The sequence below is a fragment of the Mytilus californianus genome, unplaced genomic scaffold (assembly GCF_021869535.1).
Source record: "Mytilus californianus isolate M0D057914Y unplaced genomic scaffold, xbMytCali1.0.p SCAF_15, whole genome shotgun sequence".
Taxonomy (NCBI): domain Eukaryota; kingdom Metazoa; phylum Mollusca; class Bivalvia; order Mytilida; family Mytilidae; genus Mytilus; species Mytilus californianus.
In genome coordinates, this window is record NW_026262637.1 from 4,225,190 (window position 1) to 4,291,751 (window position 66,562).

A 66,562-nucleotide genomic window follows, 5' to 3' on the forward strand; every position below is an offset into this window, starting at 1 on the left:
CCGCGATTAACCACGAACAAACATACCGACAAACAGTATCACCAACAACAAAATCCCCATACCATACACTGACATACTAATTAAAAGCAAAGCAAACACCGCGACTAACCACGAACAAACATACCGACAAACAGTATCACCAACAACAAAATTACCATACCATATACTGACATACTAATTAAAAGCAAAACAAACACCGCGACTAACCACGAACAAACATACCGACAAACAGTATCACCAACAACAAAATGACCATACCATATACTGACATACTAATTAAAAGCAAAGCAAACACCGCGACTAACCACGAACAAACATACCGATAAATTCGATGCAACAAACACAGTTACAAATTTTCTTTTTTCTGCCAATCTATGCAAGACCAGTGGCGGATCCAGGGGGGTTCCCCCTTTTTTTTTGGACGATCTATGCATTTGAAGTGGGACATATAGTTGGAACCCCCCCCCCCCCTTTTTATCCTGGGTTGGGAACCCCCCCCCCCCCCCCTTTAAAAATGGCTGGATCCGCCCCTGCAATACTGCAATAAATTACCTGAAACTATAGCCTGCAGCACCACTACTGAGTGCTTCAAGGAGAAACTCACCAGACAAATTCTCCTTGAAACTTACAAATACCTACATGCATAATTTGTCTTAATATACAAAAAATATAAAAAAATAAAAATTGAAAAAATATTGCTTACAAATATAAAAATTGAAAAATTATTATGAAATTAGAAAAATAAACTTGTAATTATTAACAATACTGTTAAACCAGGCATGCAACAGAAAGTAATCATCAACCAGATGATGTTTTTAATAAAAAAAAAATAGTATAATTTTTTTGCGGAAATATTGCAGTGTCTGGCCGTTATTTTTTTCAATTTCGGATAGAAGGGAGATAATCCCCGGGAATTTCAACATTGGTGAAATGAAAACATTGGATTTGGATAAAACAAAGTGTTCTTTCTTATTCAGTTCTAATCAAATAGCAATCCATGTTTATGAAAATGAATCTAAAAAGGTAGAATAGATTAGAAATACACAATAATAACTTGAAAACTCCTACGATCAGTGTAAGGTAAATGGTATAATCAAGATCAGGCTGAAGCACTAAACAATCAGTTTCACTCAGTATTTACCACACCTTAACCTTTGGAATTATCACACATTTGTGAACTAAAATCATAAAAAATCAACAACACACGGATCTCCTGTAGTTGGTGATCGCAATACTGGTATACTAGTATTGACTATTGTGCACAATACTGGTATAAAAATTTTGTACCAGTATTGTGTTTTTTTTAAAATAAACAATACATATAGGTAATCAATCTTTTATTAAAGGTGTCACATATATATGCATAATGATATTAACATATGACATGACAATTTTATATGGAATGATTGTATGTTTAACCGATGATGCCATTGATGGTACACTGTGATTGTAATCAAAGAAAGTTTTAAATCTTCTGATGTTTTTTCTTAAGGGAACCGTACTGTCTCAGCATTTTAACAAACTCTTAACTTTCTTCTATGTTGTCTTCCAGCTCTCTCTTTCCAAGACTCAATAGTATATTTTAGTGAATTTATTATTGACATTAATGCTGTTATAGCTTCTGTATCATCAGCATTGGTATTGTTTATTTCTTCTTCAGATGGCATTTCTGCAACCCCCACTTCCTATATACTATAATACACCTAATTGCTATTTATTCCATTCCGGATAATTTCTAAAATTACACAACTTTTTCATCCAGTTGAAGCTATCTGGGGCCCTGTTTAAACAATGCACCATGCATGATACTTTTTAATGAGATCTGTTTAAAACATTGTAAATACTTCAAACAAAATATTTTTTGACTATAATTTAAGTTTCGAAAAAAGTGGATCATAATCTATCAAAGTTTCGTATTGATCGCTTTCTAAATTTTTCCCTCCCTCAGCTCGTTACTGATGACCTTTGTTGTTTACCTGTTCAAGGCCTGTTGACCCAAACAGGAAGTTGTCTAAATGACTGTTTTTTCCAGATTGGACTAAATAGCGATAAGGTGTATTGATATTTAGGTATTCAGTCTGTGGACTATCTCTTACGCTTACTAGATTACAAGCTTGTTTAGATAGCACCTGTACGGCTCTCTTACTGTAGGAGTGCTTGTCTAGTATTAGTATTTGAGTATTTGTACCAGTAGATATATCTGCTATATATACAAATTGTATTGCCCATGGTTCTGAATCAACTGCTTTAACTACCCTTAACATTCAAGTAGACAAACTAGTTAATTTGATTATAATCAGGTTCCCCTAATAAGCAACTTTTTATGTTTAATGGATATTGATATCTTTTATCATGTTTATTGTGAAAGATTAATAAGAAAATAAAGACAAACAAATGCTTAGAATCTTAGTATACATGTATTAAAATATCTGTAAAAAATATACGATGGCATACATGTAAATGCCGAATTTACAGTGTTATCAGTCAGGGATATAACTCTATAGGGTTAATACAGAAAATAACTTGCATGTGTTATTACAGATACTTTCATGAGTTGTCTACTCTTTAATCCTTAAATTTTCTAAATCTGTAATAACATATGTTTGTTATTTGTAAAATAAATCATAAATATTTTGATTTTTAGTAGGCTCTAGGGAACTCTTGAAACTTTGCGCAGAAACTAAATGCATAGCCTTGATAACTAATTTTTGAATTAAATTAATACATTTTTCATTAACCATGGTAAATCAATGAGACGAGGCTTTTAATGGATAAACTTAGATGTAATAACAAGGCTTAGTTATTAAAGGCATTTAACTTATTATATAAGACACTTGGGAATTACTGGGAAGCTTGCGCAGAACCTCATTACTTGCTCTGATCATTATTTCTTACAATAAATTAAAATACATTGTAATTAAGCATGATGAATGTCTGAGCAAATGCTTAGGAGTGATGTAGAGGAGCTGTAATAACACCCGTTAGTTATTATAGGCATATTTTTTCTGTAATAACATAGGTGTACTATGCATGATTGGCAAGCTATGAACTGTTATATCTTTCTATAGTTAAGTATACATAAAGACAATAGTAATATCAATAGAACCTGTATACATTTTAACAAAACTAATGATGTATATTGTCCCTTTGAAACATGTAACATACATATGTTATCACAGTTCTTTGATTCTTTAGTCCACAATAACAAATGTATGTTATTTTTCTGTAATAACCCTATAGAGTTATATCCTTGACTGGTTATAGTGTAATAATTTGCTTGAATTTATTAAATAATAACTCAGATAATAAAGCTTTTATTTTATTTTATCTAAATTGAATTAAATAAAATATAGAAATATGATAAAATTATTAGCAATTATTTATATAATTAACAATTGTTTGAATAAGATGAGTTAATAACAATAATATTTTGTTTATTTGTACAAGTATAGTAATTATTTTTAACTGGTTGTTAATTGATTTCACAATTATCCTCTAAATAATCTTTTTGAGTTCATTTAATCTCCCTTTGATCTTCAATATCTAATTTTGCTTAAAATTCATTTTTCATTATACACCTTAAAGTATAGTGAACAATACAACTACAATACTGGTATATCAGTAATGTACCAGTATTGCTGTTTTTTTTTTAAAAGTTACAATACTGGTACAAAATTTTTATACCAGTATTGTGGACAATACTGGTATACCAGTATTGCAATCATCAACTACAGGAGATCCCAACACACAAATTTGACATGAAGCAAATGAATATCACCCCAGAAGGAACATCTAAATTACTAAAAAACTTAAACCCATCTAAAGCAATTGGTCCAGACAAAATATCACCTCATTTTCTAAAATAAGTATTTCATGAAATCTCACCTATAATATCTGACTTGTTTAATTCATCAGTAAATACAGGCACAGTACCAAACAACTAGAGAGGACATGATTATGTAAATGCTCTTTTGTTCCTACGTTGGAAAGTTCCGGGCGGAAAGAACTAACTAGCCGAAAAGTTCCGGAGGAACTTATTAACTAGTTACTTTGTTCTTCCTCTAGTTTAAAAGTTCCACCGGAACAAAGTGACTAGTTGAAAAGTTCCAACGGAACATATCAACTAGTTAGAAAGTTCTTTTTTGCCAAATTAGTCAAAACCGGAACTAACAAACTAGCCCAAAAGTTCCAACGGAACTTATCAACCAGGCAGAAAGTTCCATTTGGAGAATTGATGCAAAGTAAAAGCGCAACATATTATATTTGAAGCTTTCAAAGGGAAACCAAGATACTGATTACGAAAGTCAAAAGGAACTTATCAACTAGCCACAAAGTTCCTCTTTGGCAAATAAGTCAAAACCGGAACTAAAAAACTAGCCCAAAAGTTCCAACGGAACTTATCAACCAGTCACAAAGTTCCATTTGGAGAATTGATGCAAAGAACCACATGAGGAGGGGGGTATTCTTCCCTCTCTTGAGGGTACTATGAATACTAAATTTGCATGATAATGCAACTTATTCCGTTTTATGTGAGCTATGAAATACAACTTAAATTTTGCACATTTGTCCCCAAAGAAACCCCTTTCAGTGCGTTGGGTATTCTTGTAAATTAATGATTTGCTCTTATATATACTGATACTCATTCTTCCCCCTCTTTCTACAAAAAGGACGAAATATGGTATATTCGGAACAATGTAACTAGTTGTTCTGTTCCGCCAGAACTATTCAACTAGCTACATTTTTCCAGGACTTTTCAACTAGCTACTTTTTTCCGGAACTTTTCGACTGCACTCGGAATAAAACAACTAGTTGGAAAGTTCCATCGGAACGAAATAACTAGTTGAAAAGTTCCGCCGGAACAAAGTAACTGACGGAACATAGTGGCTGTTACAATTACACCAGTATTCAAAAAAGGAGCAAAATGTAAACCTGAAAATTATAGGCCCATCTCCCTAACCTGTATTCTTAGTAAATCATTAGAACACATAATTGTATCATCTATAATGAACAATGATGAAACATCTAGATAATTATGATTTACTATACCCACTGCAGCATGGGTTCAGATCAAAAGTTAGCTGTGAAACACAACTTCTAACATTCACACAACAAATACTTGATTATATGGCAAATGGTAAACAAACTGACGTAGTTGTTATGGACTTTTCACAAGTGTTCGATAAAGTGGACCACCAAAGACTTATTTTAAAACTAAAATGCATCGGAATAAACAATAAAACATCAGACTGGATAGAGGCATGGTTATCTCACAGATCTCAAAAAGTGGTAGTTGACAGTCACACATCAAATAGCTGTACTGTCAGGCGTTCCTCAAGGCTCTGTTCTCGGTCCATGACTTTTCTTAATTTACATAAATGACATGCCAGACAACCTCAAAAGTACCTCTTTGCAGATGACACCATTGTGTATTTAACAATATCATCACTTACTGACTGCCACACCCTTCAATCAGACTTACATAAATTGGAACAATGGGAGCAAGAATGGCTACATGTAATGTCATTTAACCCAGACAGATGTGAAATCATCCACATACATGTAACAAGAAAGCATAAACCAATCATCTTTAAATACACACTACATGATCATATATTCATTGATAATACCATCACTAACAATCTGACATGGAATTCACATATAAATAACATCACAAATAAAGCAAATGCATCGCTGAGATTTATTAAAAGTAATGTAAAATCCAACAGCATAAAAACAAAAGAACTTGCTTATAAAACATATGTCAGACCAAAAATAGAATACTGTAGTGTTGTCTGGGACCCCAGGCAGAAACAACAAATACATAAAATTGAAATGATCCAGAGAAGAGCTGCCAGGTATACACTAAATCAATACAGCTACCAAAGCAGTGTAACAGCCCTGCTTGAACATCTATGCTGGCCGACACTACAAATGTATAACAAAGAAGAAATCTCACATCAGTCACCATGCTTTACAAAATTCAACACCAATTAGTATCCATCTCAAATAAACAATACTTAATACCATAAAAAAAACATAAATTTGTACAGCCATTCTCTCCCACAAATTACCATTTATATTCATGTTTTCCCAGAACAATAAGGTTGTGGAATTCCTTACCATACCAATTAGCCTGAGCCCAGACTTAGAAGCATTTAAGTCTGGTGCAAAATCACATATATATTGCTAGATCAAAATCATGTTTTTATCTATATACAAAAAAAAACAATTAAAAGAAATGTTTTGAAATTATTGTAAATATGTTTAGATTTTAATTTTTTTGAAGTTAAGAAGTATTATGTAGATGTAGATGTTTCACCAGTGAAGTTTACTCTGACTACTATAATTTTTGGCAACATCAAAACTATTATGTCGTTATAACAGCATTCATTACAGGTTACAATTCATACTTTTATGCGTTTTGGCCTCAGAAACTATACTATTCAGTTGTGGAAGTTATTTTGAATGTTTTATAAGATGACTCATAAAACATGTAAAAGCATTAAAGATAATTCCACGGCAATCTGTGTTATAATGATGTATAAGCCAACACAATAACAAAATTGAAATATATTGCTTTAAATCTTTATGTACAGGTATTCAACTTGTCCGCATCTCATAATTCATTCAAATTGACTTTCACAACTGGAGGGTTTAAGGATTATATGTAACATAAAATATTGTCCCCCATGAAATATTGTCCGTCTGACAAAATTTCATATAAAATATTGTCCGTGGACACTATTTCATAATGAAATTCTGTCCATGACAATATTTCACTATGAAATACTGTCTATTATGATATTATTTCACAGCTTTGAAACACTGTCCATGAAAATATTTCTTAATCAAATTATTACAACATTAGAAATAGTACACAAGCATCATGAGCATGCACAATTTCAGATTTATAACTGACATTATTTTGTAAAGTATTAAGTATTTTGTATTTCAAACTAATATTTATTTTAACATAAGCTAATGTCAAATTTGCATTTATACATTATAAATGGTTAATTATAGATTAAAAAATTGTCTAACGTATGTTCCATTGTGCTGCATTTTACTGTATAAATATAAGTAATGTACTGACAAACACTTACTTATGTTGAAAATTTAATGTACTAATAGTATTCGTAAATACTAGATTGACGAATCTTTTTGCAAAGGCATTTTGAAGGTACAGGAGTAAAATGAAACTGGAATATTAATAAGGGTTTATTTTTTATTATCAGTCAAATAAAATATCATTATCCAACATGATATATGTTGATAACCTTCCCTTCATGAGACAAAATTTAGTGACAATATGCCTATGAAATATTGTTTCAATACACACAAATATAACCTCCCTTTGACAGGACAAAATTTCATAGTATGCATCTGTGAAATATTGTCCATATACAGACACAAAATTTTACAATGGAAATTTGTCCTTCTCTTGACACTTTTTCATAGATGAGGACAATATTTTATGATACATAGTCATGAAATATTGTCTTGGGGGACAATATTTCATAGGACAATATTTTGCTTTACATAAATACCCTTGTGTTGATTCAATGCTAAACATGTGCCAATTTTATAGAAAATCCACAGCCTTTTCCCTTGTACTCTAATATTTGACAATTCAGTGCTTGATAGATAGAGGATTATATTGCATGCAGTGCTAGCAATAATTTCCTTAAAACAAGTTTATAAATTAAGATATTGGTTAAAACAAATATGAATATGGACCAATTCAGGTACACCTTCCCGTGTGCACTTGACTTTGGTGACTCAGCACGAGGTTTTTAGGCAGTTAAGCTGCTTTATGCTACACACCAAATTTCTATGATAGAGGAAATAAAGTTATACATAGTAGTCTAAGTTGGCGGTAATTTTAACTTACACGAAACGTAAGCTAGTAAGTACTCTGATGTTATAAAGTAAGTTTTGTTTATCATGATCTTCTTTTCGTTTAAGAAGATTGTGATTAATCAATTAATTTCAATTAAATGTATGCACATTTAAATTCCTTTCTTTTATTAAATTATTCTGTTCATCACTGAACTTGCCAAATAAAGTTTTTGTTGTTTTATGAATGACAAAGATGAAAATCGACGTTGATGGGATGTTTTAAGAAATGTGGACAACTCGTCCCCGAGACAAGTAATAATAATATAATATATAATAATAATATAATAATAATTATAATAAATTCTTTATTTAAAGAGGGTAAACTCAGTTAGTTACAATAAACTAATTTTCTCTGAGTGAGGCCCTCACATACAAATTACAATACAATCAAAAACAGATGTTTACACATAGTTAATTTACAGTCAAGTAGTTCAATGTAATATTATTAACATGATAAGATATAAAGCTGTTCAAGATGTACATGTAGTCAAAAAATCAAATAAAAATAAAAAATATACAAATACATTGTAGAAAACATAATATTATCAGGACTGTGTTAAGTACTTCTTGATACTTTGTTTAAAAGTATAAGTGTTTTGAGCTTTACGCATTTTGTGTGGTAGTCCATTCCATAACACTGATCCAGAATAAACAAAAGATTTCTTAAATAGCTCAGCTTTTGGCTTAGGAACTATCAGATTACCTTGAGTGACACCTCTCAAGGAATAAGGATTATTATCTGATTTCAGTTTAAACTTTTGAACTAGGTACATTGGTGCTTCCATATGCATACATTTATATAGAAGTAAATATTTGTGGTATTTGATTCTATTGTCAACTGTCATCCACCCAAGTTCTTTAAATAAGGGGGCTGAGGGGGATAAAGGATCTGCATCTAGAATTAATCTTGCTGCCCTTTTTTGGAGTTTTAAAATTCTTGTTATCCCTTCATTTTTACATTCACCCCAAATAATACAGCAGTAGTCAATTAGGGGCAGAATATACCCATTGTAATATGTTTTCCTTGCATTTATATCTAAAAATTTCTTTATTTTAGAAAGAAGGTATATTCTGGATGATATATTAGCACAAACTTGGTCAATTTGATTTCTCCAGTTAAGTGTACGTGCTGTCAATTTTAACACCAAATAATTTTTCGCATGAAGAATTTTGTAATACTTTTGAATTTATTATCAAGTTTGGTTGATAAGTCTGAATTGATAGTTTCTGCTTTGTTCCAGTAACCAAACATTTTGTTTTATTTGCATTAATGAACATGTTATTCCTTTTACACCACTCTTCAACACTGTATAAATCTTCTTGAACATCATCATGTATATTTTCTATGTTTTTCCCTGATTTATGAAGAGTGGTGTCATCAGCATATAGGTCTGTTTCACAATTTTCAATGCATAAGGGAAGGTCGTTTATAAATAGCACAAACAATAGAGGACCAAGTATAGAACCTTTTTTACATGTTGTTGTTCAGAATAAACATTACAAATGTTTACCTTTTGTTTTCTGTTATTCAGGTATGACTTGAAAAAACTAACAGTAGCCTCACTAAATCCATAAATTTCAAGCTTTAAACAAAGAATGTCATGATCTACCAAATCAAAAGCTTTTTTAAAATCTAATAAAATTGCTAGGTTTAAATTACCATCATTCATTTCTTGCAACCATTTGTCAATGATATTAATAAGTGCAGTTTGACAAGAATGCTGCGGCCTTAAACCAGATTGTGTAGGGTGTAAAAGTTTAAGTTTAGATAAGTATTTGTACATATTATTCATGTTATTAGAAAAATGTCTTTCTATTAATTTTGATAAAGTTGGAAGAACAGATATAGGTCTGTAATTTGTTGCTAAAAGCTTGTCACCATCCTTGAAAACTGGTGTTACCTTAGCATTCTTCAGTAAAGAAGGATATATACCAGTATCTATCATTTGGTTAAATATGTATGTGAGAGGTGATGCAATAAAAGGGGCACTTAATCTTAGGATTTTTGGTCCTATATTATCCATACCAGATGCTTTGTTTATATCAAGTTTTGTTAACTCATTAAATAGCTCATTCATGATCACTGGTGGTATAGAGTCGAACCGAGTCCACTCGGACCACTTGTCAGATTTACTTAGGGTTTCATAAAATGTTAGACTAACATGCTTAGCAGAGCCATCAATCTTTCGTTTGTGCCTTGGGGTCTATTTAGGGGTATTTTGAGGGGCCTAAAGAAGGGAGGGGTTTACTATAGAACCCTATGGGATTTTATTTTTTTTTTCAATTTTCAAATGACTATTACTTGAAAACAGTAAGTGATAGACACACACGGTCTTCAGTAATAATAACAGGACAATAGAACAAATCAAATAAAATATAGGGTGAGTCCCTGGGAGGTCATCCTACCCCCTTCAATTTGAAAATGTGCTTTTATCTTGTAAACGGTCGCGATCCCCACCCCTAAACCATATATATACTTGTATGGGATAATAAAACAAATCAAATGAAAATTTGGGGGAATCCCCAGCGTCACCCCATCCCCTTCTGTTTGAGAACTTGTAAACAGTCGAGATCCCCACCCCTCCTGCATATATATTCTTGTATGGAACAGTAAAACAAATCAAATGAAAGATAGGGGAGTCCACAGGGGTCACCCCCACCCCCTTCTTTTTGAAAACTTGTAAACGGTCGAAATCCCCACTCCTAAAATTTGGTGTAGGCTACTTAAATTTCTGCTTTTCTTGTATAGGACTATATATGTGGCTACAAAATTAAAGCTGTGGGCTACCATGCCAAAATTTTAACTTCAATCCCTGGGGGAGTCCCTGGGGTCTACCCACCCCCCTTATTTTTGAAAACTTGTAAACGGTCGAGATCCCCACCCCTAAACCATATATATTCATTTATGGGACAATAAAACAAATCAAATGAAATATAGGGGGAGTCCACGGGGGTCACCCCCACCCCCCTTATTTTTGAAAACTTGTAAATGGTTGAGATCCCCACCCCAAAACCATATATATTCTTGTATGGGACAATAAACTAAATCAAATGAAATAAAGGAATAAAGGGTAAGTCCCCTGGGGATCACTCCCCCCCCCCTTTTTGAGAACTTGTAAACGGTGAGATACCCAACCCTAAACCATATTTATTCCTGTTCGTCATTTCAAGGAGATTTAAATGACATACAGGGTCAATCTCCTAGGGGTCACATATGCATATCACTTTACTAGACCTAACCAATTTGTACTAGACTTTGCCCAATGTCAGGCGACCATGGGAATGACGAATTATGGGAGCTCTGTTTGGAAGACTTCGTAACAGCATCCTGTTACAATTATTTCTTGTTTGTTATAAAATTTAATTGATGCAAAAATAAGTCTAGGTTAATTGAATTTTCTTTACTTATTTTTTGAATTATTTCTGGGCCTATAAAAATTTTCATTTATGGCTCATTTTAAAGAAAACATATAAATCTTTCAAGCAGTGTAAAGCCCAAGAATGTTTGACCAACTGTTTTATAATCACCTGTCATTTTACTCCAAACTTGGGATGGAGTGACATCATGGACTTGGTGAAGGTAAGAGTCATTTACATTTACTATGGGCAGGTCAATCAGACCTCACCTTTGATCCCTGTAGTAGTAAACTTTTCGCTGATTTGTGTCTCATAACTTTTGTACTGTAGAACCCAAATGCAGTGTTCCTGCCAGGGAAGCAAGTCCATTCATACTATTACAAACTTGTACTACGTCAACTTGTACCACTAAAAGTCAACTGGTACCAACGTGAACTACCAACTAGAACAACTGCAATCATTGCGAACTTGTACTACTGCAAACTCATCATTAAAAATATACATTGATATATGCATTGCTTTTGAAAACCTTGATAAGATATTAATTAATTTGCCTTAATAATTCATTAAATAAACATACATGTACAATATATGAATGTTTAATGTTTGTTCTTTCAAATCTTTAAAAAAAAAATGAAGCAACACTGCCATAGTTTTCATAATTACAAATGTACGTTTGCCTTGGTTTTTGGTTAACTGCCTATAGCGCTTACAGTGCTTTGATTTTGAATGTAAAGGTTGTTTAGGACTTTTTGTACACAATGAACGCTAGCACATCATGGACAAACAAGTGAGTAAACTATGTTTGAAATTTTATAACGAAGCTCTCTTTATTAAAGTCTGTGGATTTTCTACAAAAATCTTGGTTTTATTTGCCACAAAATCCCAATTTTTTATCAAATGCAATAAAACAATAAATAATATATAATGCTTTGCACGAAGTTTCCCTTTGGTAAATGTACAAAATGGACCATCTCTATTATTCATTAACTTTGGTGTTTTGATGCTATTGCAGTTTGAAAATTTCGTAATTCACATGGCTACAGAAGGGGTCATAAACCTTAAAATCCCTGAGGCTAAAACACATTCTGTTAATTACAAATCTGGGTTTGTTCGCCCAAAATCATGTTCGCTCCCATACTCGTTCGTCCCCTTTCATGTTTGCATCCCACACATTCGCACCCATGGTCCGTTCACATCCTTTTTAAAGGTTTTGTGTTGAATAAGTTTTTAATCATGCTTTAGTTAGTGTTTTGATATAAAATAAAGAAAATAAGTTTTTTTTTTATTTTTTGAAATAAAATGACATTCTAAAAACGTAAACGGGTTTTCTTTTGTGAATTATTTTGACGAAATGAATAATGAATATTGTCATGATGATCAACTGAAGACCAAGTGATTTATCTCTAAGACTTGTAAATGAAAGGTAGAAGATTCCAAACGCCTATCAAACTCGTCACAAGCTGTTCAAAATAATTTTCTTTAGTTTTGTTTTTTAACATGAAGAATCATTGTTTTTATTCCTTCCAAACTAACTACTTGTATTTTACTTAACACCAAATAAGCTTTTTAAATACCAATTAACAGTAATCTTATAGATCCCAATTAAAAAGTAATCATCTAATCACAAAAAAAATATTTCATTTAAAAAAATTAACGAATTTTTATTCATGAAAATATTAACATTTTGATATATACTTCTAAAAGACATCTAATAATTCAACCTGTATTTGAACAAAAATATGGTGTGAATGGACTTGGGGTGGGGCAAATGTTTGGGGTGCAAATGGGTAGGGTGCAAATGTGTTTTGGGAGCGAACGGACCAGATAAGGTTTATTACTTGATCATGCTTTTATTTAACAATCCCATCCATAGGTATAAACAACATTCAAGAAGAAAATACACACATTGTATATATACACAGTGACAGTCAATGTGCTTAAATGTTTGCTGAACATACTAGAGCACATATTGTCTATAGACATGATATATAGAGCATCGAATTGTTACATTTTGTTCAAAATATCATTGAGAAAAATGACAAAAATTAAAAAGAAAATAAATTGTACAACATGTACAATCTGTTAAAGCATTATCAACATATAATTTAATTTTGGATGTAACGCGTCTGCTGATTGGCTGACGTTGTTTTGTTTATCAGCTCATAGACATAATTTAGTCATGTGACTGTGACGTCATCAACATTTTTCATTGTTTACTCCGGTTTAAAATGGAATTTAGAATTAAACATGTTAAATTATAAGAAATAACTGTAATATTTTATCTGTCTATTCGAAATAACATAAAAAATGTGATGCACACTTTAAAATAACCCACTACGCGGGTTATTCAGTGTGCATCACATTTTTGATGTTATTTCTTCATAGACAGAAAAAATATTACAGTTATTCCTTTTAAAATAAATAATGAAAAAATATATACATAATCAAACAACTTTTCAATTTATGGATGTACAAGATTGCATGTTTTGTTTTGGATACATGCATATGGTTATCAGCTTTTTAAAACAGTCAATGGCATGCTTTTAATTATGTTAAAAAAATATTAGGGAACAAGAATTTAAATGATTGTACTTCCAATCCCATTCCATAGCATGATACATGTAGCTGTAGTCACTAACCATGCTAACTGTTGACAAAAGTCAATAGATAAAATTAATAACATTTGATATTTATTTGTTATTACTATTAGTCTGCCATGTCTGCTTTGATAAAAGTTCTAAAAATATGTATGTTATTAAATGTTATAATGATAAAATTGAGAACAGAAATGGGGAATGTGTCGAAGAGACAACAACCATACAAAAGAGCAGAAAACAGCCCACAATGAATAGATAATGAACTTATTTGGCAAATGTTTGGGTTATACGTTAAAAATCATGAACTTTCCCCTTTAAATATTAGTTTCATTAAAATAAATATAGATACTGTACATGTACATCATTGTATATGTTGTTCTGGTAAATATATATGATATAGATGATGGAGAGTTGTCTCATTGGCACTCATACCACATCTTCTTATTTATAATTTATATATATAATGATACAGATATTTGTTGCAGCAAATTTCTTTAAACATGACATAAAATTGGATATGCTACTATGTTATTTTACAATGTACATACAAACATATATGTAATATTGTATACTAGTTGTCAAACATTATGACTGAAACTCCACATGCTTTGGTCAATAAGATCTTTGCAATAGATAGGACATTTCATGAACCTATAAGGCTTATTTCTGATAATGGTTTCATTCATTAATTTCAAATTAAAAGGAAATATAGGGTCAGTTCATATTATTTTTTTAAAGGCTGAGGGACTCTATATGATTAAGGTCCAGCTCAAAATATATACATTTATATTAATAAAGATAAATATGACAACATATTCCAATTTTCAATGTCCTGCTAGTCCCAAAGTAGCTGTCAGTGGTAAGATGTATCTTTTATATTCTTCAATTAGATTGATTGATTGATGGTTGCTTATTAATGTTCAGTGGAAAATATTTCATGCATATTCAGGACGATAACAAATTTACAATTGATACAATAGATAGGCTTGGCAAGTTAGGCCTACTAGGATGAAGGGTGAGAAATTTTGCCTGACAACAGGCCACCTATGGATCCCTAGGATATTTGTTGCAAGAGATCTTTAATTTATAGAGAACGTCACATGGCTTTGTCCCCGCACAAGGCATCAGGTTTAATGTCCCCATACTGACTTGATGTTTTAACTGGACATACATGTATTTTACTGAAGGCAGTATATGATTTAAACCTAATGAACTGTTTTTTTACTTTTAGGCCATCATAAGGGCTTGTGGTTATATTAAAGATTACAGTGTAACAAATGATACATTAGCAGACTGGATATTGTATTGTTTAACAGCAGACGGTCAACTGTTCAGGGTCAACAGACAACAAATTTGTAGTCAGCAGCAAATGTAAGTCATTTGACATCAATGAAACAATTTATATGTCAGATTTTTAACTCTGCAAACAGGGTGATATATACCCACAAGAAATTTGTTTGGTGTAGGTTTCATGGTTTGCCATAAAACCAACATTGCATGATTTTTTTTTTATCTGAATTATATAAAAAAATTGTCAAGCTTACTTCAGAGAGTAAATTTGTATGATTAATGACTAATGAGGATAACTATGTTAAAAACTTATATTAAATCTGATAATTGAACTAGTAGAAAATAGGGATTCAGTACTAAATCAAACCCACATGCATCTGAAATACATTCTGTATGAGAATGATGGAGTTGTCTCTCTTTATCCAAATCTAGCTGGATATCCTCAATATAAAAAAAAATACAATAATGTTGACCTTTCTATTTTAAGTTTAAGATAAGTTTATTTTTAGCTCACATGGCCCACAGGGCCAAGTGAGCTTTTCTCACCACTTGGCGTCCGTCATCGTCTGTTTACTTTTACAAAAATCTTCTCCTCTAAAACTACTGGGCCAAATTTAACCAAACTTGGCCACAATCATCATTGGGGTATCTAGTTTAAAAAATGTTTTCGATGACCATGCCTGCCAACCAAGATGGCCAACATAGCTATAAATAGAAATACAAGTTTTGTCTATAATTTTGAAAACCATAATAAATAGAAAAATCCTGACAAGTGCAAAAATGTTCAGAATGTTGAGCTCTACCAATTGTCTATATATGTTAAAACAGTTGGACGACTTCTTCTAGGAGTTATTGCCCTTAAATGACAAATTTTACCATTTTTTTCATTTTTGCATACTATCTTGAAAATTATGATTAAATAAATCAACACTTTAAATCACAAAAATGATCAGCATGTCAAGATCTATTAACAAGTCAAAGTTTGCTGATATAGTATTAAGTAGACTGTCACTCTTTATAGGCCTGATTGCCCTTAAATGATTTTTTTACCCTCTTTTGTGTTTTGAGCAAAAACTAAAGAAGATAGAGAGATTAAACAGAATAAATGATCAGCAATACAAGATCAACAAAACAGGTATTTTTGTCATGAATTCTATTCTCATCAACAGTGTTGGAGAGTGTCCTTTGTTGAATATGCACTTGACCAATGTGAGCGACACAGGCTTTTTAGAGCCTCTAGTTTATACAATCATCATAATTATTACTATAATGAAGTATTATTGTCTTATTATTTTATTGTTTAGTTTGTTTATTATGTTATAAATCTGCCCTTCAGAGGGCACCTTGACTGGTAAATAAGATTATCTGTTTATTATGTTATAAATCTGCCCTTCAGAGGTCACCTTGATTGGTAAATAAGATTATCTGTTTATTATGTTATAAATCTGCCCTTCAGAGGGCACCTTGATTGGTAAATAAGATTATCTGTATCTGCATCTATGCTGAGGTTTTTATAGAAAATTGAATGATGATACATTGATAGTTGTAAAATTTCATTTTATTTGTTTGCTTTGTTTTAATTTGGTGAAATACTCACAAAGAAAGAATAGCAATGCTTTTTTTTCCATTTGGTTGCTGTGGTAACTATTTCACTACTACAACCCTAACATTACAACTCCTACACATTCCTTATTCCTAAATGATCTTAATTTGCCTTTTTCCCTTATAATTTTCTCAATGATTCTGAATGGCTTATAAAATAAAATTGTACAGGTATTACTGTATTGTTGAAAATGTTCTCTAGAAAAACAGGTAAATGAATATGGATTACGCCAGTGACAACAGTTTGCATGGCATCAAATCACTCTGCTACAAAATTTATGGGAGCATATTATATTACCCCTGTATGTCCATCTGTCCAACATAGGGTCAGGCTAACTCCAGTTTTCAAGCAAACACTTTTATACTATGTACTACATACTAAACATGCTAAAGGTGTGCAAATTGTCATGATTTTGATTTTCTTTAAATTTTCAACAAATGTCAGGTTGTTGAACTTTATCATTTTATTGTAATATAAGTCATGCAGTGCACATGGTTTGTCCAGCTACATGTAACTCCATCAACAGTTCTCAAGCTAGAACTTGTATATCATGTAGAACGATAGTACATATACATGTCCAGCTACATGTAACTCCATCAACAGTTCTCAAGCTAGAACTTGTATATCATGTAGGACGATAGTACATATACATGTCCAGCTACATGTAACTCCAACAGTTCTCAAGCTAGAACTTGTATATCATGTAGGACGATAGTACATATACATGTCCAGCTACATGTAACTCCATCAACAGTTCTCAAGCTAGAACTTGTATATCATGTAGGACGATAGTACATATACATGATATACTAAAGGTGTGCATATTTTAGGATTTTGATTGTCGCAGAAAGCTCGACATAGGGATAGTGATCCTCCGGCGGCGGCTACGGCGGCGGCGGCGGCGGCGTTAGCTAACTTCTTAAAAGCTTTATATTTTAGAAGGTGGAAGGTCTGGATGCTTCATACTTTGTATATGGATGCCTCATGTTACGAAGTTTCCGTCAGTCACATGTCCAATGTCCTTGACCTCATTTTCATGGTTCAGTGACTACTTGAAAAAAAAGTTAAGATTTTTTGTAATGTTAAATTCTCTCTTATTATAAGTAATAGGATAACTATATTTGGTATGTGCGTACCTTGCAAGGTCCTCATGGCCGTCAGACAGTTTTCACTTGACCTCGACCTCATTTCATGGATCAGTGAACAAGGTTAAGTTTTGGTGGTCAAGTCCATATCTCAGATACTATAAGCAATAGGTCTAGTATATTCGGTGTATGGAAGGACTGAAGGTGTACATGTCCAACTGGCAGGTGTCATCTGACCTTGACCTCATTTTCATGGTTCAGTGGTTATAGTTAAGTTTTTGTGTTTTAGTCTGTTTTTCTTATACTGTATGCAATATGTCTACTATATTTGGTGTATGGAATGATTGTAAGGTGTACATGTCTAGCTGGCAGGTGTCATCTGACCTTGACCTCATTTTCATGGTTCAGTGGTCAAAGTTAAGTTTTTGAGTTTTGGTCTTTTTTTCTAATACTATATGCAATAGTTCAACTATATTTGGTGTATGGAAATATTTTATGATCTATTTGTCAGTCACACAGGTTTTTTTATACGACCGCAAAAAAATTTTGTGGTCGTATATTGGTATGACGTTGGCGTCGTCGTCGTCCGGCGTCGTCGTCGTCGTCCGGCGTCGTCGTCCGAATACATACTGGTTTTCGCACTCTAACTTTAGTTTAAGTGAATGGATCTTTTTGAAATTTGACCATAAGGTTAAATACCACAAAAGGAAGGTTGGGATTGATTTTGGGGGTTATGGTACCAACAGTTAAGGAATTAGGGGCCAAAAAGGGGCCAAAAATAAGCATTTTCTAGTTTCCAGACAATAACTGTGGAACGGTGTATGGATCTCTCTGAAATTATACTATAAGTTTCCATTCCACAAAGGGATGGTTAGGATTTGCTTTGGGGGGTTATGGCTCAAACCGTTTAGGAATTAGGGGCAAAAAAGGGGGAAAAACAAGGTTGTCCTGGTTAATGGACAAATACTTTTGTACAAAACATAATTTAAAGCAGTGTAAGGGAGATAAATCAAATACATCATTGAGATTATCTCCCTTACACTGCTTTTAAATTATGTATAAAGTAATGGTTAATGAACAATAAAGATAATTTAAAACAGTGTAAGGGAGGTAATCAAAATACAACGTTTTGGTTACTTCCCTTACACTGCTTTTAAATTATGTTTAAAGAAATGCATATCTATAAAGGAAGACCAGTAAAAATATCTGCAAATGTTGCATCTTTTTTTTTTACAAAAAAATCCATATGAAAGATTTGACAGTATATTTTTAATTCTATTATAAAATAGATTAAGTTAGCACTATGGTAAATTTAAATGGGTAATTATGGTTGCCAACTCCATTGGAAATTTGAATTGAGATTATGACCATATCTTGAGGGAAAGAATTTTTTTGGGGAAAAAAGGGGGGGGATAAAAAGAAATTGTGGGGGGTCAATTTTTTCTCATTTCAGATTTCAGAAATTAAAAAGAATTATTCTTCAAATATTATTTTTTTTTCAAATTTCAAATATTGAAAAATTTCAAGAAGTAATCTTTAATTGCACAGTATGGCGCATTAGATTTGTAAAATCTTTGATCACATTTATTTATTTGTTATGCCGAATCTAACAGTGTATTTAAATTTTTAATTTTGGGTCCAGTTTTCAAATTGGTCTACATTAAGGTCCAAAGGGTCCAAAATTAAACTTTGTTTGATTTTAGCAAAAATTGAATATATGAGGTTCTTTGATATGCTGAATCTAAACATGTATTTAGATTTTTGATTTTTTGGCCCAGTTTTCAAGTTGGTCCAAATTGGGGTCCAAAATTAAACTTTGTTTGATTTCAACAAAAATTGAATATGTGGGGTTCTTTGATATGCTGAATCTAACCATGTATTTGGATTTTTTATTTGTGGACCCCGTTATCAAATTGGTTCATATTGAGGTCAAAAGGGTCCAAAACTAAACTTTGTTTGATTTCATCTTAAATTGAAGTATTGGGGTTCTTTGATATTCCAAATCTAACCGTGTATTTATATTTTTAATTTTTGGTCCTGTTTTTTTAAATTTGTCTACATTAAGGTCCAAAGGGTCCAAAATTAAACTTAGTTTGATTTTAACAAAAATTGAATTCTTGGGGTTCTTTGATATGCTGAATCTAAACATGTGTTTAGATTTTTGATTATGGGCCCAGTTTTCAAGTTGGTCCAAATTGGGGTCCAAAATTAAACTTTGTTTGATTTCAACAAAAATTGAATATATGAGGTTCTTTGATATGCTGAATCTAACCATGTATTTAGATTTTTGATTATGGGCCCAGTTTTCAAGTTGGTCCAAATTGGGGTCCAAAATTAAACTTTGTTTGATTTCAACAAAAATTGAATATATGAGGTTCTTTGATATGCTGAATCTAACCATGTATTTAGATTTTTTATTTGTGGGCCCCGCTATCAAATTGGTTCATATTGAGGTCAAAAGGGTCCAAAATTAAACTTTGTTTGATTTCATCAAAAATTGAATTATTGGGGTTCTTTGATATGCCAAATCTAACCGTGTTTTTAGATTTTTAATTTGGGTCCAGTTTTTTAAATTGGTCTTCATTGAGGTCCAAAGGGTCCAAAATTAAACTTAGTTTGATTTTAACAAAAATTGAATTCTTGGGGTTCTTTGATATGCTGAATCTAAACATGTGTTTAGATTTTTGATTATGGGCCCAGTTTTCAAGTTGGTCCAAGTTGGGGTCCAAAATTAAACTTTGTTTTGATTTCAACAAAAAATTGAATATATGGGGTTCTTTGATATGCTGAATATAACCATGAATTTAGATTTTTTATTTGTGGGCCCCGCTATCAAATGGGTTCATATTGAGGTCAAAAGGGTCCAAAATTAAACTTTGTTTGATTTCATCAAAAATTGAATTATTGGGGTTCTTTGATATTCCAAATCTAACCGTGTATTTAGATTTTTAATTTCAAGTCCCGTTTTTTAAATTGGTCTACATTAAGGTCCAAAGGGTCCAAAATTAAACTTAGTTTGATTTTAGCAAAAATTGAATTCTTGGGGTTCTTTGATATGCTGAATCTAAACATGTGTTTAGATTTTTGATTATGGGCCCAGTTTTCAAGTTTGTCCAAGTTGGGGTCCAAAATTAAACTTTGTTTGATTTTAACAAAAATTGAATATATGGGGTTCTTTGATATGCTGAATCTAACCATGTATTTTGATTTTGGACATTGGACCATAATAGGTAAATTAAAAAAATTCAAGTTCTTAGACCACATTCTTTCTGAGTCAGAAACCTATGCTGTGTCAAATATTTAATAACAATCCAAATTCAGAGCTGTATCAAGCTTGAATGTTGTGTCCATACTTGCCCCAACTGTTCAGGGTTTCGACCTCTGCGGTCGTATCAAGCTGCGCCCCAGCGAAGCATTTTATTTTACCTTGACCTCATTTTCAAGGTTCATTGCTCAGTGTTAAGTTTTTGTGTTTTGGTCTGTTTTTCTTAAACTATAAGCAATAGGTCAACTATATTTGTTGTATGGAAGAATTGTTAGCTGTACATGCCTGCCTAGCATGGTTCATCTGACCTTGACCTCATTTTCATGGTTCATTGATCAATGTTTAGTTTACTTGGTTAATGTTAAGTTTATGTGACAGTTGTAATAAAGCTTTATATTTAGGACTATCAACATAATATCAATATGATTAGTAAAGAAGGCGAGACATTTCAGCGTGTGCACTCTTGTTACTTACATTAGCTCAATAGATTCTTAATTTAAATCTATAATTCATATTAAAAATGTTAATTTGTAGCTTCTTTTACCTTTTTCTTTGAATAGTGATTTTTTTTTCTCCTGATTTTGTTTTTACCTGTGACAGTGTTACCAATGGGTAAAGCTGGTCTAGTAACACTCTGTCCAACACTCCATCATTCTGTCTTTGTAGCATTCTGTCATTATGTCTGTCAGGAATGATCTTCGATAGAAATTTTTGTCAAAGTTTTCATTGCTTCTATGAAAGAGAATGATTTTATATTTTATCTGCAGCTTGATAATGTTAAGTTGAAGTTTCACATCTGCTGTCAATAATCAGTTATGCTTCAATTTATGCATGTAACCTCAATCAAATACAGGCGATACATGTGATATAAAGATTCCGTTTTCTCTGTATAAACCTGTATTAAAAAGTAGAATAACAAAAATACTGAAATTCCAAGGAAAAGTCAAAATGGAAAGTCCTTTATCAAATGGCAAAATCAAAAGCTCAAACACATCAAATGAATGGAAAACAACTGTCATATTCCTGACGTGGTACAGGCATTTCCTTTTGTAGAAAATGGTGGATTAAACCTGGGTTTCTTGTTTTATTTTTATGCCCCACCTAGGGGCATTATGTTTTTCAGTCTGTGCGTCCAATCGTCCTTTAGCCTGTCCGTTCGTTTGTCCATCCGTCCTCTCTTCAGGTTAAAGTTTTTGGTCAAGGTTCAGGTTAAAGTTTTTGGTCAAGGTAGTTTTTGATGAAGTTGAAGTCCAATCAACTTAAACTTAGTACACATGTTCCCTATGATTCGATCTTTCTAATTTTAATGCCAAATTAGAGTTTTGACCCCAATTTCATGGTCCATTGAACATAGAAAATGATAGTGTGAGTGGGTCATCCGTGTACTATGGACACATTCTTGTTAGTACATAGCATACACAGTAAAAATATGGATCATTAATTGTATATAATTAATTACTAAATTAAAAATAAAAGTTGACATGAAAATAAAATACTTCAGAATTTATGAAACCTTTAATTCAAACAGACTAAAAAAAAACTTCCTGTGAATTTTAAGACTTGAATAAGTTTGTTTGTGACCGCTGCCAATAGAAGCTGCAGTAAGCTTCTCCTATTAGCATAGCTGAGTGTTTTAAATCAAGAAAAAGGGTAACAAACTACTCCTCTGAAACCAGTTGATGAATTTTTAACAAACTTGAGTTGAAAGATCTGAAGGGTATAATGGCACAGAATTGTTTAATATTTGTAAATCATATAGATGGAGAAAATCTGACAGAGTCAAAATGTTAAAATCTACATCAATTTTTGTTTGTACATTATTGTACTTACTTTCTCTTTCTATCAAGATTATCAGATGTTTCCTTAGTTTGAGGAGTAATTACCCTTTAATGATGATCTTATTATACCCCTTTTTTAGGGGTGTATATTGCATGCACCTTGTCCATCTGTCTATTCAATCATACTTTTCTCAGGATCTACTGAACAGAATTTATCAGCAGCTTGACAGTGATGAGTTCAAATCTGTGCAATTTTCAGATACGTCAGACACCTACATGTTCTTCCTGTTCGAAAATACTTTTAATTTTTTCAATATGTTGAATGAACTTAAAATTTTCTGTCACTTATTTCTCTAGTATTACAAGATAGAGGAATGTCTTCACATTAACAATGATTAAGTCAGTAGCTTGGTAGTGATGACTTGTAGTATCTGATCCCTTTTCCAATCTGTCTGACACCTTATACCAGTTTTTAGTGGGTATGACTTGTAGTATTTGATCCCTTTTCCAATCTGTCTGACACCTTATACCAGTTTTTAGTGGGGTATGACTTGTAGTATCTGATCCCTTTTCTAATCTGTCTGACACCTTATACCAGTTTTAGTGGGTATGACTTGTAGTATTTGATCCCTTTTCTAATCTGTCTGACACCTTATACCAGTTTTTAGTGGGGTATGACTTGTAGTATCTGATCCCTTTTCCAATCTGTATGACACCTTATACCAGTTTTTAGTGGGGTATGACTTGTAGTATCTGATCCCTTTTCTAATCTGTCTGACACCTTATACCAGTTTTTAGTGGGTATGACTTGTAGTATTTGATCCCTTTTCTAATCTGTCTGACACCTTATACCAGTTTTTAGTGGGGTATGACTTGTAGTATTTAATCCCTATTCCAATCTGTCTGACACCTTATACCAGTTTTAAGTGGGATATGACTTGTAGTATTTAATCCCTTTTCCAATCTGTCTGTTACCTTATACCAGTTTTTAGTGGGTTATGACTTATAGTATTTGATCCCTTTTCCAATCTGTCTGACACCTTATACCAGTTTTTAGTGGGGTATGACTTGTAGTATTTTATCTCTTTTCCAATCTGTCTGACACCTTATACCAGTTTTTAGTGGGTTATGACTTATAGTATTTGATCCCTTTTCCAATCTGTCTGACACCTTATACCAGTTTTAATTGTAGTATTTAATCCCTTTTCCAATCTGTCTGACACCTTATACCAGTTTTTAGTGGGTATGACTTGTAGTATTTGATCCCTTTTCCAATCTGTCTGACACCTTATACCAGTTTTTAGTGGGTATGACTTGTAGTATTTGATCCCTTTTCAAATCTGTCTGACACCTTATACCAGTTTTAAGTGGGGTATGACTTGTAGTATCTGATCCCTTTTCTAATCTGTCTGACACCTTATACCAGTTTTTAGTGGGTATGACTTGTAGTATTTGATCCCTTTTCTAATCTGTCTGACACCTTATACCAGTTTTTAGTGGGGTATGACTTGTAGTATTTAATCCCTTTTCCAATCTGTCTGACACCTTATACCAGTTTTAATTGTAGTATTTAATCCCTTTTCCAATCTGTCTGACACCTTATACCAGTTTTTAGTGGGTATGACTTGTAGTATTTGATCCCTTTTCCAATCTGTCTGACACCTTATACCAGTTTTTAGTGGGTATGACTTGTAGTATCTGATCCCTTTTCAAATCTGTCTGACACCTTATACCAGTTTTTAGTGGGGTATGACTTGTAGTATCTGATCCCTTTTCTTATCTGTCTGACACCTTATACCAGTTTTTAGTGGGTATGACTTGTAGTATTTGATCCCTTTTCTAATCTGTCTGACACCTTATACCAGTTTTTAGTGGGGTATGACTTGTAGTATTTAATCCCTTTTCCAATCTGTCTGACACCTTATACCAGTTTTTAGTGGGTATGAAATGTAGTATTTGATCCCTTTTCCAATCTGTCTGACACCTTATACCAGTTTTCAGTGCGATATGACTTGTAGTATTTAATCCCTTTTCCAATCTGTCTGATACCTTATACCAGTATTTAGTGGGGTATGACTTGTAGTATTTAATCCCTTTTCCAATCTGTCTGACACCTTATACCAGTTTTTAGTGGGTATGACTTGTAGTATTTGATCTCTTTTCCAATCTGTCTGACACCTTATACCAGTTTTTAGTGGGTTATGACTTGTAGTATTTGATCCCTTTTCCAATCTGTCTGACACCTTATACCAGTTTTAGTAGGGTATGACTTGTAGTATTTGATCTCTTTTCCAATCTGTCTGACAGTATATACCAGTTTTTAGTGGGGTATGACTTGTAGTATTTAATCCCTATTCCAATCTGTCTGACACCTTATACCAGTTTTTAGTGGGATATGACTTGTAGTATTTAATCCCTTTTCCAATCTGTCTGACACCTTATACCAGTTTTTAGTGGGTATGACTTGTAGTATTTGATCCCTTTTCCAATCTGTCTGACACCTTATACCAGTTTTTAGTGGGTATGACTTATAGTATCTGATCCCTTTTCTAATCTGTCTGACACCTTATACCAGTTTTTAGTGGGTATGACTTGTAGTATTTGATCCCTTTTCTAATCTGTCTGACAGTATATACCAGTTTTTAGTGGGGTATGACTTGTAGTATTTAATCCCTTTTCCAATCTGTCTGACACCTTATACCAGTTTTTAGTGGGTATGAAATGTAGTATTTGATCCCTTTTCCAATCTGTCTGACACCTTATACCAGTTTTTAGTGGGATATGACTTGTAGTATTTAATCCCTTTTCCAATCTGTCTGACACCTTATACCAGTATTTAGTGGGGTATGACTTGTAGTATTTAATCCCTTTTCCAATCTGTCTGTCACCTTATACCAGTTTTTAGTGGGTATGACTTGTAGTATTTGATCTCTTTTCCAATCTGTCTGACACCTTATACCAACTTTTAGTGGGTTATGACTTGTAGTATTTGATCCCTTTTCCAATCTGTCTGACACCTTATACCAGTTTTTAGTAGGGTATGACTTGTAGTATTTGATCTCTTTTCCAATCTGTCTGACACCTTATACCAGTTTTTAGTGGGGTATGACTTGTAGTATTTGATCCCTTATCCAATCTGTCTGACACCTTATACCAGTTTTTAGTAGGGTATGACTTGTAATATTTGATCTCTTTTCCAATCTGTCTGACACCTTATACCAGTTTTTAGTGGGGTATGACTTGTAGTATTTGATCTCTTTTCTAATCTGTCTGACACCTTATACCAGTTTTAAGTGGGGTATGAAATGTAGTATTTGATCCCTTTTCCAATCTGTCTGACACCTTATACCAGTTTTTATTGGGTATGACTTGTAGTATTTGATCTCTTTTCTAATCTGTCTGACACCTTATACCAGTTTTTAGTGGGTATGACTTGTAGTATTTGATCCCTTTTCTAATCTGTCTGACACCTTATACCAGTTTTTAGTGGATATGACTTGTAGTATTTGATCCCTTTTCTAATCTGTCTGACACCTTATACCAGTTTTTAGTGGGATATGACTTGTAGTATTTAATCCCTTTTCCAATCTGCCTGACACCTTATACCAGTTTTTAGTGGGGTATGACTTGTAGTATTTAATCCCTTTTCCAATCTGTCTGACACCTTATACCAGTTTTTAGTTGGTATGACTTGTAGTATTTGATCTCTTTTCCAATCTGTCTGACACCTTATACCAGTTTTTAGTGGGATATGACTTGTAGTATTTAATCCCTTTTCCAATCTGTCTGACACCTTATACCAGTTTTTAGTGGGTTATAACTTATAGTATTTGATGCCTTTTCCAATCTGTCTGACACCTTATACCAGTTTTTAGTGGGGTATGACTTGTAGTATTTTATCTCTTTTCCAATCTGTCTGACACCTTATACCAGTTTTTAGTGGGTTATGACTTATAGTATTTGATCCCTTTTCCAATCTGTCTAACACCTTATACCAGTTTTTAGTGGGATATGACTTGTAGTATTTAATCCCTTTTCAAATCTGTCTGACACCTTATACCAGTTTTTAGTGGGGTATGACTTGTAGTATTTAATCCCTTTTCCAATCTGTCTGACACCTTAGACCAGTTTTTAGTGGGATATGACTTGTAGTATTTAATCCCTTTTCAAATCTGTCTGACACCTTATACCAGTTTATAGTGGGATATGACTTGTAGTATTTAATCCCTTTTCCAATCTGTCTGACACCTTATACCAGTTTTTAGTGGGTATGACTTGTAGTATTTGATCCCTTTTCCAATCTGTCTGACACCTTATACCAGTTTTTAGTGGGTATGACTTGTAGTATCTGATCCCTTTTCCAATCTGTCTGACACCTTATACCAGTTTTTAGTGGGGTATGACTTGTAGTATCTGATCCCTTTTCTAATCTGTCTGACACCTTATACCAGTTTTTAGTGGGTATGACTTGTAGTATTTGATCCCTTTTCTAATCTGTCTGACACCTTATACCAGTTTTTAGTGGGGTATGACTTGTAGTATTTAATCCCTTTTCCAATCTGTCTGACACCTTATACCAGTTTTTAGTGGGTATGAAATGTAGTATTTGATCCCTTTTCCAATCTGTCTGACACCTTATACCAGTTTTTAGTGGGATATGACTTGAAGTATTTAATCCCTTTTCCAATCTGTCTGACACCTTATACCATTTTTTAGTGGGTATGACTTGTAGTATTTGATCCCTTTTCCAATCTGTCTGACACCTTATACCAGTTTTTAGTGGGTATGACTTGTAGTATCTGATCCCTTTTCCAATCTGTCTGACACCTTATACCAGTTTTTAGTGGGGTATGACTTGTAGTATCTGATCCCTTTTCTAATCTGTCTGACACCTTATACCAGTTTTTAGTGGGTATGACTTGTAGTATTTGATCCCTTTTCTAATCTGTCTGACAGTATATACCAGTTTTTAGTGGGGTATGACTTGTAGTATTTAATCCCTTTTCCAATCTGTCTGACACCTTATACCAGTTTTTAGTGGGTATGAAATGTAGTATTTGATCCCTTTTCCAATCTGTCTGACACCTTATACCAGTTTTTAGTGGGATATGACTTGTAGTATTTAATCCCTTTTCCAATCTGTCTGACACCTTATACCAGTATTTAGTGGGGTATGACTTGTAGTATTTAATCCCTTTTCCAATCTGTCTGTCACCTTATACCAGTTTTTAGTGGGTATGACTTGTAGTATTTGATCTCTTTTCCAATCTGTCTGACACCTTATACCAACTTTTAGTGGGTTATGACTTGTAGTATTTGATCCCTTTTCCAATCTGTCTGACACCTTATACCAGTTTTTAGTAGGGTATGACTTGTAGTATTTGATCTCTTTTCCAATCTGTCTGACACCTTATACCAGTTTTTAGTGGGGTATGACTTGTAGTATTTGATCCCTTATCCAATCTGTCTGACACCTTATACCAGTTTTTAGTAGGGTATGACTTGTAATATTTGATCTCTTTTCCAATCTGTCTGACACCTTATACCAGTTTTTAGTGGGGTATGACTTGTAGTATTTGATCTCTTTTCTAATCTGTCTGACACCTTATACCAGTTTTAAGTGGGGTATGAAATGTAGTATTTGATCCCTTTTCCAATCTGTCTGACACCTTATACCAGTTTTTATTGGGTATGACTTGTAGTATTTGATCTCGTTTCTAATCTGTCTGACACCTTATACCAGTTTTTAGTGGGTATGACTTGTAGTATTTGATCCCTTTTCTAATCTGTCTGACACCTTATACCAGTTTTTAGTGGATATGACTTGTAGTATTTGATCCCTTTTCTAATCTGTCTGACACCTTATACCAGTTTTTAGTGGGATATGACTTGTAGTATTTAATCCCTTTTCCAATCTGCCTGACACCTTATACCAGTTTTTAGAAGGGTATGACTTGTAGTATTTAATCCCTTTTCCAATCTGTCTGACACCTTATACCAGTTTTTAGTTGGTATGACTTGTAGTATTTGATCTCTTTTCCAATCTGTCTGACACCTTATACCAGTTTTTAGTGGGATATGACTTGTAGTATTTAATCCCTTTTCCAATCTGTCTGACACCTTATACCAGTTTTTAGTGGGTTATAACTTATAGTATTTGATGCCTTTTCCAATCTGTCTGACACCTTATACCAGTTTTTAGTGGGGTATGACTTGTAGTATTTTATCTCTTTTCCAATCTGTCTGACACCTTATACCAGTTTTTAGTGGGTTATGACTTATAGTATTTGATCCCTTTTCCAATCTGTCTAACACCTTATACCAGTTTTTAGTGGGATATGACTTGTAGTATTTAATCCCTTTTCAAATCTGTCTGACACCTTATACCAGTTTTTAGTGGGGTATGACTTGTAGTATTTAATCCCTTTTCCAATCTGTCTGACACCTTAGACCAGTTTTTAGTGGGATATGACTTGTAGTATTTGATCCCTTTTCAAATCTGTCTGACACCTTATACCAGTTTATAGTGGGATATGACTTGTAGTATTTAATCCCTTTTCCAATCTGTCTGACACCTTATACCAGTTTTTAGTGGGTATGACTTGTAGTATTTGATCCCTTTTCCAATCTGTCTGACACCTTATACCAGTTTTTAGTGGGTATGACTTGTAGTATCTGATCCCTTTTCCAATCTGTCTGACACCTTATACCAGTTTTTAGTGGGGTATGACTTGTAGTATCTGATCCCTTTTCTAATCTGTCTGACACCTTATACCAGTTTTTAGTGGGGTATGACTTGTAGTATTTGATCCCTTTTCTAATCTGTCTGACACCTTATACCAGTTTTTAGTGGGGTATGACTTGTAGTATTTAATCCCTTTTCCAATCTGTCTGACACCTTATACCAGTTTTTAGTGGGTATGAAATGTAGTATTTGATCCCTTTTCCAATCTGTCTGACACCTTATACCAGTTTTTAGTGGGATATGACTTGTAGTTTTTAATCCCTTTTCCAATCTGTCTGACACCTTATACCAGTATTTAGTGGGGTATGACTTGTAGTATTTAATCCCTTTTCCAATCTGTCTGTCACCTTATACCAGTTTTTAGTGGGTATGACTTGTAGTATTTGATCTCTTTTCCAATCTGTCTGACACCTTATACCAACTTTTAGTGGGTTATGACTTGTAGTATTTGATCCCTTTTCCAATCTGTCTGACACCTTATACCAGTTTTTAGTAGGGTATGACTTGTAGTATTTGATCTCTTTTCCAATCTGTCTGACACCTTATACCAGTTTTTAGTGGGGTATGACTTGTAGTATTTGATCCCTTATCCAATCTGTCTGACACCTTATACCAGTTTTTAGTAGGGTATGACTTGTAATATTTGATCTCTTTTCCAATCTGTCTGACACCTTATACCAGTTTTTAGTGGGGTATGACTTGTAGTATTTGATCTCTTTTCTAATCTGTCTGACACCTTATACCAGTTTTAAGTGGGGTATGAAATGTAGTATTTGATCCCTTTTCCAATCTGTCTGACACCTTATACCAGTTTTTATTGGGTATGACTTGTAGTATTTGATCTCTTTTCTAATCTGTCTGACACCTTATACCAGTTTTTAGTGGGTATGACTTGTAGTATTTGATCCCTTTTCTAATCTGTCTGACACCTTATACCAGTTTTTAGTGGATATGACTTGTAGTATTTGATCCCTTTTCCAATCTGTCTGACACCTTATACCAGTTTTTAGTGGGATATGACTTGTAGTATTTAATCCCTTTTCCAATCTGTCTGACACCTTATACCAGTTTTTAGTGGGGTATGACTTGTAGTATTTAATCCCTTTTCCAATCTGTCTGACACCTTATACCAGTTTTTAGTTGGTATGACTTGTAGTATTTGATCTCTTTTCCAATCTGTCTGACACCTTATACCAGTTTTTAGTGGGTTATGACTTGTAGTATTTGATCCCTTTTCCAATCTGTCTGACACCTTATACCAGTTTTTAGTAGGGTATGACTTGTAGTATTTGATCTCTTTTCCAATCTGTCTGACACCTTATACCATTTTTTAGTGGGGTATGACTTGTAGTATTTGATCTCTTTTCTAATATGTCTGACACCTTATACCAGTTTTAAGTGGGGTATGAAATGTAGTATTTGATCCCTTTTCCAATCTGTCTGACACCTTATACCAGTTTTTAGTGGGGTATGACTTGTAGTATTTGATCCCTTATCCAATCTGTCTGACACCTTATACCAGTTTTTAGTAGGGTATGACTTGTAATATTTGATCTCTTTTCCAATCTGTCTGACACCTTATACCAGTTTTTAGTAGGGTATGACTTGTAGTATTTGATCTCTTTTCCAATCTGTCTGACACCTTATACCAGTTTTTAGTGGGGTATGACTTGAAGTATTTGATCCCTTATCCAATCTGTCTGACACCTTATACCAGTTTTTAGTAGGGTATGACTTGTAATATTTGATCTCTTTTCCAATCTGTCTGACACCTTATACCAGTTTTTAGTGGGTATGACTTGTAGTATTTGATCCCTTTTCTAATCTGTCTGACACCTTATACCAGTTTTTAGTGGATATGACTTGTAGTATTTGATCCCTTTTCTAATCTGTCTGACACCTTATACCAGTTTTTAGTGGGATATGACTTGTAGTATTTAATCCCTTTTCCAATCTGCCTGACACCTTATACCAGTTTTTAGTGGGGTATGACTTGTAGTATTTAATCCCTTTTCCAATCTGTCTGACACCTTATACCAGTTTTTAGTTGGTATGACTTGTAGTATTTGATCTCTTTTCCAATCTGTCTGACACCTTATACCAGTTTTTAGTGGGATATGACTTGTAGTATTTAATCCCTTTTCCAATCTGTCTGACACCTTATACCAGTTTTTAGTGGGTTATAACTTATAGTATTTGATGCCTTTTCCAATCTGTCTGACACCTTATACCAGTTTTTAGTGGGGTATGACTTGTAGTATTTTATCTCTTTTCCAATCTGTCTGACACCTTATACCAGTTTTTAGTGGGTTATGACTTATAGTATTTGATCCCTTTTCCAATCTGTCTAACACCTTATACCAGTTTTTAGTGGGATATGACTTGTAGTATTTAATCCCTTTTTAAATCTGTCTGACACCTTATACCAGTTTTTAGTGGGGTATGACTTGTAGTATTTAATCCCTTTTCCAATCTGTCTGACACCTTAGACCAGTTTTTAGTGGGATATGACTTGTAGTATTTAATCCCTTTTCAAATCTGTCTGACACCTTATACCAGTTTATAGTGGGATATGACTTGTAGTATTTAATCCCTTTTCCAATCTGTCTGACACCTTATACCAGTTTTTAGTGGGTATGACTTGTAGTATTTGATCCCTTTTCCAATCTGTCTGACACCTTATACCAGTTTTTAGTGGGTATGACTTGTAGTATCTGATCCCTTTTCCAATCTGTCTGACACCTTATACCAGTTTTTAGTGGGGTATGACTTGTAGTATCTGATCCCTTTTCTAATCTGTCTGACACCTTATACCAGTTTTTAGTGGGGTATGACTTGTAGTATTTGATCCCTTTTCTAATCTGTCTGACACCTTATACCAGTTTTTAGTGGGGTATGACTTGTAGTATTTAATCCCTTTTCCAATCTGTCTGACACCTTATACCAGTTTTTAGTGGGTATGAAATGTAGTATTTGATCCCTTTTCCAATCTGTCTGACACCTTATACCAGTTTTTAGTGGGATATGACTTGTAGTATTTAATCCCTTTTCCAATCTGTCTGACACCTTATACCAGTTTTTAGTGGGTATGACTTGTAGTATTTGATCCCTTTTCCAATCTGTCTGACACCTTATACCAGTTTTTAGTGGGTATGACTTGTAGTATCTGATCCCTTTTCCAATCTGTCTGACACCTTATACCAGTTTTTAGTGGGGTATGACTTGTAGTATCTTATCCCTTTTCTAATCTGTCTGACACCTTATACCAGTTTTTAGTGGGTATGACTTGTAGTATTTGATCCCTTTTCTAATCTGTCTGACAGTATATACCAGTTTTTAGTGGGGTATGACTTGTAGTATTTAATCCGTTTTCCAATCTGTCTGACACCTTATACCAGTTTTTAGTGGGTATGAAATGTAGTATTTGATCCCTTTTCCAATCTGTCTGACACCTTATACCAGTTTTTAGTGGGATATGACTTGTAGTATTTAATCCCTTTTCCAATCTGTCTGACACCTTATACCAGTATTTAGTGGGGTATGACTTGTAGTATTTAATCCCTTTTCCAATCTGTCTGTCACCTTATACCAGTTTTTAGTGGGTATGACTTGTAGTATTTGATCTCTTTTCCAATCTGTCTGACACCTTATACCAACTTTTAGTGGGTTATGACTTGTAGTATTTGATCCCTTTTCCAATCTGTCTGACACCTTATACCAGTTTTTAGTAGGGTATGACTTGTAGTATTTGATCTCTTTTCCAATCTGTCTGACACCTTATACCAGTTTTTAGTGGGGTATGACTTGTAGTATTTGATCCCTTATCCAATCTGTCTGACACCTTATACCAGTTTTTAGTAGGGTATGACTTGTAATATTTGATCTCTTTTCCAATCTGTCTGACACCTTATACCAGTTTTTAGTGGGGTATGACTTGTAGTATTTGATCTCTTTTCTAATCTGTCTGACACCTTATACCAGTTTTTAGTGGGTATGACTTGTAGTATTTGATCTCTTTTCTAATCTGTCTGACACCTTATACCAGTTTTTAGTGGATATGACTTGTAGTATTTGATCCCTTTTCTAATCTGTCTGACACCTTATACCAGTTTTTAGTGGGATATGACTTGTAGTATTTAATCCCTTTTCCAATCTGCCTGACACCTTATACCAGTTTTTAGTGGGGTATGACTTGTAGTATTTAATCCCTTTTCCAATCTGTCTGACACCTTATACCAGTTTTTAGTTGGTATGACTTGTAGTATTTGATCTCTTTTCCAATCTGTCTGACACCTTATACCAGTTTTTAGTGGGATATGACTTGTAGTATTTAATCCCTTTTCCAATCTGTCTGACACCTTATACCAGTTTTTAGTGGGTTATAACTTATAGTATTTGATGCCTTTTCCAATCTGTCTGACACCTTATACCAGTTTTTAGTGGGGTATGACTTGTAGTATTTTATCTCTTTTCCAATCTGTCTGACACCTTATACCAGTTTTTAGTGGGTTATGACTTATAGTATTTGATCCCTTTTCCAATCTGTCTAACACCTTATACCAGTTTTTAGTGGGATATGACTTGTAGTATTTAATCCCTTTTCAAATCTGTCTGACACCTTATACCAGTTTTTAGTGGGGTATGACTTGTAGTATTTAATCCCTTTTCCAATCTGTCTGACACCTTAGACCAGTTTTTAGTGGGATATGACTTGTAGTATTTAATCCCTTTTCAAATCTGTCTGACACCTTATACCAGTTTTTAGTGGGTATGACTTGTAGTATCTGATCCCTTTTCCAATCTGTCTGACACCTTATACCAGTTTTTAGTGGGGTATGACTTGTAGTATCTGATCCCTTTTCTAATCTGTCTGACACCTTATACCAGTTTTTAGTGGGGTATGACTTGTAGTATTTAATCCCTTTTCCAATCTGTCTGACACCTTATACCAGTTTTTAGTGGGATATGACTTGTAGTATTTAATCCCTTTTCCAATCTGTCTGACACCTTATACCAGTATTTAGTGGGGTATGACTTGTAGTATTTAATCCCTTTTCCAATCTGTCTGTCACCTTATACCAGTTTTTAGTGGGTATGACTTGTAGTATTTGATCTCTTTTCCAATCTGTCTGACACCTTATACCAACTTTTAGTGGGTTATGACTTGTAGTATTTGATCCCTTTTCCAATCTGTCTGACACCTTATACCAGTTTTTAGTAGGGTATGACTTGTAGTATTTGATCTCTTTTCCAATCTGTCTGACACCTTATACCAGTTTTTAGTGGGGTATGACTTGTAGTATTTGATCCCTTATCCAATCTGTCTGACACCTTATACCAGTTTTTAGTAGGGTATGACTTGTAATATTTGATCTCTTTTCCAATCTGTCTGACACCTTATACCAGTTTTTAGTGGGGTATGACTTGTAGTATTTGATCTCTTTTCTAATCTGTCTGACACCTTATACCAGTTTTAAGTGGGGTATGAAATGTAGTATTTGATCCCTTTTCCAATCTGTCTGACACCTTATACCAGTTTTTATTGGGTATGACTTGTAGTATTTGATCTCGTTTCTAATCTGTCTGACACCTTATACCAGTTTTTAGTGGGTATGACTTGTAGTATTTGATCCCTTTTCTAATCTGTCTGACACCTTATACCAGTTTTTAGTGGATATGACTTGTAGTATTTGATCCCTTTTCCAATCTGTCTGACACCTTATACCAGTTTTTAGTGGGATATGACTTGTAGTATTTAATCCCTTTTCCAATCTGTCTGACACCTTATACCAGTTTTTAGTGGGGTATGACTTGTAGTATTTAATCCCTTTTCCAATCTGTCTGACACCTTATACCAGTTTTTAGTTGGTATGACTTGTAGTATTTGATCTCTTTTCCAGTCTGTCTGACACCTTATACCAGTTTTTAGTGGGTTATGACTTGTAGTATTTGATCCCTTTTCCAATCTGTCTGACACCTTATACCAGTTTTTAGTAGGGTATGACTTGTAATATTTGATCTCTTTTCCAATCTGTCTGACACCTTATACCATTTTTTAGTGGGGTATGACTTGTAGTATTTGATCTCTTTTCTAATATGTCTGACACCTTATACCAGTTTTAAGTGGGGTATGAAATGTAGTATTTGATCCCTTTTCCAATCTGTCTGACACCTTATACCAGTTTTTAGTGGGGTATGACTTGTAGTATTTGATCCCTTATCCAATCTGTCTGACACCTTATACCAGTTTTTAGTAGGGTATGACTTGTAATATTTGATCTCTTTTCCAATCTGTCTGACACCTTATACCAGTTTTTAGTAGGGTATGACTTGTAATATTTGATCCCTTATCCAATCTGTCTGACACCTTATACCAGTTTTTAGTAGGGTATGACTTGTAATATTTGATCTCTTTTCCAATCTGTCTGACACCTTATTCCAGTTTTTAGTGGGGTATGACTTGTAGTATTTGATCTCTTTTCTAACATGTCTGACACCTTATACCAGTTTTAAGTGGGGTATGAAATGTAGTATTTGATCCCTTTTCCAATCTGTCTGACACCTTATACCAGTTTTTAGTGGGGTATGACTTGTAGTATTTGATCCCTTATCCAATCTGTCTGACACCTTATACCAGTTTTTAGTAGGGTATGACTTGTAATATTTGATCTCTTTTCCAATCTGTCTGACACCTTATACCAGTTTTTAGTAGGGTATGACTTGTAATATTTGATCCCTTATCCAATCTGTCTGACACCTTATACCAGTTTTTAGTAGGGTATGACTTGTAATATTTGATCTCTTTTCCAATCTGTCTGACACCTTATACCAGTTTTTAGTAGGGTATGACTTGTAGTATTTGATCTCTTTTCCAATATGTCTGACACCTTATACCATTTTTATACGACCGCAAAAAAATTTTTGTGGTCGTATATTGGTATGACGTTGGCGTCGTCGTCGTCCGGCGTCGTCGTCGTCGTCGTCGTCGTCCGGCGTCGTCCGAAGACACATTGGTTTTCGCACTCTAACTTTAGTTTAAGTGAATGGATCTTTATGAAATTTTACCACAAGGTTCAATACCACAAAAGGAAGGTTGGGATTGATTTTGGGGGTTATGGTAATAACAGTAAAGGAATTAGGGGCCAAAAAGGGGCCAAAAATAAGCATTTTTGTAACTTCCAGACATAACTTGTGTGTTAGTGTATGGATCTCTCTGACATTGTACCACAAGGTTCCATATCACTAAAGGAATGCTGGGATTGATTTTGGGGGTAATTGCCTCCAAATTTTAGGAATTAGGGGCCAAAAAAGGGGCAAAAAACAAGCATTTTTCTAGTTTCATGACAATAACTTGTGTGTAAGTGTATGGATCTTTCTGAAATTGTACTACAAGGTTCCATATCACAAAGGGAAAGCTGGGTTTGAGTTTGGGGGTAATTGCCCTAAACGTTTAGGAATTTGGGGCCAAAAAGGGGCCAAAAAACAATTTTTTTTCTAGTTTCCAGACAATAACTTGTGTTCAAGTGTATGGATCTCTCTGAAATTGTACTGCAAGGTACCATACCACAAAGGGAAGGCTGGGATTGAGTTTGGGGGTGATGAATCATAATGGGGGTTCAAAAAATTTTGGGGGGGGGGATTTATTTTTTTTTCCTTTTTTTTCTTTTTTTCCTTTTTTGTTTCTTTTAAAATTTTCCATTTTAAGTTGGTTATTTCTGATTTATATTTAAAATCAAATAATAATGATATGGTAGGAGATACACACCAAACAGGATGTGTAAATTATTATATAATAAGTATTGTGCAATAGCAAGAAATTTTCAATTGCACAGTATTGCACAATAGCAAGAAATCTTCAATTGCACAGTATTGCGCAATAGCAAGAAATCTTCAATTGCACAGTATTGCGCAATAGCAAGAAATATCCAATAGCACAATATTGCGCAATAGCAAGAAATTGTCAATTGTACAGTATTGCGCAATAGCAAGAAATATTTAATAGCACAGGATTGTGCAAAAGAAGATACTTCCTATAAATTGCTTATTTCTTGACCAATTTCAATGGGGTTTTATTCTTGATTTCATGGGGTTCTTTAATATGCTGAATCTAACCGTGTATTTAGTTTTTGGATTTTGGGCCCCGTTTTTAAATTGGTCCACATTGAGGTCCAAAGGGTCCAAAATTAAACTTTGTTTGATTTCATCAAAAATTGAATTATTGGGGTTCTTTGATATGCCGAATCTAACTGTGTATTTAGATTCTTAAATTTTGGTTCCGTTTTCAAATTGGTCTACATTAAGGTCCAAAGGGTCCAAAATTAAACTTAGTTTGATTTTAACAAAAATTGAATTCTTAGGGTTCTTTGATATGCTGAATCTAAACATGTATTTAGATTTTTGATTATGGGCCCAGTTTTCAAGTTGGTCCAAATCGGGGTCCAAAATTAAACTTTGTTTGATTTCAACAAAAATTGAATATATGGGGTTCTTTGATATGCTGAATCTAACCATGTATTTAGATTTTTGATTTTTGGGCCCCGTTATCAACTTTGTCCACATTGGGGTCAAAAGGGTCCAAAATTAAACTTTGTTTGATTTCATCAAAAATTGAATTATTGGGGTTCTTTGATATGCCGATTCTAACCGTGTATTTAGATTCTTAATTTTTGGTTCCGTTTTCAAATTGGTCTACATTAAGGTCCAAAGGGTCCAAAATTAAACTTAGTTTGATTTTAACAAAAATTGAATTCTTAGGGTTCTTTGATATGCTGAATCTAAACATGTATTTAGATTTTTGATTATGGGCCCAGTTTTCAAGTTGGTCCAAATCGGGGTCCAAAATTAAACTTTGTTTGATTTCAACAAAAATTGAATATATGGGGTTCTTTGATATGCTGAATCTAACCATGTATTTAGATTTTTGATTTTTGGGCCCCGTTATCAACTTTGTCCACATTGAGGTCAAAAGGGTCCAAAATTAAACTTTTGTTTGATTTCATCAAAAATTGAATTCTTGGGGTTCTTTGATATGCTGAATCTAACCAAGTATTTAGATTTTGGATATTGGACCATAATAGGTGAATGTCCAATTTAAAATTTTTAAGTTCTTAGACCACATTCAATCTGTGTTAGAAACCTATGCTGTGTCAAATATTTAATCACAATCCAAATCCAAAGCTGTATCAAGCTTGAATGTTGTGTCCATACTTCCCCCAACTGTTCAGGGTTCGACCTCTGCAGTCGTATCAAGCTGCGCCCTGCGGAGCATTTTATTTAGTGGGGTATGACTTGTAGTATTTGATCTCTTTTCTAATATGTCTGACACCTTATACCAGTTTTAAGTGGGGTATGAAATGTAGTATTTGATCCCTTTTCCAATCTGTCTGACACCTTATACCAGTTTTTAGTGGGTATGACTTGTAGTATTTGATCTCTTTTCTAATCTGTCTGACACCTTATACCAGTTTTTGGTTGGGTTAATTTTGATCAGTCTTTAGTTTTCTATGAAGTGTTTAGTGGATGTGCTTGTCTTTTCTTTAGTTTTCTATGAAGTGTTTAGTGAATGTGCTTGTCTTTTCTTTAGTTTTCTATGAAGTGTTTAGTGAATGTGCTTGTCTTTTCTTTAGTTTTCTATGAAGTGTTTAGTGAATGTGCTTGTCTTTTCTTTAGTTTTCTATGAAGTGTTTAGTGAATGTGCTTGTCTTTTCTTTAGTTTTCTATGAAGTGTTTAGTTGATGTGCTTGTCTTTTCTTTAGTTTTCTATGAAGTGTTTAGTGAATGTGCTTGTCTTTTCTTTAGTTTTCTATGAAGTGTTTAGTGAATGTGCTTGTCTTTTCTATAGTTTTCTATGAAGTGTTTAGTTGATGTGCTTGTCTTTTTGTCCTGTTTTCTATGAAGTGTTTAGTGAATGTGCTTGTCTTTTCTTTAGTTTTCTATGAAGTGTTTAGTGAATGTGCTTGTCTTTTCTTTAGTTTTCTATGAAGTGTTTAGTGAATGTGCTTGTCTTTTCTTTAGTTTTCTATGAAGTGTTTAGTGAATGTGCTTGTCTTTTTGTCCTGTTTTCTATGAAGTGTTTAGTGAATGTGCTTGTCTTTTCTTTAGTTTTCTATGAAGTGTTTAGTGAATGTGCTTGTCTTTTCTTTAGTTTTCTATGAAGTGTTTAGTTGATGTGCTTGTCTTTTTGTCCTGTTTTCTATGAAGTGTTTAGTGAATGTGCTTGTCTTTTCTTTAGTTTTCTATGAAGTGTTTAGTGAATGTGCTTGTCTTTTCTTTAGTTTTCTATGAAGTGTTTAGTTGATGTGCTTGTCTTTTTGTCCTGTTTTGATTTTTGTCTTGACTTTATGTCAGTTTTCCTTCAATTTATGAGTTTTGAATGTTCCTTCGGTACATATATCTCCCGTCTCTTTTTTTTCTGCCCCCGCTGTGGTGGAGGGGGCATTAAGTGTTACCCTTGTCAGTCTGTAAGTCCCAAAATTAGTTTCTGTTCTGTTACTTTAGTTTGCCTCAACCAAATGTTGTGAAACTTATTTACAATGCTTATTACCACAAAACGCAAATCAAGTTCAAATTTGGGTGGCATCACTTATACTGTTCATGAGTTATGGTCCTTTATAACATTATATCTTTTGCAAGTGGGGGCATCATCTGTGTCCCATGGACACATACTCCATTTATTCTGCTTTCATGTTTCCTGCTCTGAAACATTGAATACCAAGTAGGGGTGTGAACTGTAAACAGCAAAAATGATTTACAACTTCCAAATAATACTTAAAAACTTGTTTATGAAAGAGATCTGTACCACTGTACCGAATCTGATACTCAGCAGGTTAAGTGTTTATGGCAGCAGTATGAAAACATAGTAATTGTTACTGCCTTTTTTTAGCCTGATAAAATAGAATGAAATAATAATACATTTTCTTATGCTGGTTAATTCTACTTTTAAAGTTGCAGAAATATCATGTATTCATGCATAAATATTTACCCTCATGCATTTATTATGTTTATAACTACATTGTACATATTTTCAGAAGTCTTTCAGAAGAAGAAGGGGACATTTTCCAAGATTTGCTTACAACAAATGACATTGAACTTTCTGTAGCAACAGAACAAGTATATGTTTTGACATCAGCTGATTTAGTACACAACTTTGGCCAAGATAATATCACATCCATTTGTGTCTATGGTAACAATTTGTTGACAGTTTGTCATCATCAAGGCTATAATGAACTGAATCTACTTTCTATTAATTTACATTCTGGTCAATATATATTAGCCTTAAGGAGAAAATTTGTGTTAAACTTTCCAAACACCATCAGCAATGTGCCACAGGCTTCTAAAATATTTTATATGGTTGCTGAATCAGAAATTCTGCATGTTAAGTCAAGTGATTGTATAAGGATTTCTAGTTACCTGTTTAAATCATTGCTTGGTACTGAGATTGCATTAATGAATTCAGCAATTATTCTATTTTGTCCTCCATTTGGATCGGTTTTTTATGCACCTATCAAATCAATAGATGATCAAATGGCTGAAACATGTTTCCATAAAATGACTTTATTTTGCCACACAAGTAAACAAGTTCTTGGAATTGACAAGATATGTTTTCCCACAAGATGGGAAGAAGAGAATAGAGATGAAGAAAATACAGAGAAAGAAACTGAAAATCAGGATGGTTTGTTTCTGGTAACAAATGATGGAAAATGTATTCTGATCTCCTCATGGAGGAACAATGGAGCACAGTTTGCACCTATTACTATACCAGGACCTGTAGAATGTTTTAGTATTTATACAAACACACTGTACCATTCCAACAGCAGAGATCTGATTGAAAGTGAAATTTGTGCAGAATGTGATAATAAAACTGGAGCAGTAACTGCATGTATTGTAAATCAACAGAGTTTAGGAATTTTTAATGTACAGCAAGTGATAACAGTGCAAGATCAGTCTTTAGTGGAAGGTAAAAAACCAATACATTTATCATTTTTGTCAATATCTTTGATGTCAAGGATCAGTAGACATACAGTAACGCATCAGTAGACATACAGTTACACATCAGTAGATATACAGTAACACATCAGTAGACATACAGTAACACATCAGTAGATATACAGTTACACATCAGTAAACATACAGTAACACATCAGTAGACTTACAGTAACACATCAGTAAACATACAGTAACACATCAGTAGACATACAGTAACATATCAGTAGACATACAGTAACACATCAGTAGATATACAGTTACACATCAGTAGACATACAGTAACACATCAGTAGACTTACAGTAACACATCAGTAGACATACAGTAACATATCAGTAGATATACAATAACACATCAGTAGACATACAATAACACATCAGTTGATGTATAGTAACACATCAGTAGACATACAGTAATACATCAGTAGACATACAGTTACACATCAGTAGACATACAGTTACACATCAGTAGACATACAATAATACATCAGTAGACATACAGTAACACATCAGTAGACATACAGTAACTCATCAGTAGACATACAGTAACACAATAGACATGCAGTAACACATCAGTAGACATACAGTAACACACCAGTAAACATACAGTAACACATCAGTAGACATACAGTATCACATCAGTAGACATACAGTAACACATCAGTAGACATACAGTAACAACATCAGTAGACATACAGTAAAACATCAGTAGATATACAGTTACACATCAGTAGACATACAGTAACACATCAGTAGACTTACAGTAACACATCAGTAGACATACAGTAACACATCAGTAGACATACAGTAACATATCAGTAGATATACAGTAATACATCAGTAGACATACAATAACACATCACTTGATGTATAGTAATACATCAGTAGACATACAGTAATACATCAGTAGACATACAGTTACACATCAGTAGACATACAGTTACACATCAGTAGACATACAATAATACATCAGTAGACATACAGTAACACATCAGTAGACATACAGTAACACATCAGTAGACTTACAGTAACACATCAGTAGACATACAGTAACACATCAGTAGACATACAGTAACATATCAGTAGACATACAGTAACACATCAGTAGATATACAGTTACACATCAGTAGACATACAGTAACACATCAGTAGACTTACAGTAACACATCAGTAGACATACAGTAACATATCAGTAGATATACAGTAACACATCAGTAGACATACAATAACACATCAGTTGATGTATAGTAATACATCAGTAGACATACAGTAATACATCAGTAGACATACAGTTACACATCAGTAGACATACAGTTACACATCAGTAGACATACAATAATACATCAGTAGACATACAGTAACACATCAGTAGACATACAGTAACTCATCAGTAGACATACAGTAACACATCAGTAGACATACAGTAACACAATAGACATGCAGTAACACATCAGTAGACATACAGTAACACACCAGTAGACATACAGTAAAACATCAGTAGACATACAGTATCACATCAGTAGACATACAGTAACACATCAGTAGACATACAGTAACAACATCAGTAGACATACAGTAACACATCAGTAGACATACAGTTACACATCAGTAGACATACAGTAACATATCAGTAGACATACAGTAACACATCAGTAGACATACAGTAACATATCAGTATATATACAGTAACACATCAGTAGATATACCATAACACATCAGTAGACATACAGTTACACATCAGTAGATATACGGTTATCATCAGTAAATGTATAGTTATACATCAGTATTATCTGTATTTGTTAATGTGTCTTTCACAGGAATAAATAGGAAATGCCCATCTGACTTGTCAGTTTTCTTGTTACCTATATAAATCAAAGGAAATGTTGGACAGCAGACAAACATCTCTAAAATATATTTATACAGTAGCTCATAAGTTCTAAACCAGTTATAGTCTTACAAAGTTTTGAAATAATTTCAAGGAGACTATCAAACTGATCAATGAACTGGTTTCAGAACTTTACTCTCCAAATGACAAGAAACATTCAGATTTAACAAAAGATAAATAATGATGAAGTTCCTGACTTGGAACACACCAACATGTGATGGGGGTTTCACTATTTTGTTTTTTTTTTTAACTATGTACAAATATATATAAACTGATTTGTATAATTTTGTGTTACAGGTACTCCCTGTCTTTTGTTCTACCAAACAAAATCTGGTCAACATTGTGTTGTTAGTCCAGGAAAGATTGAGAAGGATGCACAACATTCAGGGGGAGACAACCCTGGACAACAGATCAAAGATGTTTTATTAAATCTAGAAAAATGTCATACAGAAAAAGAAAAATTGACTGCTTTAGAAATAGCTCATCTCACTTTTATCAGCCAACTTAGTATTGCTAACTTTTTGATATGTAGGGAAAGAAATGATCAACTTTTTAAACACAAATTTTTTCTGCGATATTTACCACATTCGTTTGAGTTTGAATTGAACTATGAATTAACTAATTGTAGCAAAGTTTACATTTCATCAGATTGGAAGCTTCTTATGTCAGTTAAGCATATAAAATCAAGTTTAACAAAGTCAATCTTGTTTAATCTGCACAAAGGATTAAAACTAAATGAATGCATTGCAATCTCAATGGTTTTACCTGATCAGAATGTTTATCTCCCTTATGAGGTGCAAATTCAGCTTCAGTTGGAAATTCCAAAGGACATCATTTTCAATACAGACTGCCCTGAAATTTTACCAGTGTTTTTAACTTCAAAAATTTTAGACATCATTTATTTTATTGGGGATGAAAAACACCAGAAAAAGTTTATGAATGAAACTGTATTAGACCATAAAAATGTAGTAAGAGACTTAGCTTCATGTCGACCAATATCAAAGAGTCTCTTTAATGCTGAAGAAAGTAAAGAACTTGTTCAGGATCCAGTCACACTACTCGTACATAAATCGCAAGATATACTGAACTTCAGAGATATCAGAAGATTTGGAAAAGGTAATAACTTATTCGTCACCAATACTTTTATAGGTATTTATAGGAAATATTTTTAAATTTCTACAGTACAAGGAGAAAGACAGGCAACTCCTCCGCCAAAAGAAAAAAGACTTAAATACAAAATAATTAACAGAAAACTTCAGACTGAGCAACAGTAACCTGCCAAAATAAAAGGGGAATTCAGGTGCTCTGGAGGGGTAAACAGTTTCTGCATCACTAGACAAACCCTTGGTGTTGTTTATAATAACAAGAAGAATCTGATGGCAAGCAATACTTGGTTGCATGTCACAGACAAGGAAATTAGAACAGGGTTATGGTAAATGTTGGAATCATTTTATAAGGGGAACCCACTGACTGACCTGGGGGGGGGGGGGGGGGGGGCCTTCTGTCATGTCAGTGATTCCCTATATAATCAACCAAATTTTTCTCACAAAGGGGGGGAGCAGGCTGCCCCCCTGGATCCGCCTATGGGAATGATGAAACTTAAAAATGGAAAGTTATATTTATTCTTTGTTTTAAAAAGTTGGTGATAATAAATTCTTAAGATATAAATACACAGAACTTTGGAGTCTTGACAAGTTCTGGATTCAATAGTCTGAGATAATCCTAGAAAAAACATCAACACCAAATTCCCAAATGAACTTATCCTATAGGTAGATTCAAACATTCTCAATAAATCTTTATATTTGTAATGAAATTAAGTACAGGTTTTGACCAATTTTTGCTACAGTATGTTTTTGTGTAGTGTAATTTTTCTCAGTTGTTTGATATATGCACATTTGCAGAGATGTCTCAGATTAAGAGATATTGAGATATCTTCTCCAGGACTGTAGCCAGATCTCTGATATCAATGTAATATGATGATATATATGTTGTAGATGAACCTGTTATATTGAGATATCTTCTCAAGGACAATAGCCAGATCTCTGATATCAATGTTATATGATGATATATGTTGTAGATGAACCTGCTATTTTGAGATATCTTACCCAGGACAGTAGCCAGATCTCTGATATCAATATAATATTATAATATATGTTTTAGATGAACCTGCCATATTGAAATATCTTCTCCAGGACAGTAGCCAGATCTTTGATATCAGTGTTAAAGCTATTACATTATCTGTCTGTGGTGGTAGTAAAGTGCATATTGATGTCAGTATAGAGAACCAAATAGTTATCTCCCTTCAGTCCACAGACCTACCATTATGTACAGCCATCAGACTGGCCATATTAGACAGGTTACAGGTAATTTTACGGAGACCTAGTTAAATATTTTGGTAATAGATTTTGTTAAGATCTAGAAAAGATTGAAAATTCTTAAAGAAGGTCCACTAAACTGATCTAAACACAGTCGAAAGTATGAGACTATTGTGATCTCCCTTGCTATATAGAAGGTTGCATACATCTCCCTTAATTTACTTCTAGTTTTGTCGATAAATTTATAATCCTTTTAATGAATGAAAGCTTTAAGGAGACATGGGGTATATGTCAATGAAACAGCATCCAAACAACAAAAACAAAAAATACAATTAGAGGGCAACATACAGTTATCAACAATAAATAGTAATCTATACTTTATGTCAAGCTCTGTTCTAATCTATAAACCTTGTGAATAAAATTCTATAGAAACCTATTAACACTCAATTCTCCAAATATATGTAACAATAAATATTAAGGACATACGCACACCTCTGAGGAGCCAAAAATTTCTAGAATTAATTTTTTTTCTTAACCTGATTTTTTAGGTTGTTTTGACTGTAAGAAAGTAATTGATGAAGAAAAAATCACATGGTGGTGCACTTCTTTTTTTGCTACGGCCATTTGAAAGTACCCCATTTTTAATGATTTTCCCATTTTTCATCAATTTTTATCCATTTTTGGGCTTTTATCATGAAAAAAATTACATTCATACTTTGACTAAAGATGAAGTGGACCAATCTGAAAAACTTTAACTTAAAAAAATTAAAGGTTTTTATACGACCGCAAAAAAATTTTGCAGTGGTATATTGGTATGACGTTGGTGTCGTCGTCTTCGTCGTCGTTTAATTAATGAATGAAAGCTTTAAGGAGACATGGGGTATATGTCAATGAAACAGCATCCAAACAACAAAAACAAAAAATACAATTAGAGGGCAACATACAGTTATCAACAATAAATAGTAATCTATACTTTATGTCAAGCTCTGTTCTAATCTATAAACCTTGTGAATAAAATTCTATAGAAACCTATTAACACTCAATTCTCCAAACATATGTAACAATAAATATTAAGGACATACGCACACCTCTGAGGAGCCAAAAATTTCTAGAATTAATTTTTTTTCTTAACCTGATTTTTTAGGTTGTTTTGACTGTAAGAAAGTAATTGATGAAGAAAAAATCATATGGTGGTGCACTTCTTTTTTTGCTACGGCCATTTGAAAGTACCCCATTTTTAATGATTTTCCCATTTTTCATCAATTTTTATCCATTTTTGGGCTTTCATCTTGAAAAAAATTACATTCATACTTTGACTAAAGATGAAGTGGACCAATCTGAAAAACTTTAACTTAAAAAAATTAAAGGTTTTTATACGACCGCAAAAAAATTTTGCAGTGGTATATTGGTATGAAGTTGGCGTCGTCGTCTTCGTCGTCGTCCGAAGACACATTGGTTTTCGCACTCTAACTTTAGTTAAAAGTGAATGGATCTCTATGAAATTTTACCATAAGGTTCAATACCACAAAAGGAAGGTTGGGATTGATTTTGGGGGTTATGGTACCAACAGTTAAGGAATTAGGGGCCAAAAATAAGCATTTTTGTAACTTCCAGACATAACTTGTGTGTTAGTGTATGGATCTCTCTCTGACATTATACCACAAGTTTCCATATCACAAAGGGAATGCTGGGATTGATTTTGGGGGTAATTGCCTCAAAATTTTAGGAATTAAGGGCCAAAAAAGGGGCAAAAAACAAGCATTTTTCTAGTTTCATGATAATAACTTGTGTGTAAGTGTATGGATCTTTCTGAAATTGTACTACAAGGTTCCATATCACAAAGGGAAAGCTGGGTTTGAGTTTGGGTGTAATTGCCTAAAACGTTTAGGAATAAGGGGCCAAAAATAAGCATTCTTCTAGTTTCCAGACAATAACTTGTGTTCAAGTGTATGGATCTCTCTGAAATTGTACTGCAAGGTACCATACCACAAAGGGAAGGTTGGGATTGAGTTTGGGGGTGATGAATCATAAGGGGGTTCAAAAAATTTGGGGGAGGGATTTTTTTTTCCTTTTTTTCCTTTTTTTTCTTTAAAATTTTCCATTTTAAATTGGTTATTTCTGAATTATATATAAAAGCAAATAATAATGATATGGTTTGAATAGGTAAATTAAATTTTTTTAAGTTCTTAGACCACATTCATTCTGTGTCAGAAACCTATGCTGTGTCAAATATTTAATCACAATCCAAATTGAGTGCTGTATCAAGGGGACTATCAAGCTTGAATGTTGTGTCCATACTTGCCCCAACTGTTCAGGGTTCGACCTCTGCGGTCGTATCAAGCTGTGCCCAGTGGAGCATTTTATTGTTAATATTAGAAAGTTTTATAAAATCGTGTCAAATTGACCATGCTGTCAATTTTGTAAATTTGGGATTTTTCTTTTTTTTTTAGAACAAAAAGCATAGTATTTTAACTTCTTTGTTATAAATGATTGGAAATATACATATCTAAGAATTTTGAAAAGACAAAATTGATATGGGATGTACATATTTTTGGTAAAATCATTTCTTTTGTACCCCTCACCCATTTTCTCAACATTTTGGCTGATGACACGGAAAAACTTCTTATTGTGAGTACACAATTTAGTTTAGTTTGATTATAATATTTTTTAAATTCTTTTATATTTTTCACTTGTATCACATGTTTTCGAAATAATTCCTGAACAAATTTCAACGAGACTGAAACATCAGAAGAATACATTCTTAAGATATGACATACAACAACAACTGACGAGGCTCTGACTTTGGACAGACAAACGATAATATGGCAGGTTTAAACTACTTTTTGAGATCTTAGCTCCCTACCTTTTAAATCTTTATCAAATAAATTACCAAAACACACACAAAATACATAAAATAAAAATCTGTACAGGAAAGGAATAGAACCTTCAAATAAAGGTATAATAGTAGGTTTCAGCAGTCCTTACCAATGAAGTGGCCATATTAAAATATCCATACAGAATACTTATTTTAAATGCTATGTTTTTAGACATTTAGAAATCAAAGTGTTTTCTTCTTATTTTAGGGTCTTGACAAGAACGAAGAAAAAAGTTTCATCATGACTTCAATTCAAACAAAATTAAAACTTCATCAGGTAAGATTGCTTATTTACTAGTCGCCTGTGTGTACTGTTTACGTCTATCAGTTTAAAGCTCAAACCACAGGCATCCTGTGGATCTAACCCATTAAGATTGCTAAATTACAACAAGTGTCTTGTGATAACAACAGGTAAAATTGCCAAAATTACAGCAAGTGTCTTTTGGTTACAACAGGTAAAATTGCCAAATTACAGCAAGTGTCTTGTGGTCTCAACAGGTAAGATTGCTAAATTACACCAAGAGTATTTTGGTCTAAGGAGATAAGACTGTCAAATTACAGCAGGTGTCATGTGGTCCAATCATGTAAGGTTGCCAAAGTTACAGCAAGTGTCATGTGGTATGAGCAGATAAGATTACCAAATTATAGCAAGTTTCGTGTGGTCTAAGCAGGTAAGATTGCCAAATTCGTTCATGTATCATGTGGTCTAAGCAGGTAAAAATTCCAAATTACAGCAAGTGTCATGTGGTCTAAGCAGGTAAGATTTTTAATTACAGCCTTTACAGGATGTATAGATACTTGAGAAGCTACATGACTAAAAAGGGACCTAAAAAAACTTTGCCTGAGGGTGTTGGAACCTTAGTTTCTTAATAATTTCTTAATAAGTCCACAGAAAGTTTATGAAATTTATGTTATTCTGCATACTGGCATATCATGTCAGTGCCAAAGCTCTGACTTTCAGACTAATGATATCCTCAATAATTTCCACAGAAAAATGACATGATTTTTAGGCCAAATAAGACCTTTATTACAGCTCCTCTCCAGAGCAGCGACTCTTTTTACAAAAAATCTTATGATTAAAATTGATCGTAAGTTATATTGAAATGTGTAGAACTTACAAGTATTTTTACTCTTAAGATTTTTTGTGAAAAGAGCCGCAGGTCTCTTTTTAGTCACATCTGGTATAATTACGGAATTGAAAGTGTCTTGTATTACATAAGTAAGGGAAGATTGCTTTTAGGATTTACTCATGTACAAGATACAGACAAGAGGCTGTCAGAGAGACAGCAAACTGGATTTTTCTGCAAAGGTCGAACCCTGAACAGTTGAGCAAGTATGGACACTACATTTAAACTTAAAACAGCTCTGAATTTGGATTGTGATTGAATATTTGATACATCATAGGTTTGTGACACAAAATGAATGTAGTCAAAGAAAGAACTGATATATTTGAAATTGGACATTTAAATACCTATTATGGTCAAATATCCAAAATCTAAGTACATATTAGAATCAGCATATCAAAGAACCCCAAAAATTCAATTTTTGATGAAATCAGACAAAAGTTTAATCTGGGACCCTTTGGACCTCAATGTGGACCAATTTGATAAAGGAGCTTACAATCCAAAATCTCTCAATACATGGTTAGATTCAGCATTTCAAAGAACCCCATAAATTCAATTTTTGTTGAATCAAACAAAGTTTAATTTTGGACCCTGATTTGGACCAACTTGAAAACTTGGCCTAAAAATCTAATATTTAAATAGAGTTTAGATTCGGCATTTGAAAGAACCCTATATATATATTTAATTTATGTTGAAATGAAACACAGGTTAATTTTATCCATAATATTTTCTGTGCAAATGGAAATAACTCAAACTGGATAAATAGTTCTCTAAAATAAGATATGATGCAATTTTTCAAATTATAATCAATAATATAATAACAACAACCAGTGATGACTAAGTTCTCTAAAATTAGATATGATTTAACACTCAAACATTGTTAGAATCAGCATATCAAAGAACCAAAGAATTCAATTTTTGATGAAATTAAACATAAGTTTAATTTAGGACCCTTTTGACCTCAAGGTGGTATTATCTTATTAATAATGAAAAGCTTTTTTTTTTTTTTTTTAATTTTTATGAATTATTTAGTTTATTCAGTATTAAAAGTAATAACATAATAATAAAATGTATACATATCGTTGTTATAAATTTGACATGTAAGCCATGCCCTGATTCCTGCAGACAATTAACGAAACAATTTTATTTTTGCAAACATGACACAAAGTGCTAGTGAGAAATAATGCCTTTCATTTGTGTCTATTTTCCGTCGTTTGTCTTTCGTTAACTTAATTTTTACATGTTCATTATCTCATATGAAGCTACAATGCCAAATTCAAAAATCTATCGATAATAGTACTTCAATATCCAAACTCATTCTCAGCTTAAACTAACTGCAAATCATAAGCAATTTTTCTAACAAGTTAAATTAGCAAATTAATTAATTTTTCTTTTTTTTTTTTTTAATTTTGGAGAATTTGGAGTTGAAAAATGATTTTGATATAGTTTCTGTTTCATTTATTTAAAACTTGTATAGACTCTTGATGATTTAGAGCTTGACATTTTGTTAAGAAATCTGTTTGTTGTTCTAGATGTCGTTTGTTTATTTTTGTCGTTTGGTTGCTGTCTCATTGGCTCTCCTTTCATTCATTCCAAAACCTTCATTGAACATAATATTGGAGAAATGCTCGATCGAAGCAGAATCAGACTTTATTTTTATTGGAGAGTGGTCATTCTGGACTTTGGGCATACTAGGTGGACAATAGAGGATCTAAGTAACCAAATATATGGTCAATAAGAAAAAAAGATTTGATAATACCTTGTATATATATATCTGTTTGCGATCTAGAACGACTGTAAATTGTAATGCAAATACGTTATGTTTTATATAACAAATATGTTTAAGGGAAGCACACTATATTCTGACACAAAAAGAATACACCACATATATTTCCGAGTTAAACCACTTCTTTTAAGTACTAGAATGGGAATTTTAAAATTTTGGAATGTTACGCTTAAAAAAGAGATTGAAATTTAAATCTTATATGTTCTTATTATGACAAGTGAAACTTTTTTTTTTTTTTTTTTTTTTTCATCTAAAAATATCTTTATTGCACTTTTCTTTGCTGTATTGACAAATTACTCGACCTACAGCAGTTGGCCGAGTATCCCTGTGAATTAGTCACTAAATAACCAGGGAAATTATCCAGTGAATTCATATTTATAGATAGTTAGTTAGTTTTACAACTCATACTTAATACAAACATTTTTGGAAAATACATGATCGCATGATTACGGAAAATGTACAGTTTTGTCCGGTTTTGTTTCTAAGTATTAGAACTTTATGATCATTGACCTTAACCTTTTGTAAAGAACCGTTAATCAGTTGTCCTGATGAATTCATGCGTCTTATTGATTGTTCTCGCAAACAGCTTAAACTTCAATTAAATATTGGAAGTGGTAAGTCTTGGAGTCGTAAGTTAGTTTCAATATTCTGATTGAGCTGTCATGTAATAAATTATGCGCATATGAGTTTGGAGACAACTACTGTACTTTCGTTTTCAGTAAGCATGCTGTTTTAATTTCTTACCACGTGTTCAGATCTATTTAATGCATACATGATGAGATTTTACACAAGTTTTCGTATATCTGAAAATAGTAGATTTCTAGCTATTCATGATCATATGTATCTTTTTATATCATTTAAAAATTTACTGTTTTTAGCATTAATGAATTTGTTAATTTCGTATGTATTCAAAAATTCATTTCTGAAAGCTGCATAAGCATCTATACCTTTTTGTTTATAATTTGATATATGAGTACTTTTATGAATTGAATAGATTAAGATAGTTAAGAAAAGATTTATATCATGATACATAGGATCATGTATTTTATAGCCCAAAACTAAAGTTTTTATATTAAATATATGTGACCCTATCTTTGTTTTGCTTACAAGCGCATATACTTCATTACAAAATTCATGAAAGTATTGACATTTGAGAAAAAAGTGTTTGTAGTCTTCAGTCAAATTACACAGGACACACATACTTGTATCTTCTATGTTCCATTGTTGTAGTAATTGTTTACATTGGCGGATGTAATGGAGCAATTTCCATCTTAACATTTTATATTTGTTATTTATTAAATAAGAAAAAGTATATTGAAGCATGTTACTTATTGGGTGATTGATTCTAGCTTGAAGATGTTTTTCCATTTAAAGAATCCTATAGGTCTCTCGTCATTCTTGATATTGTAATGGTTGTATATTTCTTTAGATAACATATTTTCAATTAGTTTAGTTGTTCTGTTAACAGTCAATGACAAGTTTAAATTTGTTTTTACCGAAGTTTTCATGGATATATCAGATTTTAATGTATTTAGCCATTGTTTTGGAATTGAATTTTTCAATTTTGAAAGTTCTGAGATCCAATTAGGTTTAGAGGTTAATTTCTCCAATATAATTTTTTGTGAAATATGCCATTTATAATCAATAATATCATTGATGTAAATAATACCATCTTTTATCCAATAATGAAAAGCTCGACCGTTTACAAGTTCTTAAACAGGAAGGGGATGGGGGTGACCCAAGGGGACTCGCCTTATATTTCATTTGATTTGTTTTATTGTCCCATACAAGAATATATATGGATTCGGGGTGGGGATCTTGACCATTTACAAGTTTTCAAAAAGAAGGGGGGGTTACCCCAGGGGACTTTCCCTCAATTTCATTTGATTTGTTTTATTGTCCCATTTAAGAATATATATGGTTTAGGGGTGGGGATCTCGACCATTTACAAGTTATCAAAAAGAAGGGGGTGGGGGTTACCCCCATGGACTTTCCCTATATTTCATTTGATTTGTTTTATTGTCCCATACAAGAATATATATGGATTAGGGGTGGGGATCTCGACCGTTTACAAGTTCTCAAACAGGAGGGGGTGGGGTGACCCCAGGGGACTCGCCTTTTATTTCATTTGATTTGTTTTATTGTCCCATACAAGAATATATATGGTTTTGGGGTGGGGATCTTGACCGTTTACAAGTTTTCAAAAAGACGGGGGGGTTACCCCAGGGGACTTTCCCTCAATTTCATTTGATTTGTTTTATTGTCCCATTCAAGAATATATATGGTTTAGGGGTGGGGATCTCGACCATTTACAAGTTTTCAAAAAAAAGGGGGATGGGGTGACCCCCCTGGACTTCTCCTATATTTCATTTGATTTGTTTTATTGTCCCATACAAGAATATATATGGTTTCGGGGTGGGGATCTTGACCATTTACAAGTTTTCAAAAAGAAGGGGGTGGGGGTGACCCCAGGGGGCTTCCCCTCAATTTCATTTGATTTGTTTTATTGTCCAATTCAAGAATATATATGGTTTATGGGTGTGGATCTCGACCATTTACAAGTTATCAAAAGGAAGGGGGGTGGGAGTTACCCCCATGGACTTCTCCTATATTTCATTTGATTTGTTTTATTGTCCCATTCAAGAATATATATGGTTTCAGGATGGGGATCTTGACTGTTTCAAATTTTCAAAAAAAAGGGGATGGGGTGACCCCCCCCTGGACTTCCCCTATAATTCATTTGATTTGTTTTATTGTCCCATACAAGAATATATATGGTTAAGGGGATAGGATCTTGACTGTTTACAAGTTCTCAAACAGGAGGGGGGTGGGGGTGACCTCAGGGGACTCGCCTTATATTTCATTTGATTTGTTTTATTGTCCCATACAAGAATATATATGGTATCAGGGTGGGGATCTTGACCGTTTACAAGTTTTCAAAAAAAAGGGGGTTGGGGGTTACCCCAGGGGACTTCCCCTCAATTTCATTTGATTTGTTTTATTGTCCAATTCAAGAATAAATATGGTTTAGGGGTGGGGATCTCGACCGTTTACAAGTTATCAAAAAGAAGGGGGGTGGGAGTTACCCCCATGGACTTCTCCTATATTTCATTTGATTTGTTTTATTGTCCCATACAAGAATATATATGGTTTCGGGGTGGGGATCTTGACCGTTTACAAGTTTTCAAAAAGAAGGGGGTAGGGGTGACCCCCATGGACTTCCCCTATATTTTCATTTGATTTGTGTTATTGTCCCATACAAGAATATATATGGTTTAGGGGTGGGGATCTTGACCATTTACAAGTTTTCAAAAAGAAGGGGGGTGGGGACTTCCCCTCAATTTCATTTGATTTTTTTTTATTGTCCCATTCAATAATATATATGGTTTAGGGGTGGGGATCGCGTCCATTTACAAGTTATCTAAAAGAAGGGGGTGGGGGTTACCCCCATGGACTTTCCCTATATTTCATTTGATTTGTTTTATTGACCCATACAAGAATATATATGGTTTAGGGGTTGGGATCTCGACCCTTTACAAGTTCTCAAACAGGATGGGGTGGAGGTGACCCCAGGGGACTCGCCTTATATTTCATTTGATTTGTTTTATTGTCCCATACAAGAATATATAAGGTTTCAGGGTGGGGATCTTGACCGTTTACAAGTTTTCAAAAAGAAGGGGGGTGGGGGTGGTCCCGGGGACTCCCCCAATATTTCATTTGATTTGTTTTATTGTCCCATACAAGAATATATATGGTTTAGGGGAGGGGATCTCGACCGTTTACAAGATAAAAGCACATTCTCAAATTGAAGGGGGGTGGGGGTAAGAATATATATGGTTTAGGGAGACTTAATTATCTACAAAATGTCTTATAATGAACAGTAAATTTCAAACTTCATTTATACAGTCCTACTAGTAAATTTCAAACTTTATATATAGTCCTACAGATCTTATCAGGAAACAAAAATTTTTCAAATAAATCTGTCACTCCAATGATTATCATATGCTAAGATATAACCCAGATCTACTTAATAATTAATAATGTAATAATCTTCAAAATGTCTAATAATATAGCTTATAATCATCACCACTTAGGAAATAGATAATTTTCAAATAAATCTGTCACTCCAATTTTTATTGTGAGATAAGACAAGTCATAAAATGATAACAAGAGTAAAATATTTAAAAATTCTACTTTTGGATATTAAAAATGGCGATAGCTCACAAAGGAGATATACTAAAATCTTGAAAATTGAACTAGACCTTCATTTAATCCCAGGAAACAACATATTTAAATTTGAAAAAAATCTGTTTAAGCGTTTTCATGTTATTGTGCTGACACTGTTTGGCAGCCGCCCGTAGATCCGCCCAGCCGCCCGCCGTACATCACCATTTTAATAACCGATATTTCCTTCGAAAATCGGGTTAAAAATGATATAAATATGACATCAATGGGAAAAAAATTTATATTAATACCTTGAGGTTGGGGGTAAAGGGTTCAATGCGTGGCTGTGCCAAATCAAACACTTATAAACTGGTATTCACTGCTTCTCTGCCAAGTGTTGTTTTTTTGTTGCAATTTTAGAATATGGTATTTAATATGTATTTAATATGTAATAGAAAAACAAAGGATATGGGGTATCCATCCATGACACAAAATCAGTACACGTGTAAACCTTTTATCTTGACTTTTTTTCATTGTCATTGGTTGTAAATTTTCTGTAGATAATTAACTGAGTCTCAATGTTTAATGATTTGTTCCAGGAATTACTGAAGGAACTTCAACAGCTGGAGGAGAAAAGTGTTAAAACTGGTACATCAGATGAGTGTAGGAGAACAATACTGGACATTTACACAAAGTTAAGACAGATTCATACTTTGATTTAATAAAATCATTTTTATATAGAATTTTTGGTTTATTTTGTAACCAGAGGAGAATGAATTTATCTGTGTTCTTAACTGATGTAAATCACAAGATATACTGTGACCTAATACTCTCTAATGTTATCTTTACTCAATTTTGTTGACTAAATGACAAAAATAAATGGAGAATGTGTCCATGGGACACAAATGATGCCCCCGCTTGCATATAACGTTATAAAGAGACATATTTCAAGAACAGTAATAGTGATGCTACCCAAATTCTTAGTTGATCTGAGTTTTGTGGTAATAAGCATTGTGTATAAGTTTAATAACATTTGGTTGATACAAACTTAAGTTAGAGAACAGAAACGAAAAATTCAGCAATTTTTCCATTTGGAAAGGGGCATAACTCTAGAATGGTAAAAGTGATGCCACCAAAATTCTTACTTGATCTGTGTTTTGTGGTAATAAGCATTGTGTTTAAGTTTCATTACATTTGGTTGAGGCAAACTTAAGTTAGAGGACGGAAACAGAAAATTCAGCAATTTTTCCATTAGTAAAGGGGCATAACTCAAGAAAGGTGAAAGTGACGCCACCCAAATTTTAACTTGATCTGTGTTTTGTGGTAATAAGCATTGTGTTTAAGTTTCATAATATTTGGTTGAGGCAAACCAAAGTTAGAGAACGAAAACCAATATCAGGACACACGGGCAGACAGACAGACAGACAAGGGTAAAACTTAATGCCCTACGGCGGGGGCATAAAGATCATACATATGAATATCATGCTAAAGATAAAAGAGCAAACAGGAGGTAGAATATTGAAGGAACTGAAAACAAGTCACACAGGGTGCCAGAGGAAGCTTGTCGCCATATATCAAGAAGCTATTACTTGTAGTTGAGCCAACCAGTCTTTGCTCTGACACCTGAATGCCATATGCTTTGCCAAGAAGCAGAAAACACCAATTTTCAAGTCTTTGGTTTCACCAGGCTATGGATTTATCCCACCACCTCCTGCACTCTAAGACAAGATGGCTACCACTAAATCCACTGAGGTGGTTTATACACATCAATAACACAGCAACCAATTTTGTTTGTTTACACATATATCTTTGATATTCTATAGCTATAAAGTTGTATTTGTGATTTTTCTCCACAAATGGCTGTAATCCTTAACTGTGTATTTTTGGTATCACTGAAGGTAATAATGATCTTTGTCAGAATATTGTTGTAGAAATTGTACACATCATACACTGTGGATTGATCATACTAATTGTCGTTGGGTAAAGGTTTACCAAGAATTTAAATGTTCACAGAAGTGTAAATTTATTATAGGCTTGTCGTTGGGTAAAGGTTTACCAAGAATCTAGATGTTCACAGAAGTGTAAATTTATTATAGGCTTTCATGCAGACTTTGGCTAAACCACTAAATCAAATATCTATGTAAACTGATGAATTCACAGGACACCAGAACTAAATTCAAGATGAAAAGTCAATATGTCTTAAACACTTCAACACATACTCAGCTCTTTCATTAAATTTAAAGGGCTCAATATAATTTTATTAAAAACATGCAGTGTTACAGTATGTGAAATTCTATTTTCTGAAACCATTTCACAAGTTAAAACATAATGTTTAGCACAAAGTTAATGCTTTGATTTTTGGGTTGCTGTCTAAGTGATTTCCACTTTCTGTCTTGTTTAATATGAAAAGCTCAATTTCATTCAAAATTGTTATGGAAACTACACATAAAATCATAAAAACACAGTCTCATTCATGTACAGTTTATTCCTAAAATCCAAGCAGTAAAAATAAGTGTAAAAACAAAATAAATTATGACATTATCAATGGAATGTGCGTAATACAACATATGCAAGTAATGATAAAACTACACTAAATTAGTACATCTGCTCAAAACAGAGAATGTCTCTTTGCCATTACATAATATTAAAAACATGTTTACCTAGTCAAAAAGGTTATAAAGTTCAGGAAAAGGCTTAGGATCAGTATTTATTATAAAGCAGATTTTTTTCCCAACTACCATACCTGCCAAGACATTTGCAACATAAAACTTTTATGAACATGAACTAAAAAACAACTATTTGCCATCTTAAGACTTCAAAAAACAAATTAGAATAGCCTTCCAAGGTGTCATAATTATTTGGACTAATGCTTAACATACCAAAGAAAAGTCAATACATTATACTCTCCTTTGTATAATTTAAAGAAACAAAAAGCTTTCTCCTTTTATAAAACTGGTCATACATTGCTTATGTTTTTGATACATGTACTACTGCCATAAACAAACAATAAATGAAATTGTTCTGCTAGATATGTTTTGATTTAAGGATGATTTATTATGTTATACAGGCAATTCAGCTTACCAATGTTTTGGCATTTAGTAGGCAAGATAAACATACATGTAATCAACAACTCAATAATAAAGCATCTGATCTATTTATTACCAGATTCAGTTTCTGACACGACTATCTACAAAATAGATTTTTTTGCAAGAGATTCAACATTTTGAGAATTGAAAAAAATATTTATATTAAAATAAGGAGATGTAGTATACTCGCCAATGAGACAACTTTCCACCACAGTTCAAATGAAGTGGATGTAAGCAATTATAGGCAACCGAATGGCCTTCAACTATGAGATAAACCCATCTATACCTGTACTTATATAGGATTACCTCCCTTTTCTTTATGGGTTCACATACATAATTTACTGTTAAAACTTATTGTCGTTATCCCTAGCATTTTTCAATTCAATCTCATGATGACATAGATGGGTATAACTTTTTGTCATATGTACATGATGTATGTATACTTAGTTTAAACAATATTTACTGGCATTTAGAACAAACAAAAAAGTTCAAAATAAAGAAAACGCACAAATATACATAGATGTATTAAGTCTTTTCACTTTTTTGCCACACTGTTTGTATTGATGTTTTACACTCTTGATGTCTCACTGTTAAATGTGTTCCACACTGCACTTTAATCAAGTGTAATTAAGTTTCTTTATAGTAGATGAGATTTTTCCTAACTAAAGGTAGATAACTCTATTTGTATTTAATTTATAACTTGAGTACTGTGATATTCTGTTGCGACAAAATAGAAAAGTTTAATGTTAAATCATTGAAATAGCCATGCTAGTTATTGTAGATGTACTTTTTACAGGATAAGTAAAACCTTAACTTCTTATTTCACATCTTAAAAAACATACTTTCTGAAGAGCATGGCATAGGAAATGCTCACTTTTTTTAACTCCAAATGATGCTTGGAGTCCTATTGGAAGAATGATTGAATAATTGACAAAACATTACAACAATCAGACTTAATGTAACATGACACCATTCCTGTTTGAGACTGTTAGGATAGAGCTATAATCCCAATGATAATTTAGATTTAGTTTTGTCAAATGCCGGTAGCTTTTCACTAATGACCACTAAGTGTAAGTATACATACAGATTAATATATGGCCTTTTCCATATCAGCCCTGGTATCATCCTGAGACCCCCATATTAATCTATTTATCATGTACTACCAATGAACAAACACACAGAGGCTGATAACCCCATATCAGCCGGACCATGTGACGTCACATAGGGATGATATCAGCCTAGGTATGAATTTATGGCTTGTTTACTATCTCTGGTTACACATATACAAAAAATATCATATCAATGCCAAGTATATGATAAATATATTTACAAATGCATAATAATCTTATGACAGATAATCAGAAATGCACCAGAACGTACCTTAAACTAACTCAAAAGCAACAATTAAGAACAAGTCATAATGGGTTATCCATAAATAAGAGCATACATATATATAAACATAAATACAATGTTTTGAGTAAAATTAAATAAACAGCATAAACTAATACATATGATAAGACTAGAATATATTGCCGTGCAGAGCTTGGTAAATTTGATTTTTAAAAATAAAACATGAGTACTATATGATGGTATGAATACACCAATGACAACTTTATACAACAAATTAAGGCAGATGGATGTATCACAGTATCTAACAATTGTAATTTGTTAAATCTCAGGCTAATAATATCAACTAGTCAACTCTTTATATTCAACTTTTTATAAAGGCATTTAAAAATCTGGAGGCTCCTTTGAACACAAATAACCCATCTGGCAAAACTATCCCTTTGTAGTTGAAGACTGTTTTATGCGAAGCTAGAGGATCTGTGAGTAAGCCATTGAATATATATTACTTCCTTAACTACATTTAAACTGGAAAATGGTCTCAACCGATTTTTTAAGTTCCTTCGATCTTTAAATTTTGTGCAATGTTACCCAGTTTTGGCTCCTTTAAGCCATATTGGATTTTCGACTGTTACATCTCGTAGCAAGAACCTTTTGAAGAACTTTCTATCTAAATTCATCTACCGGGGTAATTACAACTTTTCTTCAAAATAAAATCTGATTTTGTTTAAGGTTTCAAAGTAAACTTCAATTCTGCTGAGCATGAGGGTACCACCATATCTATCACTTCAAGTCTGATGCCCATTGGTTAACTAGTTCTTTAACCAAATTGGCCCTTTTCATGAGCTACATTTGACTTTTCAAATGAACACAAATCAAAAATATGTATTATAATAGTTTGTATCTACTAAAGAATATTCCTGGATGATTTTTCCTCCTTGATTCTTTTTAAATATATTTAAAGTTTTATTTATGGATTATCAATTATCTTCAAACTTTTGGTCCACTTACTCCCTACCCATCACTATACAGACTTTATATTTAATAATGTATTATGCAATGACCTAACTGATCATAAATTTTAGAACAAATTTAAATTGTCTGATTAATTTTGAAAATTGACATCCATGAACAAACAAGATAATTGTTTTACAGGGAAGTAAGGCTTTCAATGTGTTAATACCATCATTACCATAGGCCTGTTTGATAACATCAATAAATATACAACCTTTCAAAAATGATTATTTTGCATTTTTACATTTTCAGTCGGAATAACATATATATCATGTATATTTCCACTGAAAATAATCAATCATAAAAATTAAGTGTAATGTATATTAATCAATCATAAAAATAAAGTGTAATGTATTATTGTGACATAATTGCTTATTATAACAATATTTTTGAAATAATGAATCAGATAAATAATTATACAGGTTACAATTTTATGAAAATGACAAATATAAAGTGAATTTATGATATTGCAGAAAAATATACCATGTCCAATTGGTGATGTAATGATAATGATTATTGCACAATTACCATGGTTACATTACAATATAGAAGATCAATACACCATTTTTTAATGTTCACCCTTCAAGGATCATATGAATCTCTTACATATTCTCTAATACATTATACTGATAATCCCTTTTCAAAATATCTGAAGAATTATAATACTTTTCTGAGAAGACATTGAACTAGAGAACTAAAATATGTACTACAAGATCAACAAGCTGAAGATCAATTCATACCAACCTAAACTCATATAAGAGGCTTACAAACAATCATGACAGCTATTTTCTTCAGGACCCCCTAAATTTTTACATGTCAATAATACACATAAGATGGTGTATCAAAAATATAATCAATCTTAAAAAAATTCTTCAGATCTGAATTTGAGGTACATGTAATAGATAAAAACTATCTTATATCATAAAAGAATACTATATTGATCAAGTGTATAATTAATAAAAGTTATTTCTTTGTACATAATTCTATCATCTTAAGTTAATACAGATCAAACTTCCAGAACTTTTTTTTTCAACCATTCAAACTTGTCGAACATATTGGTGCCACATGTGGAGCAGGATCTGCTTACCCTTCCAGAGCACCTGAGATCACACCAGGTTTTTGGTGGGGTTTGTGTTGCTCAGTCTTTAGTTTTCTATGTTGTGTTTGGTGTACTATTGTTTGTCTGTTGGTCTTTTTCTTTTTTAGCCATGGCGTTGTCAGTTTATTTTCGACTCATCAGTTTGAATGTCCCTCTGGTATCTTTTGCCTCTCTTTTAAGTATAGAGCATTAAAATTAATATTATTATACATATACTGATATATTTGCCTTTATTCAAAAGGTAAAAAGTTGAAATCAACAATTTGTTTGGTATGCAAATTTCTACATACATTTTACATGCAATTACTACCTTTAAATATACAAAATTTTAAATAATTACGAACTGAAACATGTATTAAGTAATGTGTAAAGATACCATTACTTTTCATACCTAATAACCATTTATAATACCTTTCCTGTTTGTAACACTGTGTATGGATCTATCTGTCTAATACTTATTCACACAATTAAACAAAAAAATTATACTATCTGTGGAGTGTCTTTAGATGAATGAGTGGCATGTATTTCAAGTAAATAACCATTTACATGTAGTTATCAAATAATAGAATATTTCACATTGAAATGATACAAATAACAACATATATACATGTAAAGCTACTATTTCATCAGTCTTATCTTATCTTCTATACATTTCTTTGTACTAGAACCAATGAGCTGATGATAAAAAGCAAATATCCTTGGGACTTTAATCAAAACTAATATAATCTTTAGATATATCCTTTAACCTCCGGTCACAATGAAATCTATCACTTATAATGCTTATGTTTAAAATTCCAATCTATTACATTACACAATGTAAAATATCCTCCAATTGTATCACAAGTTATTGACCAGTGCTGGCACTATAATGTAACACCCAGGATTATCATGATTAAGATGAGAATGCCACTAACAAAGCTTACATAACTCATGTAGACGGCCCGTGTAGCTCTCTTCTGTGCTAGGCCATACAGTCCTTTACCTAGATGAATCTTGGCTTTCCAAGCATTCTTGTTGGCATAAGCACCAATACACATACAAAAGATCACACTCAAATATGTAAAGATTAAGATCTGGTTAAAAGATTTGAATGGACGTGGTGTAAGATCTTCTTCAGGAACTTTTCGAATGAGATGAGGAACGGTAACAGTCGTCTCCCTGTAAGGGTTTTGTAAGGTATTCTGGTATGCTGGTTCGATGGCATAGGATGGTATTTCAGGAGCATGATTCTCCTCATGGCTCTCTAACAATGATACAATCACTTGGTTCTGGTCCGTCTCGGCAGTTCGATTTAATTCCTGGTTTTCATGGAGAGGCTGTTTTTCAACATGATTCTCTCTATCAGTTTGCACAGTTGAAGCCATTGTACAATTGTTTTGTAAGATCTGAAAGTATACATTAATTTAAAATTGATCAACATGATAAACTTCATTATCTTATAAAGCATTTTAAATCTATTTCTTACTTTCAATCCTATTATTTACGTGAAAATGACTGGTTAAAACCTTTAATATCATGCATTACATGCATTATGCATATATATCAAATTTCTAACTAATTATTTTTTTGTTTAATATTTGGATCTTACATATCAGTCTTACTTATATGTCCATAGGTCATTGAACTGGTGTTTACAAATCTGTTTGAAAGAGAATAAAATCATAATTTGTTAATCAAAACTATTTGGGGGGGTCTACATACAATGAAATAGAGATCAGTCTGTAGTCAGCATGGTCAGTCCATCAATGCATTTATCACATTTTAAATCATTTTGAATAAAAGGAGATGTGGGTTTAATAAATGATTAAGCAGCCCAAATGGTACCAAAAAACAATCCCCTTGACAAATGCTTGACATGGTAGCTGTTTACAAATGTATTTTCGAAAAAGTGTGTATGATATTCAAAGAGATGGGACGATTTGATCTAGATTGTGATGTTAAAACAGGAAACTTTGGTCACAATTGTAAAGAGATGTCATCTGAAACCCTTTAGTCAAGTGTACTTTATATTCATAATATTACTGTTAAGTGTCAATATCCTACAGGTTAATTATTAGCTAAGGGTTTATATATGTGCACAAAGAGGCAAATAGTCAATTTAATTCAATTCAAAATATTTTAATATTGTTCAAATATCAAATGTACATTTAAACAAAGGCATTGGACAAAAAAGCAAAGCCTATACAAATCCTTTCCCATACACAAGGGATTGAATAATCTGATAGTATATGATATATTTCTGATAATTCATAGATTATTCATTAACATGATTATAATGCAGCAAGGTTGGGCGGTATTTACCGCCCCTGGTATTTACCAGCAGTATTTGCCAGTATTTACCTTCCCGGACAATACTCCTCAAGTGGTCAATACTGGCAAATACTGGTCAATTGAAATTTTCATGGTGGTTTTTATACCCCCGTTAACGGGACGTATTATGGTATACCCTTGTCCGTCTGTCTGTCCGTCCGTCCGTCGTCAACATGTCGGACAATAACTCAAAAACGCTTTAACCAATTTGCATGAAACTTTGGTGAATTGTTTATATCTATTGATGTGACCTCCCTTTCGATTTTTATAAATTTTGGATTTTACGTTTCTGAGTTATGGGGTTTTATTCATTAAAAAAGGGGGATTTTCCAGTTTTCGGACAATAACTCAAAAGTTCTTTGAGCAGTTTTTATGAAATTTTGGTGACTGGTTTATATCTATTAAAATAACCTCCCTTTAGTTTTTTTTATAAATTTCTGATATGACTTTGAGGAGCAATAGAGCTTTATTCTTTGAAAAAGCGACGGGTGTATCATGCGCTCAAGGCAAATCTGTTTATTACTATTTATTGAAGTCATGGAAGTAAAAACTTGATAAAAAGTAAGATATATTTAAACTTTTATCTTTTAGCATGTTTCAGCTAATAAAATGAATGAATCTGATATGTTTTATTAATTTTTAACACTTATACCTTCTAATTTAGTCCTTATAAATTATGATATTGCATACTTTAGATATATAAAGAATTGACACATTAATTATTTCAACATTTATAAATCCAGATATTTTTTCATTGAAAATGCATAATTTTTACAGGTAAATAAAAGTACAGGTAAATGAAGTTACAGGTGTATTATTACCTATCATTTGGCATTGCTAGGTGTGAAAATTTAATTACCAAAACAACAGCCCCCAATGAATGATGACAAAACATGGGGTGAAAGTCAAACAAGTGATTTTTGAAGATGCCCTTAAACAAGAAAATATTTCCTGTCTATTCAACTTTGAGACAAAAATCATCTTCCTGCAGGAAATGGAAGGTACATGTACAAAGGACCTCTTATGGCTTCTGTAATGTATGGTTTAAACCAAAAAATATATAACATGTATAATGTGGTATAAATTTTATCTTTACATAATCAATTTTTACATACACATAGTACAACCACCTTGACCTTAAGCGCCAAAATGAAACCTTAAGACCCTATTTGGAACCTTTATACAATATTAGAAGACAACAAAACCAGTGCAAGATGTAATGATTACAATGCTATAGTCAGTGCAAAAGCCACCTGACGAGTTCCATTGGCAGGGACGAAACAGTTTTTATCTTTTGTAAAAATAAATCATGGTAAATCACTGTTTATTAAGAATTTACAATAAAAACAGAAATGAAAACATTTAAAATGACTTTAACCACTTACATTATTTTATTACTAACAGTAATTAACCAGGTAAAGAGTGGTTTTTATAGTAATGTCCGTTCAAAATTTCAATCGACCAGTATTTGCCGGTATTTACCGCCGGCATGGTCAATACTAGTATTGACCGTTTTTTTGCCAACCTTGTATTGCAGCGAGTCAGGGGAGACAAATAGTCATGAGATTTAAACCCGCTGCATTTGTTTGCACCTGTCCTAAGTCAGGAATCTGATGTTCAGTAGTTGTCGTTTGTTGATGTGGTTCATAAGTGTTTCTCGTTTTTTATATAGATTAGACCATTGGTTTTCCTGTTTGAATGGTTTTACACTAGTAATTTTTGGGGCCCTTTATAGCTTACTGTTCGGTGTGAGCCAAAGCTCCGTGTTGAAGACCGTACTGTGACCTATAATGGTTTACTTTTATAAATTTTGACTTGGATGGAGAGTTGTCCCATTGGCACTCATACCACATCTTCTTATATCTATAATCAAGACAAAAACAAATTGAAAACAAATACAATGCCAATAGGTTTTACAAAGTGGGTGGATTGGATAAAGGCGTGAACTCTTATGAA

The 66,562-nt window shown here is 33.1% G+C and overlaps 1 protein-coding gene across 1 annotated transcript; it reads left to right on the forward strand.

Annotated features, from left to right (window-relative positions):
* Nucleotides 1–15,091: 15,091 nt before the first annotated feature.
* LOC127725232 (uncharacterized) lies at nucleotides 15,092–56,512 on the forward strand. The gene is made up of 6 exons (XM_052232090.1): nucleotides 15,092–15,227; nucleotides 40,650–41,578; nucleotides 43,787–44,605; nucleotides 45,650–45,852; nucleotides 48,888–48,956; nucleotides 56,353–56,512. The coding sequence occupies exons 2-6, from the start codon at nucleotides 40,969–40,971 to the stop codon at nucleotides 56,473–56,475; spliced, it is 1,824 nt and encodes a 607-aa protein (XP_052088050.1). The 5' UTR covers nucleotides 15,092–15,227; nucleotides 40,650–40,968; the 3' UTR covers nucleotides 56,476–56,512.
* The last annotated feature ends 10,050 nt before the right edge of the window (nucleotides 56,513–66,562 follow it).

Excerpts from the sequence above, each read along its gene's own strand:
- LOC127725232 (XM_052232090.1), top strand. The coding sequence starts at position 40,969 with ATGGTTGCTGAATCAGAAATTCTGCATGTTAAGTCAAGTGATTGTATA. Across the intron at positions 45,853-48,887 it reads CCATATTAGACAGGTTACAG|GGTCTTGACAAGAACGAAGA; the intron begins GTAATTTTACGG and ends TTCTTATTTTAG. Across the intron at positions 48,957-56,352 it reads CAAAATTAAAACTTCATCAG|GAATTACTGAAGGAACTTCA; the intron begins GTAAGATTGCTT and ends GATTTGTTCCAG.